The sequence below is a fragment of the Balearica regulorum genome, chromosome 14, assembly GCF_011004875.1.
Source record: "Balearica regulorum gibbericeps isolate bBalReg1 chromosome 14, bBalReg1.pri, whole genome shotgun sequence".
Lineage (NCBI taxonomy): Eukaryota > Metazoa > Chordata > Aves > Gruiformes > Gruidae > Balearica > Balearica regulorum.
In genome coordinates this window covers 14,762,017-14,831,233 of record NC_046197.1, presented here as the reverse complement: position 1 = coordinate 14,831,233, position 69,217 = coordinate 14,762,017, and the positions used below count along the sequence as shown (strand labels likewise).

General features: G+C 48.6%; 3 protein-coding genes across 4 annotated transcripts; 1 reads left to right on the top strand and 2 right to left on the bottom strand.

The window, feature by feature from the left end:
* Positions 1–10,131: 10,131 nt before the first annotated feature.
* SPARC (secreted protein acidic and cysteine rich) lies at positions 10,132–23,417 on the bottom strand. The gene is made up of 11 exons (XM_010297804.2): positions 22,063–23,417; positions 20,098–21,681; positions 13,990–14,058; positions 13,721–13,771; positions 13,467–13,551; positions 12,934–13,055; positions 12,590–12,710; positions 12,291–12,424; positions 11,977–12,125; positions 11,117–11,265; positions 10,132–10,898 (listed from the first exon to the last, which is right to left on the bottom strand). The coding sequence occupies exons 3-11, from the start codon at positions 14,044–14,046 to the stop codon at positions 10,870–10,872; spliced, it is 897 nt and encodes a 298-aa protein (XP_010296106.2). The 5' UTR covers positions 14,047–14,058; positions 20,098–21,681; positions 22,063–23,417; the 3' UTR covers positions 10,132–10,869.
* A 13,676-nt stretch (positions 23,418–37,093) lies between these two features.
* On the bottom strand, positions 37,094–41,908 carry ATOX1 (antioxidant 1 copper chaperone). Its single transcript, XM_075766684.1, has 4 exons — positions 41,741–41,908; positions 40,529–40,604; positions 39,064–39,221; positions 37,094–37,310 (listed from the first exon to the last, which is right to left on the bottom strand). The coding sequence occupies exons 1-3, from the start codon at positions 41,744–41,746 to the stop codon at positions 39,088–39,090; spliced, it is 216 nt and encodes a 71-aa protein (XP_075622799.1). The 5' UTR covers positions 41,747–41,908; the 3' UTR covers positions 37,094–37,310; positions 39,064–39,087.
* Positions 41,909–44,966: 3,058 nt separating this feature from the next.
* Positions 44,967–67,827, top strand: G3BP1 (G3BP stress granule assembly factor 1). Of its 2 annotated transcripts, none has more exons than XM_075766098.1 (12): positions 44,967–45,099; positions 57,954–58,067; positions 59,314–59,395; positions 59,766–59,939; positions 60,758–60,848; positions 61,339–61,432; positions 61,822–62,026; positions 62,822–62,923; positions 63,525–63,636; positions 64,041–64,166; positions 64,275–64,384; positions 66,751–67,827. In XM_075766098.1, the coding sequence occupies exons 2-12, from the start codon at positions 57,973–57,975 to the stop codon at positions 66,955–66,957; spliced, it is 1,398 nt and encodes a 465-aa protein (XP_075622213.1). In that variant the 5' UTR covers positions 44,967–45,099; positions 57,954–57,972; the 3' UTR covers positions 66,958–67,827. The 2 variants fall into 2 exon arrangements, with proteins under 2 accessions (XP_075622213.1, XP_075622212.1); XM_075766097.1 differs by having other exon boundaries at positions 64,254–64,384.
* Positions 67,828–69,217: the final 1,390 nt, after the last annotated feature.

Here is a 69,217-nt window from a genome sequence, read left to right as displayed (position 1 = left end):
TGAGTGTTTAGGTACATAGAATAAATACATGAGCACACACATATGTCAAAACATCTTTGTAAGGTGCTAAAGCAGAAGTTTATGCAGAATGTATTTATGTGGAAATACATCCTGAGTTAGTAAACACCAGTTTGTGCTCTTCTCCATGTATGAGCATAGATGCCTTTCATGGCATAGTATGAACATGACTAAGGGGGAGTACTCCTGCTAATTGAGATGAAAAAAGATATGGAAGCACATAAAAGAGGGAGATTACACATTCTTGTACAGCCTTCAAAGATTAATTCATGCACTGGTATACAAATATATGGGGTGGGGGTGAAGAGATGTACCCAAACACATCAACAGGGAATTATACCCACGGAGAGATGAGCAGTCCCCCTCTCTTTTTGGATGTATGTTTAATACTTTTGTGATGATAATTAAAGCCCCTTTTGGGTGTTACGTCTTGCGGTTTACTGTGGTCTTATAAATCTTTCAGCAATTTGAAATCTGCAGTGAACAAAGGTATTGCAAAGGTTTGGAATAAAAACAAAGAGGAGGAGCTGCGCTGCATTCAGCAGAGGGTACTTTGGTCTCTCTGTAAAGAGCAGCTGATAGGCAAGGAGAGTAGGAGGTCCCACAGGGCTTTCCAGCCCAGAAGACAAAAAGCTGTTGCCTGTGGACCCCAATTCCTCCCACTGAAGGGAGGCACCCATCTCAAGTACTGCACCCCTCCAGGTGGCTCTTGCAGCCATGGAAGGGGATCTTGGGCAGGCTGATCTTTCTCTGTAGGGGTAGACCTTTTCCGGTGGCTCCACACCTTCCTGGAGAGCCTGAAGATGGGAGGGATGAACGTGGGCCTGGAAAGCCACCTGTGAGGGTAGGCAGTGTTGTCGGGAGGTGGAGGTGGGCAGAGAGTGCAGCTGGGAGCAGACAGAAGGGGTGTGGAGGTGGTTTTCAGGGTGGAACTGGAAAGGGAAATGGAGCTGGTGAAGGATATGCCTGTGAATGAGAGAGAAATGGAGCAAAAATAATTAGATGAGATGTGTGAAATGGGTGGCTGTGGCAAGAGGCACTGGAACAAAGAGAAACAGACAATGTGGGACAGAGTCTGGAAGGAAGAGCTAGAGGTCTGGAAGACTGGATGGAGGCACAGAGAGGAGGGGGGGGAAAAAAAGAGGTCACAAGGATTCTGAGAATAAAGAAGAGATCTCTAGGAGGATGAACAAGTGTAAGAGGCAGGTGGGTCAGGAAGGCTCCACTCCACCATGGAGCATTCCTGCTGTGGGCGCACCCAGGCGACAGATTGGGGTGGGACCTTGAGGAGCAATCTTTTCCCAACCAGTGATTCCCAACTCAGCCTCTGACCTGCTGACAGTGAGAGCATTGCAATGGGTGTCTGTGGACATGTACAAACCACATCTCTTCCCTACCCTCCCTGTGACCCTGGCAGGGTGTTCTCACTCACTACTTCCAGGAGGTCAATAGGCTGCGTCAGCAAGAAAAAAGTTCAGGGCTTGGTCTAATATAGAGCTGTGGCTGCAGTGTGATGGAGGCTGCATGACCATCGTAAGACCTGGATGACTCCTAAGTGTCATCAACAGGAGTTAAAACTCCTCTTTGGAAAACACAGCCGGGAGGCAGTCAGGCATGGTCTTGGAGGCAGGATGGGACTCAGGTGAAAAATTAAAACAGTTCATGGTGTGCAGGAAAGATCAGTCATTGCATTGCCACCCTGCTCCCAAAGGGCTGAGAAGGGATATCTTGAGAACAATTGGCTTCACAAGAGACATGGTACCTCAGCATGCTCCCATTGATGGGCTACTGCCTGAGCAGGCAACAAGAAAGTCTTACTGATAGTCCCACGGCTAAGGAAAGAAGGGGTGACTGGGACAATACCTGGGGTGCAGAACAGCACCCGGCTCTGTGGGTGATGGCCAGGCTGCCCTGCCACCATGAGGGCAGGGAAATGGGGAAGGGACAGCGCAGGGATGGGACTGTTGCAGAGATACATGATCTGCTTCTAGCCCAGCAGTATCTACCACATCATACATGCAGTCAGACTGCTTGCTAGTGCCACCCCCTTTGGGGTTTGTTTTACTACTCCAGCACTGAACTGGTTTTCTTCTACTCTTTGGCCAGTTTGCCTGATGTCCAGTTGGTGTTTAGTGGTACAGTGGCTCTGATAGTAATCACAGTGGTGACAGCAGTCCTGACTATTCCTGCCAAGAAATCAAAGCTGAAGAACGTGGAGGTGGGACTGAGGGGTGGAGAGGCACCATAGACCATCTGCAGAGAGCATGGGGCTGGCTGTGCACTTGACAGTGAACACCATGATTTGCCCAGTGGAGATGGTGATTTCTGGCTTCCTTTCTAGAATGAGATCATTCATTGGATTCCCACCAAGAAATCAGCACTCCCTCCTGCAAATGGTTCAACCCTGCTGAGGGCATCTGTGCTGATTATTGCTGTACATGAGTCTCCAAGAAGGCCAAGGGGCCGATTCTTCAGAGAATCGGAGCCTGGCCTCTTGTGGGTAGATAAGAAAGTAAATAAAAGGATGAAAATCTTGGTCAACCAGTGCCTTGCTGTGCTGGAATGACTGTTGTCTTTACCAGGGTCAGGAGAAATGGAAGGCACTGGAAATGAGCAACATGAGCAAAACCAGAAATGAGTAAAAGCTGGTGGGATGTTTTGAATTTTTTTTTTTGCAACTGATCACCTGTGTGATCATCATTTCACCACTTCCAAAGCAGCATGTGGCTTAATTCTGGGTTCTGCAAAGAAGAAAAAAATTTGCTGCCAGGCTACTTCTGATCCCCTAAATAACCTACAAGAAATCCACCCATGTCTTCTGAGGCAACTCAGGAGAGTACTAAAAGTACTTAGATAAGAGCTTTGACCCCACAGCTAATACCATTCCTGGGGTGCCTGCATATAAACCAACTCAGGCAGGCAGCTGAGACCCTTTGATTTGTGCTCGTGTTTTTCACCTTTGCTCCTCTGCAGGTCTTTAGGGAGAGGCAGGGAGAAGTCACAGGCAGGCTCCTGGTAGGAGAAAGCCCCAAGAGATCAGTGCCTGCTCCTTCCCAGCACCTGTGGCTGAGCAGGGAAGGAGAGACGGATGGGGCCAGGAGAATGAAGGCTGATATTAGCCTGTGGGTGAGTAACGGGCTTGCCAAAGAGGTGGGAAGCAGAGTCTCCTGTTTAGCTCTGGGGGAAGGCTGACTTCACTCCAGAGAGATGGGGGTAGAGCTGGAGTGGCTACTGGCTGTGGCACGTCTCTGGTGATTTAGATCTGGAGATATGGGGGAGGTTGCTCTGGCTCCTGGAAACCCTAGCAGAGAGAGGCAGAAAATCCCTTCCAGCGTTTCCTAGGAAGCTTGTGGGTTCTGGAAAAGACAGGCTGGGAAGCGGGCAGGAGAGATGAATGTCCAACCCCATGGAGCCTGAGGCACTCGGAGAAGCTCTCCAGCCCTGTGCAGAGAGCAGTCTGGGGGCAGCTGCCTCCCCAAGCCCTGTGCAGCTGGCTCAGCAGGGCAATCGGATGGGTGGGAGGTGGGCAGGCAGGGAGAGGGAGTGCAGAAACGGGCATGGGTTTTGGTTGGCAGCAGGGTTTGCGCAGGCACTCACAGGGCTGTGGCTCAGGTTAACAAGCCCAGCTCCTGTTCTCTGTGGGGCTGGTGGGGAGCCTGGAAGAGTCACAACCGCCTGGACTCAGCTTTACTGTGGCCTCACAGTAACTGGGATGGAAGGGGCTGTGCAAGGATGAGCTGAGCCCAGGGAGAAGCAAGAGAGGGGACAGAGCAAGGAAGAAAAGGAACCTTTTCAGATAACCCAAGAAACCCTGTTTGTATGTGAGTACACACGTGTGTTAAGCACAGCTCTGCCATGCAGTATCTATTCTGTCTGCACAGAAGGGGAAGACCTTTGCTCTCCCACCTGAAAGTTAAAACAAGACATTTAGAAAGAAGAAACTGCAGGAATGCTAAGTGTGGGGGGGGGTTCTTTCAGACTTTTTGCAGATCCTTTGGCACCCTCATAGAAGGAATCTTTTGCAGCAGGGGTCTCGCCTCATTCCCACCTTGTTCCCTGGCACCTCTGCCAGGCAGAGCCGATCCCTCACTGGCTCCTCCCTGGGTCCACTCACAATCCTCCCCAGACAGGGCCGGACTGGGAAGCCAGGTCTCTCCCAGCTTTGGCAGCCCAAGGCTGGCCTTTGCCCAACAATTCAACCATTCCTCCTCTGCCCAACGGAACGTGCCCTGACACCTTTGCCTTGAACCAAATTGCATTCAAGAGTCTGGGTTTGCCCACACATGTTAAAGGTACGGCTGGAGGCAAAAAGCAGGGAAAGCCAGCCACAGCTCCAGTGTGGAGGAAAAGGGGAGCCATCAGCAGAGCCCAGAGCTCAGTGCTTGCATCCAGTGATGACTGTGGAAGGGGGCTGGCTGCTGGTGCAACTGGGCCAGCAATGCATGCCCTGGCTTCCCATCACAGCTCCTTTCCAGAAGAGTTCCTCCTCGTCTAACATTTGGCTTTTCAAGCCAGGATTGAGCATCCTTGGGGAGATGAACCATCCAGAGGAGGAGGGCTTGATCTGCCAGGGGTTCATTGCCATGGCACTGCAGCTGCATGGTGGTGATGGGGTTCTGGAGGCAGGGGTGGAGGGAGCGGGAGAAGGGATGGGCACAGCAGTGTGGGTGTGCTGGGCTGAGCCCAGCAGCACTGGGGGCTGCGGAGGCTGCTTGGCACTCGCCGGTGTGCTCCTCCCCAGGGGGCTTGCCCGTGTGGGCAGCAGCACGGGCAGGCGTTTGCAGGTGTGAGCTGTTTGCAGAGCACTTTCACCCTTGCCAGTTTTTAGGTAGAGGCAGCCAAGGAGAATAGTACAGTCTTCTCCTCCCCTTCTCTTTTTGCTCTTTGCATATGGAGGGGGAAATATTATTTTTGTGTTCCTTCCAGACTGTCCAGCATGCCAGGATCTCCAGGGGAAGTGAGCTTCCATGGCTGGGGGTTGAAGTTTGCCAGCACTGGCTTAAGAACATCTGTATGTGCAGGCCCTGTGTTACGGTTAATGTGCAAGGGATATGGGCATCTGCCTCTGAGGAGGAGCGAACCAGAGCCTTCCAGATTTCCCCTCTGATTATTACAGCATGTTTCTTCCTGCCACATGTAGTTCATCAGATGCCAGCTGCTGGGCTAAAGAGAAGGATGCAAACAAGACATGTTAAGTAAAATATTCCAGCATCCAACCTGCATGAGCAAGCTGTAAAGGAAAAGGAAATTATTCCTGTGGACCAGGATAAAGGCTTACTAAACAGACTGCATGTGGGCAGTGCTCAGAATAGGGAATGGCTCTTTGAAGGGCACCAGACCTAAAACCTGGAGCTGACTTCCAAGTGATGGGAGAATCATCTGATGGTAGATAAGGTAAGGATTTCACTAGGGGCACCACGACCAAGAGGAAACAACAGGAATCCTGCAGGATGCACCCTGCTGCTCAAGACAGAGCATGATTGCAGAAGTGATTAGTGCAGAAGAGCAGCAGGGCTGGGTCAGACCAAAGATCTGCCTTGACTCATCTCTGCACCCAACAGCAGATGCTTCAGGAAGAGGGAGCATAGCAAACGTGGTGATATTTGCCCCAGATCTTAACCCGGCTTCCAGCCAGTGTCCAGTTCAGGCACTCCCTCTTCTGGGGACATTAGTGTTGGGGATGAAGAGCTTTTAGTTTCCAGGAGACACCTGATTTCATGGGAGGGAAATGTACCGTGTGGTTAGTCAGCACTGGATGCTCATTCTAGGAGTCCTGTGTTGTTTTTATGCTCCTGAAATGTCATACGAGTGGCCGGTACAGCCACCAGTGATTGTCCCACTGGGCACGGCTGCGGTGCTGTGGCTGCCTGGGGCAGACTGCAGACGGCCGCCGTCGTGCTGCGGTCAGGCTTGGCTTTGCACGTGGGGAATTTTGGCCCTGTAGCTGATGGCTGCAAAGTCTCCAAAACCCAGGCAGTAAAGGTGATCAGCGAGGTGTTTGGACAAGAAATAACAAGAGACGTGTATAGTCTGTCAGGTCCAAATGAAGCAGTGATCAAAAGGAATATGATACTAAGAAAAATGTAGGGAATGCACATAAAAATGTGTCCTGGGGCAAGTAATTTCCCAAGAATCACAGAATCAGAGTTTCTGTGATTCTTAGGAGCACAATACCAAGCCTGACAAAAAGTGGGCTTAATTGGGAAATGGCCATGGTTTATGTGGTAGGCCATGAAATAGAAAGTAATGTAACTTATCCATAGCCAATGCAGATATTGGATAGTCCATGACACAAATAATTAACGACTGTGCAATTCACTGTGCAGTGAAGTTCTTATGTGTGTGTCCTCGCTGTGTCTGTCTTAATGCTACCCGGAGGAAGGTGATGTCTTTGCAGTTTTATCAAGTGACAACTAGCCAGTAGGCTCAAAAATTAGAGGGAAGGGTACCGAGACAGGCAGATTGATCCCCAAAACACAAAGCATGGGATCATATAAGCCAGATGTCCTTTAGACTAAAAAGTGGTCTGTGCTCCAGAAAGGCTGGGGGGGGGGGGGGGGGGGGGGGCTTGGGCACCTTTGAGTGGGATGGGATGGGATGGCCAAGCGTGGTGGGGACGTAGCCCTGAAAGGGACGAGGGCTGCATTTTACGAGGCCACCTCTCGCTGCTGCTGAGATGCCCCGCTGCGAAGGGCAAAGCCCTGGGCTGGGAGATGCGGGAGCGGGTCCCTCCTGCCGTCCTGTGTCCGGACAGCCCCGGCAGCCCCTGCCCCAGCAGGGTTGCTCCAAACCCGGCCCGCCCCGCTCCGGCACAGCCTCTCCGCGCCGCCGGGCTCCGTCCCTTGCCCTACCGCTCCCCCCGCCGGCCGCTCCGCGCCGCTGCCGCCGCACCGCGGGCTGGAGAAAGATCGGCCTGGAGACGGAGATCGGCCTGGGGATGGAGGAGGAGGCGACTCTCACAATTTGCGGGGGGGGGGTGTTGCAGAGGGGTGTCTGTGTCCCTCCTGCTCTCCCTCCAGGCCGGGCGCAGGAACGTGCATCCCCTGGCGTGTTTTCCCCAGGCGTTGTCTCTTTGCTGGAGGCAGAGCTTGTTTTTACTGAGTTTGTCCCCCTTTGAAATATATAGGCTGGTTTAAGCTAAAAGAAGGCTCTGCAGTGGACACGGGCGGTTTAGGAGCTGCTCAACAAGCCGGAGCAGGGCAGAGGGATGGAGGTGGTCCTGGCGTGGTCCCTGCCAAGCACCATGGGACCCACCCTGTGCCAGAACCAGCAGGTCGTGATGAGATCCCCCATCTCCAGCGAGTCTGGATGTGCTTGAACTGCTGTGAGAGATATCAAACTCCTGGGAACAGTAACTCCATCAACCCCACCACCACGGGCCAGCTGAATATGGGTCAAAGCCCTTGATTACATGGCTCTATCTTCCTTTGCAGAACTGATTTTAGCTAATGAGGCTTGAACCTGTGTGAAATACCAGCCTTCACACATTTGCAGGATGGGTTTAACCCCGTGGGTTTCCAGTGGCACCATCACCTAGAGCAGAAGCGTCTCTGGGTGCAACTACACCTTGCAAACAGTGAGCCTGGGAGTCCAGGCTTGATCCTGTGACTGGAGTAGTCACAGTGATCCTGGCTTGTCGGCTTTGTGCATCACCTGCATTTTGAATGTTTAAGCCACAAACCTTAGTGCAGAATTTATGCCACAGTTCGTTTCTTTTGTAAAAGTAAGGGTCAGGAAAACACAGAGGAAAGCACTAATCTCCATGTGAATCTTTGTCTTTTCCACCTTTTCCATCTTTTCTCTGTTGAATCGGGTCAATGCTCAGAGAGCTGCTCTGCGGTGCTGCCCTCAGTAACTACAGCAAAATTAACCCCCCGCCTGCAAATGCACTGTAGGACTCGTGTCAGGTTGTGCTAGTGTCAGGCTGGTTTTGGATCCAGATCTCTCTGTTATTTTTCTATTTTCTTTTTTTTTTTTTCAAGTTGGCAAACTGTGTCCTCAGTCAGCACTAACCACAGAGAGAATTTCCACTTGGAAAGTACAGGCGAGTTTCTTTACTGCTGTGCCGGCACTGGAAGGCTCGATTGCGGCCGTAACAGGGAAGGGGCTGTTCTGTTCCACCCTTGCTGACCGTCTAGGTCTCAATGCTTAAAAAGGCCAGCTTATTCCTCAAGTCCTGATGTAACCCCATGTATGGTGTTTGCCCCAAGGCAGTGAAATTCCAGCAACTTGATACTTCAGGCTGTGACCTTTGAAGGGTTAAGGGAGGCCCAGCTGCAACCTCCTGAGCTCGCTTTGATGCTCAGTTAAAGCCGGGACAGCTGCACTTGTAACAGCACTGAGTTGGGTCCTTCGGGCTCTGCCAGACTGTTGGGACAAGAGTATTGTCCCCTGGGATGGGACATGGCCGTAGGGATGGATCCCTTCGCCTTCCTGAGCCACGATAACCATCTCTCCTGGTGGAGCCTGCTGACTTTCTGGACCCTGCTGTAATTTAAAACCGATTCCTGCACAAGAGGGGAAGGTGGAGGAGAGGAGGGCTGGAAAGCCTTCCCTTGCACGGGAGCGAAGCTGCCCAAGTCTGTCCGGTGGGGAGGGCTGGAGCTGGAAGGAATGCGGCTGCGTCTTGGCGGAGGAGTGCAAGCAGGAGTTTCTGGCTGAGAGGGAGCGACTGGAAAGCAGGTTTGCGCAGGGCAGCTGATCTCCTCCGGTCCCCGCCTGTCTTCCTGTCCTCCCCCCTGCCCAAACCCTCTCTTGCCAACTCTCCTGGCCCGGAGGTGGTTCAGCAGCTGCTGACTGCTGCAGCCAGCTGGTTCTCGCAGGTGGGAGTCGTGGGCAGCGGTGCCAGAGCTGCCGAATCGTAACGGCAGCCCCCCAATGTGGGGAGGCATTTGCTGCATCTCCATCAAGGACACCCCACCACCACCACCTTTGGCTAAAGCAGTGTGGTAGGGTGGAATGAGCCCTGGGGTTCAAGGCAGGGGTGAAAAACCTTTGCCTGGTCCCTCAGGACACCAGCTGTCCCACTGGGTTCACGCAGCTTGGCAAAGCACCCACAAAGTGACCATCCCCGAGGGGACCTGCCCAGGGCTCTGCAGCCGGGAGCCACCCTGTGCGGGGGCTGACCCTGCAGCTCCGTCTGGAGCACAGCACATCCAGCGAGGGGCTGTTGGCAGGGGACCTCACAGCTTAAGAGCTCTTGCAATGTGGACATTTTTAGCTCGTGCAAACGGCAGTGTTTATTTTCTACCGCTGTGCCTTTTTGCCTTTCCCAGGGATTTTATTGCTCATGAAAGCAAGGGCCTTACAGCTGTGCCAGTGTCTGCGCTGGCTGGTGCAGTGACCCTGTCTGCCTTCATCGCTCCAGCTCCATCTGCCCCTGCATTACCCGTCTGATGTCCCCCAACGAGCCCGTTTACAGTGAGGTGACGGGCTGTGAGTGGCAGAAGCACCTCGGCTGACCTTGGCCCAGACCTTTTCCTGGGGCTGGGGTGCCTGTGTGACACCCTGACTGTGTGCATGGGGTTGGCGATGCGTGTGCCATCCTCCTCATCGGGATGGGACGAAACAGAGGAACATTGCAAGCTCATTTATTGTCAGTGTTTCAAATCAGTATTTTTTTTATTACAGAGACTTATCAGGTTGCTCACACTGTGGCAGGAATTTAATAATACAAGGCACAGGGAACATTCAGAGGTAAAAAAAGAGTTCTCAGCCTGTGAGACTTAACCATCCCTTTGCTCCTGTCAGGACCCTCTCCATAAAGCAAAATCCAAATACCTTCTCCCTTCCCTCCCGCCCATCCCTTAAACCCCAAAATCCACAGCAGGAAAAAAATATTACAGCCTTTCCCATGAGCATGTGGCAAGCATGCCTCTTTCTGAGCAGAAATATCCCTTCCAAGCTTGACACAGCTTCCCTGGGAGAGCAGGGCTGGAATTTAAGCACGACCAAGGCAGAGCTGGGAAGTGCTCAAGGGCACCGTGATTTGGGGAGAGCCAAGAGCTTTATCTCAGCTACAGCAGAATCGCAACAGCAAGCTCAGCCGCGCACACCTCCTCTCCCAATCTCCCTTTGCAGCACAGAAAACACAACAGCAGTACGATGATCAAGTAACGGTAAAGCACGTAGCACTTTCAAACCTTTATTTTTTGAGGGGATTTTACAGGATGGGATGTGTTTCATTTTATTTGTTTTAAATTTTGTGTGCTTTCCTATTCGTTTGCTTGATTAGCGCCCCCCCCCCCCTTTTTTTTTTTTGTGGCCAATGATTGTTAAATTCAAGCCCTGGGAATGAAGAAAAAAAAAAAGGAAAACGAAATCCTGCTACTCTATATCTTTCTCACCCATCTCCATCCCTATGATCTGGGTGACTGCAATGTCACCCACAGCTGCTCTGCTCGAAAAGCCCAATCCTCCTACATCCTCTGGCTCTGCCTTCCCTCGCTGGCGATCTGTAACTGGGGTGGTGAATCAGCTGAGAGGTCTTTGCGTCTATGCTGACGTGTCCAAGAACGTGCTGTTAGTAAGAAGTTAAGAGAAGTCGATCCGAGAGCGGATGCTGAGACAGAGCAGATATTTAGGACAGGAACAGGGTCGGTCAATGGTAAAGACACGTTGGAGAGAAAAAGAGCTGGTAAGATCGTGTGGAAACAGCCGAGTGAGTAATCTAGTGGTAATAGATTAGGCTATGAACGAGAACTGTTATTTCTCTTAGCACCGTTACTACATATGTTTAGATCTATATTAGCACCTTGTTCCCAGGGAAAAACAAAACAAAAGCGGTTTAAAAACCGAAGGAAGTGGGAAGGTTAAAACAGGACAAAGTTGGCAGCAGAGAAGGAAGCAGGTTTAGATCACAAGATCCTTGTCTATGTCCTCTGTGGAAGGAAAAGAGAGAGATGAGGTTAGGAGGCGGATGCTGCCTGGACCCGGATGCTCCCAGGGTCCCAATGCTCCTGCGATCCCCGCTCCCCACTCTCCTCTGCTTTTCCCTCCCCAGGACCGGCTGTAATGCATTGCTTCATCCCGAGCTGGGCCTTTGGGGGTGCTTTTCAGTGTTCCCTCCACCCCCATTCCCTTCCTACTCAGTACTTACGCTCCTTAATCCCGAAGCAGCTGGCCCACTCCTCCAGGGCGATGTACTTGTCGTTGTCCAGGTCGCAAGCCTCGAAGAAGCGGGTGGTGCAGTGCTCCATGGGGATGAGTGGGGCACGGAGCGGGGCCAGCTCGGTGTGGGACAGGTACCTGCCGAGGTGACCGCACAGTCAATGTGCTGCCCAGCACCGCCAGCTGCCCTCCCGCGGGAGGGGGGATGCTGTGCCGGGTGTGGGAACCAGCGTGGGGCAAGATGCTGGTCCCAGCCCTCCGTATGGTTTGAGCTGCTGTCCCAGTGCCCTCCCAGTATCCACCACCGAGTGTCATGAACGGGAAGGACTGGTGTCTGCTTTTGCAACTGGCTGCGCTAGTCATAAACCAGCCAGCAGCTGGGGGTCCTCACCGGCTGCCCCCACCCCGTGTGTGTGTGTGTGTGTGTGTGTGATCCCTCTCACACCCATCTCCAGCTCACAGCTAAGCCAGCAGCTGCTGTTTCAGCTGCTGAAGCTATCCTGGGCCCTTTGTACTCAGATATTTTAGGGAACTATCACACGACAGTAAATCTGAGAAGACAGAAACTCCACGCAAGGGAGGTGGGAGCAGCTGGGGCTGGGGGAGGCCCCTCTTTCTGCAGAAGAGCTGTTTGCAGAAAGTAAAACTGCCTCTACCCCAGCCTGGTTTGCCCCAGCCCCTGCCAGATATGTGCAGAAGTTGTATGTGCAGGCTTTGCCTGTGCTTCTGCCATCAGCCACCCATTTGTGTCACATCTCCAGCCTTGACACCTTCTGCCACCAAATCACCCTGGTCCTGGGGCAGGAAGGGTCCCGGTGGGGGCCTCTGTCCTGCTCTGCCGACACTCACCCATCGATGGGGTGCTGGTCCAGCTGCCCGAACTGCCAGTGCACAGGGAAGATGTACATGTTGTAGTTCTTCTCAAAGTCACGGGCCAGCAGCTCCACGCTGTGGTCACCGGCCTCCAGGCGCTTCTCGTTCTCGTGGATCTTCTTCACCTATCATAGGAGAGGCCAGGGAGACCTTGTCAGCAGAGGAATGGGGTGCGAGGCAGGACCCCGGGCTTTACAAGGGGTGCCCACAGGTCATTCTGGATGGGCTCCCCATGTGTGCTGGGCTCTATTGGCAGGGTGAGCTCCCAGGCTCCCTCCCCAATCCCTCACCTTAAGCTTCTGCTTCTCGGTCAGCAAATTGTTGTCCTCATCGCGCTCGTACAGGGTGATCAGCACGTTCTTGAGCCAGTCCCGCATGCGCAGGGGGAACTCAGTCAGCTCTGTGTCCAGGCAGGCGGGGATGACTGGAAGCCGTACACGGTGGTCAGTGCAGCGTCTGGACATGCAGCCCCAGTGCCCTCCCACCTCAGCCCTGAGCCTGCTGGGCCCCTTGCTCTCCCTCAGCCCACGGGTAAGGGGGCTGTGCTGAGGTTAGGGGTCCCCTTGTCTAAGGGAATGGCTCCGCTTACATTTGCAAGGCCCGATGTAGTCCAGGTGAAGCTTGTGTCCCTTCTTGGTTCCCTCCAAGGTGCACTTGGTGGCAAAGAAATGGCAGGAGGAGTCATAGGTCTTGTTGTCGGTGCCGCAGACCTGCACAGCATGGGGAGATGCTGCGTGAAGGACAGCGAAGCCCAGCCCTGCTCGGGGGGTCAGCAGGGAGATGTTTAACTTGTTTCCTCAGATGGACAACAGCTTTGTCACCACCAGATGGGGACCTGCCACCCCGACTCTGACTGCCTCCCCCACCATCTCTGGCAATGTCCCATGTGAGGTCCCTCCCTGCTCCAGTCCATCAAGCAGCTTCTGCCCTCACCTTCTCAAAGACACCGGTGGTGGCTGGGCAGCTGGAGGGGTCCTGGCACACACACATGGGCGAGTTGTTGTCATCCACCTCACACACCTTGCCGTGCTTGCAGTGGTGGTTCTGGCAGGGGTCTGAGAGAGGGCAGGGAGCAAAGTCAGAACCTGCCCCATTCTCACCTCCCACGAGCTGCCCAGGGCATCTCAGCATAGAGGGAAGACGGAGACTTCACCAGGGACAGCCCTGAGCATCTCTTCCTGCACTGGGAACATGTGAGTGTTTCCAAAGTCCACATTAGCCTTCAGGCTAATCCTGGGCTCCTTTCTGTAGCCACACAATGGTTGCAAAAATGGCTTACAGAGAATCCAGTGCTGGAAAGAGGCCATGCACCTCTTTTGCTTTAAAGCGTGCATGTAGGTTGGCATTGTCCTTGTGCTACAACCCTTCCCAAAGAAGTCCCTCGCTGTTTGGGGTGGCTAAAACTCCCCGATCCAGGGAAGGGATGGTGTCTCTGCCTGCTGAAGGGCAGGGGAAAAGCGACTTACTCTCTGCGACAATTTCTTCTACATCCTCTGTGGGTTCCTCGAACTCTCCCACCTCCACCTGGACAGGGTTAGCCCCCACAGGCTCCTGCAAAAGAGGTCAGTGTTTCTGGTGGGATGCAAAAAGAGCTGGGTGCCATTCCTGGGGGGCTGCTTTGCCCCTCCATTGCCCCCGCTCCCCCGTGCTTTGGAGTTGCTCTTCCCAGGGCGGTGGGTGCTGCCAGGGATGGGTGACGAGGAGGAACAGAGTGACCTACCTCTGTGGTGGGGTCTTCGATAACCTCCGTCTCATCGGGCAGAGCCTCCTGCTGCAGGGGAAAAGGACCATGAGCCAGGGTCCGTGGGGAGGACGGTCCCAAGGGGGGGTGACCCGCCGGGGCAGGCGGCAGTCCCACCCTTGGGTTTTCTCTCCCCTCATGGCCCCTCCATACTTCAGGGATTTATTCTTTATAAAAGAAAATCCCCATCAAATACATCGGATGGACAACCCCGACAGCAGAGAGGCTCCGTTGTCTCCCATACTTACCGGAGCTGCCAGGGCTTTGCCTGCCAGGCAGAGAAGGAAAAAAATCCAGGTCCTCATCTTTCAGCAAACCTGAGTAAAGGAGAGGAAAAGGAGGGATGAGGAAGGAGGCCGCCGCATGCCGCTCGGCTCCAGGCTGAGCTCACGGTTGGCAGTCTGACACTTAGAAAAGGGTGTTCTCTTCATTTCCTGCCTCATCTGTTCAATATTACAGCCCCACATGCTGGCTTTTCTAGTCAAAACCTTAAGCCAAATCATGTTTCCAAGACAAATTCTTTTGATTTTGCAAAATGGGACGGTGGGGGTTTAGATTTCTGTTGCTTTCCTGGATGCCTCTAGAAAAATTGCAGTCAAAATGGCAGGTCCCCTGTCCACAGGATTTTTTTTGTCTGCAGGATAAAAAAAAATCCAACATTTTTCATCTTAAAAGCCCCTGACATGAGCCACAGGTACCAGCAGTGAAACTCTCTACCATTTTATTTGTCAGTCAGAGGAAAAATGGAAGTGGAGGAAGGAAAAAGATAACAGAGAGACAGTGAGATGGGGCACTTGAGAATTAAATCCTATAGAAAAACCCTTCCCACATGGACACAGACTTCTCTAGGGGTATCAGGGACCCATGCCCCATCCCCAGCACCCCCAAATGTTGGGGTCTCTGATATAGTTTTTCCCATTCATGCTCAGACCTGAAGGTCCCCAAACTGAGTTTAAGGGATCCAGGATGCTTTGGGGTTGTGTCCTGCTGGGAGATGAGCTCCAGGACGATGAGCCCTTTGCACCCTCCTGATTTGGGCTGTTGCAGGGACTCTGTAGGACGAGTGAGCCAGGCAGCCCAGCTAACACGGGCCACGATGCGAGCCAGAAGGACAGTGCAGCTGGTGAAATCGCCCTGTCCTTGTCCGTTCCCCCCCCGCCCCCGGTTCCTGTTTGGCAGGATTGAGCCCCTCTGTGTGAGGGCAGAGAGGAGCTCAGCTGGCCGCTTAATATGCTGGTGGCATCCCACTCCTGACAGTGAGGGCTGCCCGCTCCCTTCCGCCCGCCGGGAGAGCGAAACACCCCCCATTTGTCTCCTGCCAGCGAGGGGACTTGTCCCCCTGCCAAGGCTTCCGCTGCCTCCCTTCCGCTCGCCCTCCTCCGCTCCACCTGCGTGGCCGGGGCATTGCAGCCCACCAGCTCCCTGGGGCTGGGATGGCTTTGCTGGGACAGAAAGTGTTGGACAAGGTGTCTTCTTCTCTCCCAGCAAGCATGGATGGATATCTAATTTGCCAGTGCATCCTTTCTCTTCCTGCCAATGCATGGCAGCTCTCTGGGTATAAATCTGTGCCAGCGCTGTGCTGCCAGGGCACCAGCCAGGCTGGGCTGTGCTTCCTAATTTAGCAAGGTTCTGCCACGCAGAGGCTGAAATCCTCCTTCCAATCTCAGCGCCTCACCCAGCCCCGGCAGGGTGCCCATGCAAAACAGCCATCAGGGCATGGAGGGCAGCTTCCCAGGGACATCGGCGGGCTGGGAGCATGGGGCGGTGGGGATGGCTGCCGTGGTGAGGCAGAGGACCTGTGGGGAGGGCGGCTGTGGGTGAGGGTGGATGAGCCCGTTTGCTCTGGTGAGGCTGCAGCTGAGCAGCTCCTTTCTCTCCCGCTCGGTACACGCTGTCCCTTCCCTTCGCCTTTATTTGCTCTGGAGGCTGCTGAGAGCTCTCCCGGCATTTGCCAGGAGAGATCTCTGGTTCTTTGCTTCTGGAGGGGTGGTTTGGGGGGGGGGGGCGGAGTGGAAAAGTACTGGTGAATCTGGCCATCTCCTCCCTTGCTGCCATCCCCTGACTTGTAGAGGCTCCTCCTGGGCTTCTCCCAAGGGGCTTGTTTGCTTTGGAAGATGCTCTGAGGTTCAGTGATGCTCGTTGGGCAGAAACACAGCAGTGCCCAGCCTGGAGGAGAGGGCAATGCATGTACACGTGGAAGATGGCATTAAGAAGAACCCAACCCCAGACCAAGGCCCTCTCAGATCATTTCCCCAAGCCCCAAAATCTGAATTTCAAAGTCTGGGCATGCAATGAGCTGGGGTCAGAGAATTACATGCTTGCTAGAAGCCAGCAGACAGTCAGAGCTGCCAGTGTTGTGTTTGGAGGAAGAAGGAGTATGAAAGAGTCTGAGCAAACAAGCTCTGCAGAGCTGTCTCGCGCTGGAGGTAGGAAAACAAGTTTATTTGTAAAACATCTTTCTGGAGGCAGAGCTGTTTTGCAAAGGCATGGGTTTTCCTGAACGTCTGGTGGCCAAAAGTCCTGAAATAACGGCTTGGGAGCCCTGCACACAGAGCTGCTCCTGCAGAAGAGCCTGGCCCACAGTGCAAGTCACTGGTGCCAGTCTCCCTGTGGACCTACTATGGTCCTGCTGTCCAAGCGGATGCTCTTTGGAGCTGACAGCTGAGCCATACCACGAGCTCAGCATCCATCCCCCAGCCAGAGGGGCTTGGGGGATCCCTGCGAGGGGCCCTGCACTGGGAATGCCTGATACAGCTCTGCAAGAGCCCTGCGGAGGGCAGAGGGCAGCGTGAGGGGCAGAGCAATGGGGCGCAGCAGGGCATCATTTTGGACAGAGCAAAACAGGACTGGGAAAGAGGTTTTAGCAAGCAGGGACTTACACCCTTCTGTATCCTAAAGAACTAACAGAAGCCAGCACTTTGCAAGACATGCTGGAAACCAGCACATCATGTGCAAGTGAGGGCTGCTGAATATAAAATAAGAGAAGTCTCAACGGTCACCACCCTGACTGCTGGTGATGGAGGAGAGCACCTGGCACCCATGGGCTGCAGGACCCATGGCCTGCACTGCCTTTTTATTGTTTGACCACATTTGCATCCTAAGTGGGGACTTCAGGTCCCAGTTGCTGTCTAAACATAGTCTTGTGGCTCCCATACACCCCCTGAATGGTTTGCCTTTCTAGCATGGTCCAGGCTGTCCCTCAGCACCGGCTGCTCGTTGTGTTTTGCAGCCATGTCCCTAACAAGAGAGCCACGGGGCGCAGAGAGGTCTGAGACTGACCCTCAGCACTTCCGTAAATTCAAAGCAGGCTGCTCTGGCAAACTCTTTACCTCCTTCCCCCCCCATCCTGTAGCACCATCATAAGTTTCTCCTGCTGAGGAAAATACCCCACAGTCATTCATGGAGGAGAGTGTGTGCCACTGGGGTCTGTTTGGTCCCTCTTGTCTCCTCCTGCCCAGCCTGGGGACCTTTGCGGGCTTGGGGACGACAAGGGCCAGGTGGGTGCAGCCTCTGGAGGAGGTTCCGTGGATGGTGGAGCGTGGCCCATGTGGCGTTGGCCCTGGCCAGGGTTGCATAAGCCCTTTGGGATGCCACGTTAGCGTGGGGAGGAGTCTCTGCCTGGCCACTTTGACAGCCCCTCGCTGAGGCCACTGGAATAACCCCAGCTGCCTCCACCGCTAACCCGGGCGAGAAGTCCTGCTGCCACCTCCCATCGCCAGCAGCCGAGAGCAGGCGTGAGTAATCGTGGGGCAAAACCCCTCCCATGACTCAGCTCCCCACCTGCACCCCAGCTCGGCCACGCAGGAGGCAGCCAGCCCCGAGCGGCAGGGTCTCCTGCACCCACCCACCCTCCATTAGCTCATTGCTCTTCTGGGGCTCTGCAGGGTCTGACATGCCCCAGCAGCTCAGACTGAATGTAAAGGCAGGACCGGCCCAGAAAAAGCTTCTGCCTACAAACCCCACCGTGGGCCATAGTGTTCAAGGTGCAGATGGGTGCCCGAGTGTGGCCACCACAGAGACCCACCGTCTGGCCCTGACCTGGCTATGCAAGCAAGACCCTCTGAGCTTTACTCAGCCAGCCAGTCCCGGGCTAAAATTTAGTTTGAAGTCAGAGCTGTTTGCGTGAGTCCCCAGAAAGCTCCCTGCTGAACAGGTCCCTGCCTGTCCGGGCCGTGCTGCTGGGGGTGCCGGCTCGCCCGGGCATGCTGCAGCTGCACTGGGTGCCAGGGGAGGGGGCAGGAGCAGGGGGCTGGGGAGAAGCCAGGATGGCTCCTGCCCCCTGCGCGGTCCCCTCACATGTGCAGGCTCAGAAAGCCAAGATAGGTTTAGATAGAAGTGAAATTCCCTTTAGCTCATGCACACACTTACACACTCCTGGGAAAACACAGGAAACAAAAAATCTATCATCTGCCACATCTGTCCATGCAGAGTGACTAAAGACACGTCTACACCACACCACTGCATTAACCCATTCCCCTAGCAGGCAGCTGAGCAGCTCTGATATTGCACTTACAAATCCTGCAGATCTTACAGGGCTTATTGATATAAGGGCAAGAGCCCACGTGCCACTCTAGTTCTGTGCTGGCTTGAAGCTGGCACAGTTTGTCCAGGTTGCAAATTGCATCCGTAATGGGAAACAATTAAATTGCCACCAAGGGAAGTGCATGGATGGGACCTGGGCTGCAAGCAGCAGTGTGTAGCTGAGCTCTTTGCAGACCTCAGTCGGAAGGGCAGGCGATACAGCATTTTGCTGTCCTGACTGAGCTTTTTCTTTTGTTTGGACTGGACATGGAGCAGTGCCAAAAGCAGTTTGGATATTTCTGTGCCAGGTGCAAGCGGTCCCTCTGGCTCCCGGGGATAGAGAAAGCTGATCTTGCACAGCTCCACAAACGAGAGAGAGAGAAGAAACTGTCCACTAAATATTCTGCAAAAATGCAAACCACCCTCAAAGCATTCCCTTGGCTCGCTCTGCCACAGCCGCTCCAGCGATAACAGCCCTGACATCCCTCCGACCAGAGGACCCAGAAAGGGTTTCCATGGGAGCCGACATTCCTCTGGGGCTGAGTCACGAAAGAGCAGAGCGTTGTGGAAGGAGGGGCTTGAAAAAAGTTTCAAAAGTTTATTTCTCCTCTTCCCCCTCCCAACACCACCCGCATCCCTGCTCCTGCCTATGTGGCAGACAATAGCTCGGCTTTAATGGGTGCCAGAACACGACAGCCTTTTATTTCCACTTAAAACTCGCCTGATCGACCCTAACAAACGGCTGCGATTGACTTTTGTGGGGTTGCAGAGTTTTTGGGCTGTTTCAAGTTGGTAGTAACTGAGCACTGGAAGCACCGGCGACCTTCCCGGTGCCCCGCGATTTCACTCCAACTTGAAACTGTTGTCTTTCGGTTTGGGTGGGAATTCGGCCCCCATCCTGTTAAGTTTCCTTTTCTTGGCTGGATGCGACAGAGCGGAGCTTTCTCCGAGGAAGGACACAAAGAGCAGAGCTAGACTGCCACGCACGTCACCGGGACGGGAAGGACAGCGGCTGCCTTTAAAGGAAACAAACCCGCGGCTCTTCTGGACCTAAAATTGTCTCTGGCTGAGCCCAAGTTCTTAAAACTTTAAAAAAAAAAAAGAAAAAGAGCTTTGTTCCTCCTCTCCTGTGACTTCCATCTCTCTAACACTTGATCAGCTGGAGCTAAGCAAACCAGGGCAGCAGGACTTGAAATGGTTTCAAAGTCTGCTTGGAACAAAAAGACGAGTGTCTTTTTTTTTTTTTTTTTTTTAGGAGCAATATGAGCGGCCGTATCAAAAAAATAAAAGCTGAGATGAAGTCGAGAGCTCTTTTGTTCTTCCTCTAGACATTCTGGTGAGTAAAACATCACCTGCCAATGGACCTCAGGCTGGGTGCAATCGGTACGGGTTTGTAACTAGATCTAATTTGCTCTGCAGGTTGGTTTGATGTGCCCAGACGTTGGTCTTGCACTTCTCACTAAGGAAATACCCCAAAAGTAAAATCCCAAAGGGGAAAAAAGGGAGGAGAGAGAAAAATTAGGGCAGGTTAAAGCTCTACAGTCAGATGTCACCAAAGTGTTAACGCTGGCAAGCTGGCAGTGAAATACAGTAACAGACTCAGTTTAGGAGCAGAGATGCTGCAAAGAGGAGAAGAAGTCAGGAGAAGTCTCTAAATGCATCACTCGGGGTGGGGAGGTGGATTCCGTGGGACCCCGAGTGATGCATTACCGAGCACCAGATGCACCCCATGGGCTGGCAGAGCAGCTCCCGGGCCAGGGACCCCATGAGTGGGGCTATCGGGACCCCCATGCTGGGAGAAACAGCACAGCAAACACGAAGGTCTCGGGCCATACCTCGCAGTCCCGGCAGCAGGGCTGAGGAAACTTCAGGCGCTCGGACGGGCTGGAGAAATCTGCAGGTTTTACAAGGAGGCAGGAAGAAGCCAAAGGGTGGGCTGGGTTTCCCGCTGCCTCTCCTCCTCCTCCTCACTGTCTTTCCAAATCAGTTTTTTCCTCTCCCTCTCTCCCTGGTGGGCAGTCCCACCCGCCCGAAAGACAGGCTGAGACACAACCTGGGTCCAAAGGATAGACCAGAGAAATCAAGCGGGGCTGGAGATCAAGGGGGTCTCTCACAGGGACAGATCAGCCCCCAGCGCAGCCTTCCCGGTGGAGTGTCATCACAGCAGCTGCCTGCACTGCTGCAGTGAGTTTGTCAGTTCTCAGGCTCTCTCGGACTACCAGCACTGGGGGAGCAGGGATTAATACATTCTCTCTGCTTGGTTGGTGCACCTCCTGGCACCTTGGCCTACTGCAATTAAAATGTTGAATGCTGTCATTTCACAAGGGGTTAGTTCAGTCCCTGAGCTGGTGTTTTCCATACTCAGGGGGATGCACGGGGGGGCAGGAAAGTCCTCGCTCCTCCATCCTCTCTCCTAACATTGCTGCCATCTGGGACTGCCTTGCGGGGAGGGAGAGGAAAGAATGATCCAGAAAATGTGGAGAGTTATGACGTCTGAAATATTCTCCAAGCAGGCAGAGAAGTGCTGTGCTGGGACATGTGACCCTCAGCAGATCGATCTCTCTGCTCTGGTTATCGTCCAGAGCAAAAACCCACAGTGAAAATTGCCAGCCAGTTGAAGCCAACGGTCTCTTCAGACATCACTAAGTATTTTGACCTTACAGATCATAACTCAGCTGGAGCAACTGCCCAGCCAGAGGCAGCCAGACAGCAAAGCTGTTTGGAGTTAACTTTTCCCATCCGTTCCTCTTGATGCTCAGGGTGAAAACCCAGCTCCTCTCTCCTTGCATCTCGCCGTGACTGAGAGGATTTAAGGTTCATCTGCTCCTCTGGAAGAATCACAGTACGCCTTTATGCACCAGCATGGCCATGGCACTGCATTACAAAATAAAACCAGCAGCCAGAAAGAGAGGCTGTCAAATTGCTGGAATTATATATAATGGACATACAGGGCTTTCCTGAGCACTGCAGGTAGTCCAGCTCTTTGCAGCTTGTGATCCACCTGTGGCACCAATCCTCACCCCAGCCAGGGTGATGCAAGGTTGCTCTCAGGGGCTGCTGGAAAGTTGGTGGCTTGTGTAGCCTGCAGGGATGAGGACAAGTCATCTGCGCACCAGCAGTCTGATGGTGGATGCTGGGTGAAGGACATCCAAGACCATAACAAAATGCAAAATGGTGTTTTGTCTTGGCTGCCTGGGGTTTGGGTTCATTCCTCATGATTACACGCTATCTTTGAGAGGGGCTGAGGCACCAGTCTGGGTGCTTAACTCTTCCCATTGAAGTTGCTGAGGATTTAGATGTCAACATAGGACCTGGCCTGTCCCAACCTGCTGGGCTGTGCTGGCTCCTTGCTCTGTAGGACAACTGTTACTTTGTGATTTGGGACTCTCTATCAGCTCCCTCCTCGTCCGGCACTTCTGCTGCATGTGGAAGAAACATTTGTAAGACTAAATATGGCCAACAAGAAACAAACAAAAAAAACAAAACAGAAAGGTAAAGGGAAGGGGGAAGATAGGGAAGGGGGCCATGAGAAACTATCATCACTTCCCAGTGAGACAGGCGATCCCTGTGATCAGGCAGCTCAGGAGGTTGGTGGCAAAGAACAGGAGAAGAAAGTCTTCTTCACCCATTTCTTTACTTAGCTACACACCACTCAAAAGCCATCCCTGAGTGTTGATATGTGGATATTGATATCACTCACAGAGACATCCATAAATACCCTGTGTGACCCTCTCGGGTCCATGTGGAGGCCAGCTTTGTGAGGGGATCTAAGACCGCGTGGGTCCTTCTAACGCAACCACCTGTGGCATCTGAAGCATCTTCTCCCACCACAAGTGTCCGCAGCCCCCATGTGCAGCCCAATGCCACTCGTAGGTCCAGTTTGGCTCCAGAGGTCTCACATCTCCTAAGCCCAAGTTTCATTTGCTTGATTCGCACCCTGAGGAGTTGAATGCTCTCTGCGCTGGATTAGTCACGGCTCGCATTGAAATCGTACAGCTGCTGGTACTTCTCCTATGGAAAAAAAAAAAAAAGACATCTGGAAAAAATTTTAGGGAGGAAAAAAAAAAAAGAGAAAAGAAACCACGTCTTTTCTAACTGACAACGTGGCAATTGCTTAGTGTTCTTCACCGTAGCCTGAAGCTAAGCCCTCTTCTAAGGGCTCAGAAAATGACAGCGCCAGGAAGATAATTATAACAAGGATTTCTTTATATACGTGGCGGCTTAAACCCTGGTTTTGAGTGAAAGCAAAAAGCAGCCTGCTGCACTGATGCAGTCACATCTGGAAATGGCCCCCGAGCTCACAACGATGAGCCCCGGGTGGGTGGGAGTGAGGGGTCCTCACGGTCCTCCGTGCACATGGTGGGGACAGCCGGGTCCTGCATCTTGTGAGGGGCACGCTGCCAGGCTCGGGGGTGTGTTGTCAGCCGTGGGATGGAGGGGGATGGCGCGGAGAGGGAAACAACAGCCTGGAGCAATTGGCTTGGCTCTTTAATCTGAGTGGCTTTAAGAAGCTCCAGAAATGACTGAGCACTTGCAAAGGAAGTCCTGAAAAGTCCTCTCCACGCTTAGAAGGCGTAGCGGGGCTGTCAAAGAGGTGTCAGGCTGCCAGGAGGAAAGCTGGGCCTCACACGTGCTGGAAGGTCATCTTCTGCCATCTGGGGCACTGGGTGAGCAGAAGATGGCTCAAGAGGCCTCATCAGCCCAGGAGCCCTCGCTGCGCTGGTGGTGCTGTGCAGCACGATCTGACCTCGCAGGTCCAGCTCGGGCTCTCGGACCACGTGCCAGCAGGGTGGTTCGGGCACAGCTGATGCACCCCAGGGCTCCTGGCGCTCCCTCCCAGCTCCAGTGACCGCACAAACTCCGATGGAAACAGCAAACAGGACAAGACCCCTGGAGGCTTGAGCTCAGCTTACAGCAAAGCCAAGAGGTTTGCAGGGCTGAGGTTTGAACTCCAGTTAACCCCAGTTCAAAATCCAAATTTCTTCATCCCGTTTTAAGCCAGGTCGGGCAGATCTGGGCTGGCGCAGCTGAGAAAACCCCGGTGCTCTCCAAGACGGGAACAATTTTGCTGCAGGAGGGGAGAAATGCAAGTGAGCAGCTTGGTGGAAGCGATACAAGTGGGGATTAATAATCCTGCTGTGTGCTACTCACAAATCTGTCAGTCTAAGGAGCCTTTCCTTCCCTCTGCTCTGGGAGGGATTCTCTAATGAGTTTTTCTGGAGAGGATGTTTCTGAATTAATTGCTGGTGGGTGCTGCTGCAAAACAATGAACCCAAAGTGCATATAAATAAACAGGATGCCCTGGAACCACTGCGGGAATGTCATTTACTAAGTTTTCAGCGCTGGTGTGTGGCTGGAAGCTGAGCTCCTCACAGGCACAGGGGGGGAAAGGCAACGGCTGCTGGGGTGGGAACCCAGCACCCAGCTCAGGAAAAGGCAAGTGAGACAAGTAAGTGCAGAGCAGACAGGAATCTGCTTATCCCAGGAATGTCACAGCTCTCCTGCCATCTGCAAGTGTGTGAGCAGGCCCTGCAGGAGGGTTTCTGGTTTTTTCCATTTCAGAAGCGGATCAAAGGCAGAAAGGCTGCGCCCTTCGACTGGCACTAAGCAGATGCACGGCCACTGGAAGCACCAGCTGCACAAGGCAAGATGACCCCAAACTGTCCTGGGAACTTGCTCGAGGGTGGCTGTCTTTGTCCTACATGGGGCAGGGACTTCTCCACAGTGGGATGGGACTGCGCCTCCGTGCTCAGCAGTACTGATCAGGACTGATGCCCGGTGCAGATGGGACAGACTGACACCCAGCCAAGGTCCCTTCCAGTGCCTGGTCTAGGAGAGCCTGAGCCTCAGTGCTCTGCAGATGGACTGGGGGTGAGCTGGCAGTGCAGGCAAATGGGGTGCCGGCTCTGTCAGAAGCAGATGGAGAAGGAGCAGTGGATGTCATTGCAGATTTTCAGCTGCAAGCCAAGAGGTCTGCAGGGCAGGGACGGGGAGAAACCCAGCTGTGCATGGCTCTGCAGTGAGTCACGACCTGTGGAGCCTGGAGGCAGGACATGCTTGCTGTGGGATGGCTTGCTCTTTCCATGGTGTGTGTGGGCTCTCACAGCTGTCCCCTGGGGTCTCCTTTGGAAGGCAATTCCCATTCCCCGTGGGAAGGATCTCTTCCCCCACCTCTTTCAAACTAACCATGCAATGGTCATTTCACTTGCTTGGAAGTGTGTGGGGCTGCAAGCTTGGGAGAAGCCTATCTGTCCTCCCCGAAACCAAACTGAGCCCAAAGAAGCAGGGGAAAAAAAAAAAATCCTTCACCTTCCTCAGCCATGGTGCAAGCAGGGAGCTCTGTGTGCTGCAGGTACAACTACACTGCCCTGGATGCCTCTCGCGGGCATCAGGTCTGAACATCGCAGCTGTGCCTGCCCCCAGCTACACCCAGAATGGGTGGTCAATATAACCCCTCCCGCCATAGCCCCCACCGTGTCCCTGCGGCAGAGTCCCCACAGTGCTGCCTGGGGCCGTCACGCCAGGCACCAGCAGACGGGACAGGTCTGCAGCCGCTTTGAAGCTCCCCTGCGTGGTCTGGGCACATCCAGCCTGGCTGAGCGTGGTCCCAATCCAATACCTCCAACACCCAAAGGACATTGTTGCCTTTCGTGAAAGGACTTCTGCCTTGCTGAAGGAGACTGTTTTGTATTAATCCTGAACACAGGGATGTTGTGTGCCTGAATGAGTTTGGTGTCTCAGCCCGACTTTGCTTTTGCTTGAGACCTTGCGTTGGAGACGTGCCTATGACTTGCAGAAGGCGCAATAAAGCTTCCAAGGGAGAAGCACAGCAAATGCCGCTAACTCGGGGCAGTCCCACCTTGCTCCTGGTGTTTACCTAAGATGCACTTTCGAGTCCTCTCGGGCCTGACAGATGCGGCTTGGCAGCTCTTGAACGCTATGAATAGAGCTGCTTAAGGAAATAAACAGGAATCCACCTTCAAGCCCCTGGGACATGCGGGGAGAGGGAAGCTCCTGGGTTGCAGTGGCAGCTCTTTTGAATGGATAAACACAGCCTAAAAGTCTCTCCTAAAAGGCAGCCTTGATGGGAGTACCCAGGTGAAGCTGTGCCAGCTCCAGGACGTCCAAACACCATCTAAACAGCAGCAGCAATAACCACAGGCAAGGAAAAGACCCGAAAGGCAACTGGCTGGGTTCAGAAGGGTCTCTGGGGCCAGCTGCCTTTGGTTTTTTGGATCATGAGTGTGAGATCCTCTAAGAAAAGCTTGATTCTCAGATTACTTGGCTACTTATTCCACAACCACTGATAATCAGACACCTCTTAATTCAGTTTAATCAGCTCCACAACCTTATATCTTGGGAGTGAATGCAGTGGTTTTTCTGGGCCCTGTCTTTGCTGGGAGCCCCTTGGTGATTTGCTGGGAGCACGTTTAGATGGCTTCCCTGCAGCGGGCAGACTGGTGAGTGGGGCTGAGCAGGGAAGGGGCAGAGCTGCCATGGATCGGGATCGTGGCTGAGGAAAGCAGGCAGCAGGGTTTGGTGGTGTCCTCAGCATCAATCGCTGTCCCCAGGAGCCCAGCAGCTGAGAACATGGATTTTAAGTGATGGCTGCTCCAGGCTTGTGCACTGCTGGAGTTGAAGAGGAGCAGGGAATGATGGTCTTGGGGAGGGCAAGGCACGCTGGTGACAGGGAGGCTGGGCTGCTTGTTAAATTAAAGTCTGGAAAGTTTAGCAGTTCCCCGCAGAGGCTGAAGAACAGGACTTTATTGTCCTCCTATTAACCCTCATTGCTGGCAAAACCTTATCAAAATATCCCCCCCCCCCTCCATGCTTCCCAGCCAGCCCTGCCCGGCAGCAATTCAGTCTGCGTACGGCTCCACGCTCCCATCCCCGGCCCCATCCCCGGCCCCGGCCGTCCTGCTGTTGCATAAGCCAGGAAATGCAGCTTTGCACCGTGCAGAGGGATCCCAAGAGACCACGTCCCCTCTAGCACCGCTCACGGAGGAGCTATTACAGCATCCCTGGATGGGAATTGGACCATGCTGGAGCTGCAGCTGCATCCCAGCACAGCGGGCAGGGTGCAGTGTGGGGGTGCCCGGGGTGCCTGGTGTGCTCAGGCCACCCCCAGCTCAGCCTGCAAGTATCCATTCTGAGAATCTGCGTTTTTCAGTCTATTGTTCTGACACTTTCTGCTTGAAACTTGCTTCAGAACAAGCCCCAGCTTGAGATGTACCAGATGAATGAGCCAGGCTGCCAGATGAAGGAGGGTCCATAAACAGGGTGTCCCTTAAAGGAGACAAAATGGGATTGATTTTGGCAACATGCCTTTGGGAGGATCCTGTAGAGAGGAAAAAAGCCAGGCACAGGTAGGCTCAGAAGCAAGCGAAGAAGATACAGGGGAGACAGTAGGCAATGCTTTTTGACAGCAAGGCTTTGGAGCGGGATGTCTTGGGAGATGGAACCAGCCCTGCCGTGTGAAGGGCTGTTGGGGCAGGGTAGCTTGGGCTGGTAGGGGCAGTGCTGACAACCGCTCGAGGATTTTAGCATCTCATGACACTGTGATTTACAAACACAGCCACTCCAGGCCAATACCAACAGTGAAAGCGCTGACCTCCCTGCCATGTCCGCTTGCTGGCTTCCTCCAGATCGTCTCCCAGTGCATTTCTGAGCCCCTATAAACTCCCCTGCCCAGCCTGGATCTTACCCTGGGGAGTTCAGGTCCCTTAAAAATCTTCCTACCTTAAGCAATTCAGATCTTTATGGCCATGCATAAGTATTCCGCTCCTTGCAAGGAGGAATCATTTGTTTTATCTGGCTGAAGTTTGATGGGATTTCACTGATCAGAGGATAAAAGAAACCCAAGAGGACACAACCCCCTCAGCTGGATGAAAATACAGCTGCCATATGAGGACATACGCAGAAAATACCTCGTCCGTCATTGCTTCAGTGTGATGAGTTCTGGGGATCTCAATTTAGCCCTGAAACTTGTTTACTTCCCTTCAAAAACCACCATCCAGTTTGGCCGGGGTTTGGCAGGAGTGGCACTGTGGGCAGGAATAGCTGGGCTGTGGGAAGGCTCGGGGCCGATGCTGCCCCTTGTCTGTGGGCTTGGGGCAAGGTGGGATGTGGTCAGCCCCAAAATAGCGAGGTCCTGCGGGGCCCTGAGCGAGCGCTGTGACTTTCCATCCTGCGTCTGGCCCAGAGCTGGGTCCCTCCCTTGGGACCTTCTCTAAAATTAGCAGCATTTCCCCGTGCCGTATGCCTTGCATCTGTTATCAGCAGCTGTTTAAGGAGATGGAGGAACCAGAACTATAGTTTAAAAAAGATCAGATTTGGAGAATTCCCTTTTAAGCTTCTCTTTTATGGGAAAAAAAACTGATGGAAAAAAATCTTCCCTGAAATGGGAGCTCTGGGGAGAGACCCCTGGCCTCTTTCCTGAGACTGCTAATGAACATTAATCATATCAGGTATCTGTAAAGAGCAACCAGAAAATTAGAGGTGAGATATGAGCATTGGTGATGTCACCTCCCTCCAGCCCCTTAATTTCCAAAGGTGCCCGCTGCATCCTCTCTCCTGCACTAACCTGCCTGCCCACACCACCCTGGGGAGCGAGCTTGCCCAGGATTTATTACCAGGATTAGTGGAGTGGATTTTTAATGACATGAATCTTCAAAAAAATTCTGTGGTTCACTTTGGAGGAAAAGGTGGGAACCGGGAAATTAAGGAAACACCAGCTTTCTCGATAAGTGGGATGGTGCAGGGAATTGTCTGGGCCTTTCTGGAGATACCCAGCTGCAAAACAGGAGGGAGACCACACCGTGCTGTGGGATTATTGATGGTGACCTGGCTGGACCAGGCAGCTCGCACCATACCTGCCGTGGGGATGTTCAGCTATTTCCTTCTCTAACGCACAGAGAGGCCGATGCAGCTGTGGACAGCAAGGGCGTCCCTGCAGCACGCGAGGGAGCTTGGCTCCCGCTCTGCCCAGGGGCTCCTTTCCTGCTCCTCTCCTCCCAATTAACTCTGAAGAGTGAAGGTGCTCGCTGCCTGAGGTGTGCCTGGACTGACTCTGGTGTCATCTCGCTTGAGTTTTGGCCCTCCATGCTCTTCTTCCTCCAAGGAATTCAAAATAGTGTGTGTGCTACTGAGAGAATCTGTGCTGCTTCTGAATGGGAGGGGGGGTGTGAGAAGGCTGGATGGGAAGGGACATCTCTCTCTCTCCCCTCCCCAAATCCCTCCTTGTTCAACCTTTTCCTGAGTAATCAGAGAGTGCATCCCTCCCCCTGACTTTACTGGAGCTCTGTGGAAGAAAGCAAGGGAGGCACTAATGGGCAGCAAGATGTCCTCTCCCGGCCCCTTTTTTTGCACCTACAGATGGCTGCAGCTGGAGCACGGTCCCAGGCTGACATGTCAGGGAGCGGGCTCCAGCCGCTCGTCCCCAGCCCGGGATCAAGCTCTGCTCTGCAAACCCGGGAGGGCCCGTTCAGCACGGGATGGGGACGCTTTCCCTCCCCACTCCCCCACGCGCTGTGGGGCTGAGCCACTGCCCAGCCGGGGGCCAGAGAGACAATGCCAGGCGTGGGGAGCAACGCCTGGCTCTCATTTTTATGCACACACACACAAACAAGTTTGCCTCTCTGGCAGCAATTGGCAGCTCCTCTGTTGGGTTTGTAAATCTAGAAATAACAGCTGGGGGTTTTCTGCGTTATCCCAATCTAGGGATGAATTTTAAAACCCTTCCGTGTTGGGTTGCGTTGGGTTGAATCTTGTTTTCCAAGGCAAAGAGCAGTGCTGGTTCGTGACCAGCTCCCTTTGCCTCAAAGTGGCTCTTCCAGCATCTATCTGAAGTACAGCTCCTGCTGTTCGTTGCAGCTCTGGGTGGCTCATGGGGAAGGTTTGCTGACTTCTTGCTAATGCAGCCTCTCTGCTGAGCTGCCTGGCGTGCAGCTGAGCACCCACCGCTCCACTGGCATGCTGAGACCCTGGTTAGAGGAGTTGTGGACAGACTGGCTCTGCCAGGGAGAAGGGAAGCAAGCGGAGGGCAGGAGGGGTTTGGAGACACTTAGCTGAGATGGTTGGTGGGGCACAGGCGCTCCACCTTTCTGGTTTTCCTCTGGGCACACCAGGAATTGTAGGTCCAGCTGTCTCCTGGAGGTGGCCATGGGTGGCCAGAGCTAGGGGCAAAGGATGGTGATCCTTACCTGGGGACACATGTCCCTATCTACAGCACATGGACCCTTGGTGAGAAGCCAACAGCTCAGCACAGAGCCTTTAAAGGGTCAGAGCTGCCTCTTGACTTCCTACGCTCTTGCAAATGGAGAAGAAACCGTGGAGAAATAAGAGCAGCTCTGTGAGTCGAGGACGCTCTGGGCTCCGTCTCGTCCTGGTTGCCCTGGAAATTGGGTCGTTCCCACCGAGCCGCCTGCTTTGCTGGCTGCTCCTGGGAGGACATGAACATTTAGCACTGGTCAGAGGCAGGGGAAGTGGGGAAGGAAAAAATAAAGGGAAATATAAGTGCAAATACTGGTGTCGGGGTTTTCTTGACCAAAGGGAAACCCTAAGCTCTTTTCCCCATCCCGTTGCGGGGATGATATGAAGAACTAACCCCACGAGCTCAGCTGAGACACAAAGGCAAGGCAAAAGCCAAAGGACCGTGGGCTCTCTTTGTAGGTCAGCAGCACAGCGGAGATCCAGCCCCAGGGACACCAGGGCTGCTCCCTACAACGCCGTCCCGAGTAGTCAGCACCCCAGGCACCCCCACACAGAGCTGCGCTGCCCCCGCGACAGCCCCGTGTCCCACGCAGACTTCTGATGCAATCGGTGGGATCAGCCTGACAATAGCTGTGTGGGTTGTTGTTTTTTTAAAGCTGTGCACAACAGATTAAGCCAGTGGCCCCTGTTGTGATTGCTGGGCATTGTGCACCGTGCTGACACTGGCTTCTGCGGGCCAAGCTCTGCCCACGACCAAGCAGGAGCTTCCGAGGGGGGCAATTTGGTTCATCTGAAATGGAACAGGAGGGTACTTGGGCACAGTGGATTCCTGTTGCATTCAAGCATCTCTTTTCATTCACAAGGGAATGAGCTGAGTTTGTTTTAACATTTTCTCATCCATCTGCTGAAAATGGGTGAGCAGGTCTCAGATGAGTTGAGAGAGACAGTCCTGCCCTGGAAATGTCATACCAGCTGGGAAGTGGGAACTGTGGAGAACTCTGAAATGCTGCAGCATCTCTCTTCTGGCTGTGCCCTGCCCCAGCAACAGCACAGAAACCCACTGGCCTGGACTGGTAAGAGGAAACTTGAACCCAGCTATGTAGCACCCAGCAGTCTTTCTGGAGGTGCTCAGGAACAGGCACGATGAGCAGAGGGACAACAGCAGGAAGGGCCAGGCTGAAAGCTCCTGCTTACACAGGCCAGTTTCCCTCGTCCCTTCCAGGTGACCTGGGACAGGGCCATGTAGCAGAACAGTCACAGAGCAGATCTGCTTTTCCCAGAGCAGCCGGGGACGTTGCATCGTGTCCTGTGTATCCCACAGCCCCTCTGAGAGGGCTCCTCATTCATGAGAGCTGCCTCCCTACCTGCTCCCTATCGCTGCCCCAAAATGCCACCGCCTGCAGCAGCTGTGGGGCTCGGAACCTCGGCTCTCCAGAGCCCAATAAATTAAACCTTAGTCCGAAAGGGTCTTGGGCTGTCTTTTGCAAACAGAGGCAGCACAAAAGCTGCCTTTCTCCCTCTTGTCTGACTTTGTTTTCTCTCCCTTGCCACCTGCTTTTAGCCAAATGGTTGAATAGCTTCAGTATATACTGCGGGAGGCTAAAGCCAAAGGCTGGAGCACCAGGGAAGGATCCAGACCAGCAGTGCCCTGTGGCCGCTGCCTTCCGGAGGGGCCGGGAACTGTTTGCTCCCCTTGCCTTGTAACCCAGCCTTGATCACCTTGCTGAACCCTTGGAGAAAGCAGCTCCGAAAGAAAATATTTGTGCTCTGGCTAGCACACATGTGCACATTTCCTGCTCTTGAAGTCCTTAATTAAGCCTGGTTTTTGTTTGTTGGTGTTGGGTGTTTTTTTTTTTCCTATTTACACTGCCACAGTCTCGGAGGGGGAGTCTATCAGGTCCCCATGTGTTTTGCTGTTTTGGAAGCTGCAATGTGGAAAACTCCCTCTGATGGTCACACAGGGAATCTGCGTGTATCGACGGGAGTGGGAGCCGGCAAAGGCCTTTGGGTTGCTCTGTACGTCAGCGCAGCAGTCATCAGGACAGCTCAGCGCATCAGCCATTACAGAGTGCCCTCAGCCCGGCTGTGTCTTCATGACGGGGAAGATTGGGTCTTTGCAGACCTTACTGAAAAGAGCTAAGACCAGCACATTCAGTTCAGAGAGACAGCCAAGTTTTTCCCAGCCAGTTTGGGAGCTTGAGTCCCTCCAAGGGCCCACGTTATCTGCCTGTTTCACCACGCTCGGCCTCCATCAGCAGAGATGTATGACCACTTAGGGTGATGCTCGTGACTGCGGACACCCAGGCCAGTGCAATGGGGACCTCCAGGTCCGGCTGCACGGCTCTAACTCAAAGAGCAGCTGGTCAGGGCAACATTGGAGAGGGGAACCTTGACCCCAAGAGCATGGGAGTATGATCCTGCCTGCAAGCCAAACATCAGGCAGGGCGCTCACCCAGCTCCTGGCTCTGCTACTGCCGTGCCTGGGCTGGGAGCAGGCAGGCGGGCAAAGGTGGAAGGCTAAGGCAGATTGTACTTAAAGCAAACATTTAAAAGCAGAATAAGACTAGAAAATCCCCATCTTTTGGTAATGAATCCCCTGCATAAGAGTCTTAACACCCAGACCTGACATGCATGTCAAATTCCTGAGATTGTTGCAAACTGAATCCTTCTTTCACACTCTGAAATTTCACAGCAATTTACCTCTCCGAGCCATCAGGGATCACCGTTTGCTGGCACCAAGGGGGATCTCCCGTCCCTTGTCTGCTTTCTGCAGCCTGTGGTGCTATTTTGGAAATTCTCTCATTTACTGGGTGGTTCAACTGAGTACAGCTGCTCCTTTGGCTAAAATCATCCCGTCTATCATCTGGTAATTAGAAAGTGCCGAAAAGCCAGTGGTGCTTAAGGCAGCTCTGGGGTAACCAAGGCAGCTTTTTCTTTTGTGGATAAAGGACTGGGCTTTGGAGGCTGTAGACTTTTCCACTGAAATCAGGTTTTGGTTTAAAAAGCAGGGGAAGGTAACACTGGGTGAAAAGTAACACCCAGAAGCACAGCAGCACTGCAAGGGCAACGCTGTGAACACAACGAGGTGGGCGAGAAAAGCAAGTGCTGGAAAACACCAACTGAAAACACCATAGCAGGGGAAAAGCAAAGATAATTTTGAGGCAGGGGGAAACAAAAGGACTTTTAAAGCCCATTTCTCCAGGCTAGCCCAGTTTTTGCTGCTGCTGCAGTTAGAGGCAGTTCATGGACTCTCACAGTTCAGCTGGAGCTGGGCTGAGAACCTCATAAAGAAACCAGAAGTGAACTGCTGCTGGAGGACATCTTTGTGGATGGCAATGCACCAAATTGCACCATACCAGCCACTCGTCCTGCAGCTGGCAGGGCTGACATGTCCCTTTTCCAGCAGGTCACTCGCATGCCCTGCAGTGTCAGGGTGTCTGTGGTACAGGAAAGGTCCTTTTCCAAGTGCCACCCTTTCCTGTTTGCATTGCAAACTGAGCATTTCCTTTTCTGAAAACGGCCTCACAGCCTCAGTGTCTGGCATATTGTTTCCCATGGAAATTATTGTGACCATGTTACCTGTGCAGGCTTGCTGGGGTCTCTCCATGACATGCAACCTGGGGGCCAATTCCAGGCCAATCTGATGAATGAAAATTTTGAAGAGCTTGAAGTTGGGCAGTGGTGGAGCAAAGAAACTCTGCTTAGGTAATATCTTGTCCTTTTAGACTGTATGAAGCAGTTGGTTTTTCTCCTAAAACTTTTCCATAGGCCTCTCAGAGAGCCACCCTGCAGGTCTGCTGCTCTGTTCAGGCTCGACCATCCTTCCTTAACTTCCCTAATCCAGCTGAAATCAGCCCAAACCCAGCCCACACACTGAAGCAAGGACTGGCACAGGGTGTCATTACTCGGCGCTGGCTGCATGTTTGTGGGAGAAGTGGCCTTTTGGGAGGTACCCTGTGCTCCTGCAGAGCCACTGCTCCAGGAGCGCTGGTGCAGAGCCTCCTGCGCTTGCTGTCCTGGAGGCAGGACCAGCAGGTCATCTTCCCCCAACACCTTATCTTATCCAGAGGAAAGGAAAGCAGGCAAAAAGAGAGCGTGCTGCAGATTGCCTGGTCTGGTTGAAACACCCTGTTCCCCTGATTAAGCCTGCAAGGTTGATGGGGGAGCGCACGTGATGCTGTCTTGATGGGCTTTTGGTGGAGAAAACAAGCAGCAGCTTGGGCATCATCCTCCAGCCCTGCTCTAACAGGAGTCGTCCCGATTCTTTGGTATTTTCACTAAATGTGCCTGGAGTGCTGGGGTTAGCAACCATCACAGCACTTCCCTCCTCTCAGCTGGAGACGAAACCTTAGCAGCTCCCTTCCTTCCCCACAGGGCCAGGGAAAAGGAAGAGGGATGCGATGGGAGGGTCTGAGCACTGGGGCCACTGAATGAAGGCTGAAGCAGGGCTCACAGAAGCCCTTGGTGCGGTCCCAACTGCTCACTCCCATCAGCATCCTCTGGTCTGGCACCAGAGGTGGCCTGTACAGAATTGTCACCCTCCTGTCCCCTCTGCTCTGGGACACTGAGTGAGGAGCAAGACATTAAATACCAGGAGCCATCAGATGTGAAAGCCCACAAACCCTGTATATACAGTCTCCATCGGAAAGCAAGTGGCAGGGACACCTCAGGGAAGCGGCTGTGGCCAGCTCCTGCCATGCTGCGCACACAGGGAAATTATAGGGGCTGTAAACGACACAGGGTTGTCATTAAGAACTACTGGCAGCATAGAGCAGCCTAGCGTAACAACTGCCTGCTGCGAGGGACAGTTAGAGGCATTTCTCAAAGCTCCGGGCAGGGAGCACGAGGGGAAGAGCCCCCAGCCTGGACATCTCTGCTCCAGCTCCGGACAGGCTTTGTGAAGGGTCGCTCCTCTCCCTTCCCGGCAGCGTGTATTCCCACCACACTCTGCAGCCAGCTCAGGGTGACCACAGCTCACCACTGCAGCTTATTTGCACCCAAAGCTGCAACATCTTTGGAGGGACTTGGGGGTCTTGCTCGACAGCAAGTGCAACATGAGTCAACAGTGTGCCCAGGCTGCCAGGAAGGCCAACCGTACCCTGGGGTGCATCAAGCACGGCATTGCTAGCCGGCCTAGGGAAGGGATTGTCCCACTCTACACTGCACTGGTGCAGCCTCACCTCGAGTACTGCGGGCAGTTTTGGGCACCATAGTACAAAAAGGACATAAAACTATTGGAGTGTCCAAAGGAGGGCAACAAAGATGGTGAAGGGTCTAGAGGGCAAGACGTATGAGGAGAGGCTGAAGTCCCTTGGTTTGTTCAGCCTAGAGAAGAGGAGACTGAGGGGAGCCCTCATCGTGGCCTACAGCTTCCTCACGAGGGGGAGCAAAGGGGCAGGCGCTGATCTCCTTCCTCTGGTGACCAGTGATAGAACCCGAGGGAACGGCATGAAACTGCAACAGGGGAGGTTTAGGTCGGATATCAGGAAAAGGTTCTTCACCGAGAGGGTGGTCGGGCACTGGAACAGGCTCCCCAGGGAAGTGGTCACAGCACCGAGCTTGACTGAGTTCAAGAAGCGTCTGGACAACGCTCTCAGTCATATGCTCTGATTCGGCTGGTCCTGTGTGGAGATCCTTATGTGTGATCCTTATGGGTGTGGAGGTCCTGGTGTGATCCTTATGGGTCCCTTCCAACTCAGGATATTCTATGATTCTATTATCTTTTTTGCACCGGCCAAGAGCTTAAAGCAGCATCCAGCCCCTTCCTGCACTGAATGGCAAAGGAAACTGCAGCCCTGCAGATGGGTACTGAGACTTCAGGGATCGTCACGAACCTCTTGGCTGGTTCTGGGTAGAAACCTTTCCTTGCCTGGCTCTGAGATAAGCAGACTCTAACCAAAACAGGCGGTTTAGCAGAGCAGGGAGAGGGGAGCAGAGCAGCCGGGGGAGTGCGGATAGCATAAGTTGCAGCCCTGACATCAAGGACAAGCAACCTGGTTTACAGCAAGACAGACTGGGACTTATCCTCTGTGGGCACAACACTGCCAGTCCTGCCTGCCAGTTTGGCAGACAGCAAGCACCACGAGGACTGCTAGCTCCGAGGCCAGCTGTGCCACCACCTCCATGCCAAACACACAGCACATGTGTGTACTCCTCCAGCCCACTGCCACCAGAGCAGAGCCACTGGGCAACCAGCTGCTGGCGGAGGCACTGGGCATTCCTGGGAGGAAGCTGAAAGCAATAAATAACTAACACTGGCAAACACCAGCTCAGACTAGCAAGGGAGGGGCTAGGAAAAGGGATTCACTCACTCACCCAGGACCCCGAAGGCATCATGTCGTGCATCTGAGTGCACTGGCAGAAAGCAGAAATAGGTTGTGTTTCTGGGCCATGGCTCTGGAAACTTCCTGCCACTGGGAGATTTTAATGCAAGGAAGTAATGCAGTGACGTTAGACTTCTATCCTTTAGCTTCCCTTAAATTAAAAAGTAATAAAATGCGTCTGCAACACCTTCCTCGAAGTGTCTCCAGCAAGTGCAACTACAGCAATTAATTGTGCTTTAGCTCAATGGTAAAGGACTTGGAAGTACTAAACCTCTCTAGGAAAGAAGACATTGCAACTATGTCAAAAGTAATCTCAATGTACAAGTATGAAAATTCTCTTTGAATATAGAGTAACCTTATCCTTCAGACTTTTGTCAGTTTTCCTCTCTGTAGAACAAGTCACATGTGAATAGTAGGCATGGGAAACACCCCCCAGTGGAAACGAGACAGCAGACTGGGACAGACACATGCAATCCTTTCACTGGCCTGAAAACCTGAATTAAATGGATGGAAGCTGGACAAATCAACAGTATAGTCCCTAACGCTGGTCACTGGGCTGAGAAATACAAGATCTCAGAGAGAATCTCACACCCCTCTCCTTCCACCACCCCTTCATTTCTCATCAGCACAGGCATTCTCCCGCTGTGTCTGTGGGTGCATGCAGCACCTGGAGATCCTGCCCAGCATCAGGGCCCCATGATGCTATTACCCATTTGGTTGAAATTTTGTCAGTGGGCAGGAAAGGGAGCAAGAGGAACACCTGCTAGGGGAAGGGGCGGATCCAGGTGTCTTGAGCTGGGCCCAGGATCCAGAATGACTCCTCAGATTTATATGGTCATGCAGGGCCCTGAAAAGCACTGTACTAAACCTAGGCTGAGTCTGTTTTCCCTGCTCCTACTTGCAGCGTTGTTGGCCTATGAGGTCCATCATGTTGCTGGGGTCCAGTGACTTCTGCCTCATGGCCCCATCTAGCTCAAAGGGACACTCAGTTATTCTTGACTTACGGGGGCTGCAAGAGTCCCTTCTTCCTAGCACCTTCATCCCAAATGGAAAGTTGGTCTGCTCTGTGACGGAAAGACATCTGCCAAGACACAGATTCCCTGAATGTAAGTGACATTCAAGCTCAGTTCTCCTGAGACCTGTCCCTCAGGCAGAGATTGCAGTCAACTTCTAAAGATAGGTGCAATTTCCTGGGAGACCTGTCTTGCATGTAATGGGTAGTTTACCATCCCTAAGAGCCATCTCTTGTACAGAAAACCACTCAAAGCAGTACAAAGACACACAAGACACATAGACATGCACTGAAAGATAGAAGCAGCGCCTCGATTTACTGTGGGACCAGAAACAGCACATAACCTCCTCCTCTAGATTTCTCCACTTTTAAAGCCCAAGATGCAGCTGTCTCCTCCTGCCAGCCCTCTGCTTTCCGACATCTGGCAGGGTAGTAAAGGTCAAATGAGAGAGCAAGATATGCAAACAGTTAAGCCATCTTTTTGCTGGTCATGTTTGAGTTCCTGCAAAATAGATAAATAAAGAAATAAATAAAGAGGGGGGGAAAAAACCCCAAGGCACAGAGGAGATCAAGTTATACAAAGCTGCCCTCTGCCGGTCACAAGCCAAAGGAAAGCCTAGGTCTATGCCAGTGATTTGCAACTTCCCTCCCTCCTTTTATAGATGAACCCCTAAAAATATTCCCTATGGAGGGAAATGTGCTGTAAAACTTAAATTTAGTGGGTTTTCCCATGACAGCTGAAGTGATCTAGCAGCAAACTACTAGCAAGGGCAGTCCAGCCAATCCTCTCCTTTGTTTTGGATCTTAAGATCCTTGGGTAGGTCAAATAGCTTTAGTTAAAATCCAATAGGAAAACAAAAGCATGGACAGAAATGTTCTGCCAGGTTGGCCAGCTGAAGTGACTCCCTAGCTGCCTTGATGTAATACAAGGGAAGTGGTGAGAACACAGGGCCAGGGAAAAAAGGGACACATCCACATTATTTGAGACTGGCTTGGCTGTAACGGTTAACTTTTGACGGCATTTGAGACATAGTCCACCAGTCCCTGCAAGTTGAAAACAGCTCTGCAGTCAATACTACAAGCTGAAAGCTATTTGAGACACTAATCAATTTGGAGTATGTTTCTGTTTTAAATCGCAATGTTACTTGATTAAAGCTATGATTTTAAACAATTTCTAAGAAGCATTGAGAGCTTGCTCAAATGATACAAATTGCAGATTTTAAATCTGTTCTGTTAAATCAGTCTATTAAAATAATGCAGATCTATTGCACACACACACATCAGTATGAGCTCAGCTCTTTCTTGTATCAGTTTAATTCCTGCTGGTGTAAATCCCTGATTTAATTTACTGACTGGGAATTAAATCAGCATGAACTGGTTTTAGTGCATCTGTGCTGGGTATTTGTGATGATCAAACTAGACCATTTTAAAACAATGTCATTGGATTAGAAAGCTCCACTGACAGAAACAAGCTCTTAAAAGATGCAATATAATAATCTTGGACACTAAGATGCAGTGAGCAGGCAGCCCTCTCCTTTTACTTCATTCTTTTCCACTAAAAACGAACCCTGTCTGCGAAAACATTTCAGAGTCAGGAAAGAGTTTTGTACATGTCCTCATAGTGATGGGACTCTAGGAAAATTGACAGGCTGCAACCATCAGGTTATCTTTGGGATAGATGTCCAGCTAGCCAGGGGCTGTGTGCACTGGGAGCTATTCTGAAACCCAACATTTTATGTCCATGAGGGTAGCAGAGTGCTGCTCTTTTTCCATCCTTGAGGTTAGTGGAGGATTAACAGCATATCAACAGAATCAGATGTTGGAGGTCCTTGTGCTAAAAACCAACCCCCTGCATCACGTACCCAGAGCGGGTCTTTGTGTCCCATCACCCTCCCTGGTATTGTTGGTGGCCACCACTCTCTCTGGTCAGCTGTGAATTCTCTGGGATTTGTTTTCATGCACAATATGCTCTGGCAAACTCTAGGTTCACCTGGGAATGGCACAGAGGCTGTGTTCTACCTCTCCACCACAACCACGGTTGGGATCACATGGGCTTTGTAGAGTAGCTAAGGGGTCCCATACAGAAATGCTGCTGGCTGTACGCAGTCCTGCTGCTTCTCCAAACGAGGGGTTTGCTGAAGCTAGACCTGCAAGTCTTTCCTACTTTGTGCTTCCCAGGAAGCAGCCTGTTTTACTGGGAGAGCTGGAAAAAGCTCAGATCTCTCTCTTCAGCATTTCATACACCTGGTATATACCTAGCCTCTTCACACCAGGCAAGGCTACTGTGCAGACTTCTCCCCAAGGTAGGAAGCATTCTTTCCAGTCTTCTTTAGGGTTTCCAATAGGATGTCAATGTTGTGCTCCGAGTCAATGCACACCTTCTTGTTGGGCAGGTCAATATCAAACTGGACACCTACAAGGAAGGGAAAAACAAGTTCCACAGGTAAAAGCAGCCATGCTCCCAACGCCATCAGTCCAACATACGTGTGCCTCCTGCCAGCAAACCCTGATATTACCACCAGCCAGCAAAACAAACTGGCATCCTGCCAGCTCTGGTGTGAAGGAAGTCACATCTCCTACAGATCTGCATTGGGCACCACGGTTTCTCAACTGCTTTAATCTGCTCACCCCAACTTAGATCAGCACAATCACTCACACAGTAACCAGAATGAGCTGAGTTGAAACCAACCACCATAATCTCCAAGCAGCTCAGTTTGTGCTGTGGTTTAGCATGGATGGGCAGTAATGAGGGAGTTAGTGTAGGGGCTAGGGCAGGGACAGGACAGCTTTCCTCAGTGGTGGCACCAGCTAACAGCTGTAAGTAGGGGGAGGGAAAAAACACTTTCTCATATGGATTTCCCAGTGGTAAGCCACTCTCAGCCCAGCGAAAGTAACTGGATGTGAAGTCTCTATCTGGCCACATATTTTCACAAAACTTGTAGGTATGTATGTATCAGGTTTGAGAGCTCTGCCACATCATCACATCAGGCTGATATTGGCCAGCATGTTTAACAGTGATGGAGGTGCTGACAATCACACACAGAGGAAGTGGGATCGCTACAGCCTGGTAATGGGCTTTGGAAGAAGTCCCAAGGTCTTCACCTTGGTGAAGGAAAGCTCTTCTCACTCGGTGAGGAAAGGGGAGCAGGATAACAGGCCCTCACAACTGGTGAGTGCAGGCCAGATCCTTCTCTCTTGGTAATACCAGCATAAAGGAGACACAGGTTATAATTTTCCAGGTGGTATTAAAAACAGGCTGCACAGGCAACCACTAAATGCTCTGCTCAGCAGCTCTTCACTGTGACTCCTGATGACACATTTAGGGAAGCACCACAGATACCCCAGGCCTCCTTGGGAACAATGCCTGGCAGGACATCCACCTCCCTTCCTTCTGGGGACCTGAGCAGGGATCTAACAGTGCCATTCCCAGAGAGTTCAGGATGAGGCCCTGGTGATTCAGAGCCACCTGCAGCCACAGCAGCTTCTCTCTCCCTTGACATTTCTCCAGGGGTCACAGGAGCCCTACTAACAACCAGTGACTCATTACTGACTAAGCAGTAAGCTCAGAGCAGAGCGGGGAGCAGAGGTTTCCAACCAGCCACTTTTAGCCTTTACCCAGTGTTACCCTTACAAGACAGAGGACCCCAGGGCAGTGACGTCCTGCCCCGGAGCTGGCGTTGCTCCGGTGAGCTGGCTGCCACACTCCCAGCACTGACTCACCTCCCAGCCTGTGCAGGACACGGCTGACCGCATTGGAGCAGCCTTCGCAGGTCATGTCCACAAAGAACTCGTGTTTCTGAAAAAAGGCAGACGAGGGGTCAGGGAGGGCACAGCTGGCAATACACCACGAGCACTCGTCCTCCACCTTTGCCTTTTTCTTTGGGGAGGTGGGTATAAATCCTCCCTAGCCAAACGGTAGACTAAGTGATCCTCAGCAAATCGCAGTACTCCTCCCTATGGTGTCCTTGTGCTGTCCCTCACAGAATAATCCCAAGGGGCCTTTGGAGACTGTCTGGCCCCTACTCAGAGCAGGGCCACCTTCAAGGTCAGCGCAGGTTGTGGCCTCTGCTGGACTCACTCCACTTGTCCTGGGGAGGAGAAGCAAGTCTCCCGCCTCCAGCTACCCACTGTCCTGACTTAGTCTGCAAGGTTTTTGGTGCTTGCCTGTCCTACTCTTCTTGTGTCTACAAGGCCTCTGGTCCCCAACATAATAAATGCATAAAAATATCAACAAAACTGAAATTTAAAGAACATTAGTGCTGTCTTTTCATCCCTTCACTCCACCAGGGCCCCAGTGTTATCTTCACTACGTGTGAGAGATACTGGGTCAACGTAAGCGTGCTTGCCTGTAACACTAATCATGGCGCTCAACCTTTGGCACCAGACGGATCCTAATTTCCTTTTCTTGCACATGCTTTTTACTTTCCTTAAAAAAGAAAAGAAAAGCTGTTTTTTATTAGTTACCCACAACACATTTTTTTCTATTCAAAACCACCCTTTGCCACCCACCACTGAGAGGCTAAAACCCTCACAGGCACAATTCACCCTGGAAAAGAGTTCAGGGATGGCGGTTCCCATTAGGATTTTCCAGTGTAATTAGCATTTTCGTGATTTTTATTTTACAAAAGCCCTACGTGCTCGGGGGGGGGCTGGTGTGCGGGGAAGGAGGGGATCGGGATGGAGCCGGGCAGGTCCCCAGGCAGGGCTCCCCGTGTGCCCCAGCCCCGGTGGCTGCCGGAGCCCCGCCGGCTCCTCCCGGTACCGGGCAGCGCCCTCCCTGCCCCTCCGTCTCCGCTAGCGCCGGGCACAGCCCCACCACGTCCCCCGGCCCCACACAAGCCCCCCTCGGTCCCACACAGGCCCCTCCCGGCCCCACACGGCCCCCGGCCAGACGCCGATTTCCCCCCCCCCCGCCCCCGGCCCGGCACCCACCGGCATGGCGGAGCGCGGCGGCGACTCCCGGCTCTCGGCGCGGCGCGGAGGAAGGGGCGGGCCGCACTCGGCGCCTGAGGGCCGAGGCCGGGCCCTGAGCGTCAGCCCCGCACAACGCCCCTGAGCAGCGGAGAGTTCGGCGGCTCCACGCAGCCCCCGGACCGGGCAGCTCCCCGGCCCCAGCCCCCCCCGGCTTGCTCTTCCCGTACACAAGAGCAGCGGCAGGGCAGACGCCGCCCGGCCTCCCCGGGCAGGGAGGACCCCGGCCCCTCTCGGTAACCTCACACGGGCAGAGCCGTTCCGGCCGCCCTCATCTCCAACCCCATAGCTCCACCGACAACGGGGTTTCAGAGGTTTTACACAGTCACCCGTGGGCCAGGGACCGGGATCAGGTGCAGAGAGGCCCAGGGAGGGCAGCGAGGTCGGAGACAGCCGCCCAGAGAAGGTTTCAGCACAGCGGGCGTTTGGGAGCTGGTGGCCTTTGTGCCGACATGAACTGGGTTAGGCCATGGGATGCAGGCGTTCAGGCACTCCTTGGCCTGTGCTTCACACTGACCAAATTGCTCTTAGTAGCCTTTTGGGGACAGTGATTTAATTCTTAGGAGTATTTGTTGCTCAAACACAGCCTCACTTCTCAGGGTTATGTTTCTTTTCCCATTTTTCTGATACTAAAATGCCGCCATTCCTTGCGAGGAGATGCATCGGGGCTGTGGCTGGACCGATGCCGTCTGGGTTAGGGTGAAGCCTGAGGTGGGAGTAAGGCTGAGGCCATCAGAAGGGGTTAAGGAGAAAGAAGCGGAGAAAGTTTGTGCTCGGTGTGGACCCCTAACAGCTGCCTGCACCCTGCCTGGTCCTCTGCCTGCCTGCGTTACAGGCTGGGGACCAGCACAGGGACAAAGCTGCTGCGGGAGGGAGATGGGAAGAGTCATAAAGATGGGGCAGGAGGCATGGGGGTTGGCTGGGCTGCTTCAGAAAGCTTGTTCCTCTCTGTCTTTTGAGGTTTTGAGATTTACTGGTTTAGGAGAGCGCTGGTAGACTGGATTATTGAATGAGGGAGATTTTGGGGGGGTCTCTACTTCAGAGTGGGTTGAGAGAAAGGATGCTGGTCCCTGAAGGTGTTTGTGTGTCTGCTTTGAGGTGGTTTGTTGGGGTTTTTTCCCCTGGCTGTTTGGCCCTTTGAAGGAGAATGGGCTTCTTAAAAACTCTAGGCAAGGTGGAGGAGGCGGGGGGGGGGGGGGCAGGAGCAGCTCGGGTGCTTTGGCAGGCTGTGTGTAACCAGGAAAGGCGACAGTGCAGTACGTCAGGGCTGAGGAGAACTGGCGGAGCTGTGTGGGGTGCGATACTTCCTGACCGCGTGCTGGGCTTCAGCATCTTCCTGTAAAGAAGCCTAACCTGTAGCATGAAAAATAACCGGGGTGTTTCTAGTTATTTGCTACCACACCAACTGGAGCTGGGATGTCGGCTGGCCTTGGCTAACCCTTCCCTTGCGCTGAGCTGGTACTGAACTGAGCCCCTACCAGGAATACTGAGATGAAGATGATGCAAATGCCTTTCCTGGTGAGCTTCTGTTGCACGAGGGGAGCGAGACCATTCATTTTAACGTGCACAGGACCCTGTTGTTGCACTGACCTTTTTATAAAAGAGGAATTACCCGTCCCCTGTTGCTCTGGGGAGAGATGTCTAGGATCCTCCTGGCAGTCTATTTTGGACGGCTGTTGTGCTGGGTCACTGGTCTCATGTCAAACTTTGCAAAAGTCCACGCTACTGATTTATGAACTGGCAGATTGCAATGTGGCTTAGTCTATAAATAGCTGGGCTGCGTGTGTGGAAGGATATTAATGCTGAGCATGGCCCCATGCCAGTCCGCTGGCTGTATCTGTAGCTGCAAGGCATAGCAGGGAGGGCTTTAGGCATCGTATAGGGATGCGGTGGTGGGGAGGAAGTCACTTTTATAGGGTGAAATGTATCTCTGACTGCTTCATGTCATAGGTACGTTTGGGATGGGATGTGACACAGTCAAATGGAAAGCTATGGCCTTCTGGGAGCTGGCCGGCTCAGGCCGACTGCTTCCTTTCCCTCCTGCTCTCCTCGGGCTCCCTGGACCAGCACCTGCTGGTGAGGAAGGATCTGTGAACTTGGAGGCCTTTCTCCTCCTTTGCAGGGTTACTCGGGCATTGCAAGATGCGTTAGAAAACGTCCTGGCTTGTCTTCTCTTTCCTCTGGGGCAGATGCTCCATCTGTCTGCTTTGCCCAGAAGGTGTAAAGGAGAAGCGGCTGAACGAGTGTCCCAGCTCTGCCTGGGGTCTCCCGGGGATGGGCAGGGGAAGCCAGCCCGTGTTTCTCTCGCCTGGAGATGGCGACCACCGCCTTCCGCCTTGCGTGAGCAGCAAGGCCTGTTTCTGGTGGAGTCGGCCTTGGCCGCACGGGAGCATTTAATTTAGCGTGAGCAGCTCCTTTTATCCACCCCCACTGGTGGTTTCTCTCAGGTGAGTGGGTCATTTCTGCCGGGACCATTTCTGCTCCAGCAGGTGAGCGCCTGTGGTGTAGACTAGACTGTGGCAGGCTGGAGGAGGCGCCCGCGGCCTGTTCACTGTCATGGGTCTGTGGCCCTCCCCCGTGGGGGGCCGGAGATTGGCTGCCCCCGTGCTGGGGGAGGCAGCGGCGGGGCCTCGGCCCGCAGCACCACGTCCCGCCAGCCCTGGCCGCCGCCATGTTGGGCGCCGTCCCCTTCCCTCCAGCAGGGGGTGATGCTGGGCGTAAAACACCGCCCCCTCGTGGCGGGCTGCCTGTCCCCCTTCAGAACGCCGGAGGGATGGCCTGTTCGTCAGGGCCCCCTGCGCTCTCCCATTGGCCGCCGCGCTCTGTGCCGCACTGAGGGGCCCGCCCCGATCTATAACGGGGTTTACCAGCACCTTCTCAAGGGCGCTGCTGTGCGGCTCAACCATACTATGGCGTCAGGTCTGTCCCGCCCTTCGCGGGTAGCGCGGGCACATCGTTCTATTGGCTAAAGGAGAAATCCATCAGGCCTCGTCCCACCCCGACAAGGGGAGCGCTGCCGTCCATTGGTTTTTCTTTGGTGTCGATCGCGCTCGCAGCCCCGCGTAGTCAGGCCGCATGGTTGGTAGGCTGGACTGCCTCTCAGCCATTTGCCCGCCTGTTTTCCCGCTGTGGGCCAATTAGTATCCGAGTGAGGGACTGCAGTTCTCTGATTGGTTGAGCCACCTCCCGCTGGGGTAGGCTGCGCGCCGGCTATATATTTAACCGGCGGCAGAGCACGCCGTTGCGTGAGGTGCTTCTCGTCCGCCGGGCAGGCCTGTGGTGAAGCGACGCCTCCCGCTCCCGTCCCGCTCCGCCCGCAGGTGAGGAGGAGGAGGAGGGTCTGCAGCCGCAAGGGAGGGGGGAAGGGGGGCACGACGGGAGTTACCGGTAGGGCTGTGTCCCCCTGGGGACGGCTGCGGGCCGTACGCACCGGGCCTAGCCTGAGGCGCCCTCTCTTCCCCCCCCCCCCCAACTGGTAGGCCGCGGTCTGGCGGGGGGGGGGGGGGGGGGGAGGGAAGGCACCGGTGCTTCCCCCGCGTTCCCGACGCCGAGGCGGCTCCCGTTGCCCTGGTCCCGCGCGCGAGGCCTGCCCGGTCCCGGCGGCGCTTTGTGGCGAGCGCCCTCCCGTCCGAGCCCATGGCCGGGCTTTCGCAGCCCCCTGTGGGGTTCTGGAGCGGGGCCTTAGGCGGGAGGAACCTTCTGGTCCCGCGGCGCCCTCGGCGACTTCCGAGGCGGGAGCGGGGTACAATGGTGCGCTGCTCGGCGAGCAGTCACTTAGAAGGCAGCGTTATTTGCGGGGGGGTGGGGGGGTGGCGGTGGCTGTTCGCGGGCCTTCATTGTGCGAGTCGAGATGTGGAGCTGCGAGCTTTGTTTTCGGCTTTTCAGGCTCTGGTGTTGTTTCATCCTCGGATTTTTTGGGGTTTTTTTGTGGGGGTTTTTTGTGTGTGTTTTGGTGGGATTTTTGGTTGGGTTTTGTTTTTTTTTTAGGTGGGGCGGGGGTTCAGCATGAGGCGGCCCAAAGCCTGGCACGTAGCTGAGATAGCCCCTTTCAATAGTTGTAGATGGAGGGAGTAATACAATACTGGGTGGGTACTTACATCGTGAGGTCGTCTGTACCGGTATATCACATCGTAGGTGTCTCCCTTGCCCTAACTTTATAGATGAAGGGAGTCATAATTTAAACAGAAGGAGAGCATGTATCTTACCCTGACTTACCGCATGACCTTGGCTGGATCCGAGATTAAACCAAGATTTAAATGCGAAGTAGTGCTTGTATGAAGACCTTCCAGCCTCTTGTAAGGCCCAGATATACTTGCTGGAGGGAAACCAGAGAAAAAGCTTCCATATGTCTTTTTGTCTTAATCTGGATGATCTAAGGTGTTATTTTTCATGGGCTTACCTGGTTACCTTTTTATGTTAAGGGTTGCATGCGTATAGTACTCTTTACCAAAAAAAAAAAAAAAGATATTTTTTCTTTTCACAATTGGTTGCAAACAGCATTTGCAGCAAGCCGCCATGTTTCCAGTGTATGCTATTTTTGTCTAGCCTGTGCTGTCACAGCCAGGAGTGACAGCATTAGGAATTGTGGACACTGCTGTCAGGCTCTGAAGGCTAATGCTTCCAGGTGCCATAAATCAAATGTGGGGGGTGTGTGTGTTGGTTTGGTTTTAGCTAACAAGACTTTTCAGGTTGATGTAGTAAAGAGAAGGGAGTGCAGAAGTTGACAGAGAAAAAAAAACTGCATTAAAAAACCTTTTCTGAAATCTGCCCTTTCACCAAGCCTTCACTTTTCTTATTCCTTTCTGTAAAGAATAAGCCTAATGATTTTGCTAAAAAGATAGTTCTGTGATACTTCTGTGATACTGGTGGTAGCGTGTTCACATCCTGTGAACTGAACTTACCTTTTTCTGGGGTGTTTCACTCGGTATACTTAATGTTGTGAGTCTAGCTTTTTAAAAAAAAAGTTTAATGAAAGGAAATATAGCTAAGTTAAGGGCTAGCTGTAAGTATTTATGTGCTTAAGGTCTTATAGCCTGATAGTCACAGAGCATCTTTATGATGAAGATCTCTCAACTTTTTTTGATAGTGTCACATGTTTCAGAGACTAGTTTGCCTGAAAGGCAGTGTTAAAACATGCTAGAAAGTGTAATTGTATGAAATCCGTTAGAAAAAGAACCATGTAAACATTGGAACCTTTGCAAATGTGTATCTTATTTTTAAGTGTAGATCTTCTTTTAAAACCAGATGCTGAGTAGTGGTCTCCAGTTCTTGACTTATGTGAATTAGGCAACTATCTTTTTTGCTTGCTTGTATTCTTCTTAGTGTGAACTCCCTAAGTTGAAGGCTAGAAAACATAGGTAAAGTTAAGGTAGAAGACCTGGTGGACAAGATTTCTTTTGCGTATGTGGGTCAAATGTAAACATCAGGATCTTCTATAGGGATTCTTTTTGCTTGCAGTCTAAGAAACAACAAAAACATACAAGACTTGTTTGTACTCTGATTGTAAGACCACTCATCTGCTGTTCATTTTGCTGCTAGTACAACAGTGTCAATAGAGTTGGACATAACTCACGATACTCTAAGTTTGAACATCTTAATTTAAACGTGAAATCTTTATGCACATCATGAAACAGCAAACTCTTTGTTAGTTCATAAAGCCAGTGTTTTCTTCACCTTGCAGATTGTAAGGTGAACAGAGGAACACTTTTTAATGAAAGTAAAATAAGTAAAGATGGTGTTACTACAAGTACGTATTGATATTTCTGTTAATAACAGTCGTAGTACTCATAAGATTAGCATAAATGGCCTGTTTGAGTTAGCAAACATTTGAATTAATTATTCCAGTTTTTAATATTAAAACCTGTGCCTTTTTGTATAAGTGAGTGACATGATGAATGAAGAATCAGAGGAAATCAGTGTAGAGCAGGACTCAAGTGGGGTGGTGCTAGTTGTGCTGCCTGTAGTCTGCTGTGCTTGAAACAAACCAAAGGTAAAAGTGATAGTTTTGTCTAAAAGACTAGATACTCTTATGGGTGCCTATATAAAATTGCCAGAGTTGAAGTAAATTGCTAGTAGACTTGATAATCTTCAGCTATCTCATTGAGTAATTAAAAAAAAATAAACATTTAAAAAGCCTAATATTCAGCTACTCTAAAAGAATCTCTAAAACTTTGCAGGCAGTGAATACCACACTAGTCTGAGGTCCTAGTTTAGCTATATTAAGTCTGGACCTCTTCCAGAAAGACATAGCTGGTGGAATACTGCTTTTAGAGCTAGAAGATTTTGAGCTGTCAGTTATGTACAAATTATCTGTTACAAACCTGGTTCCTTGCTGAGGCAAATGTGAAATACTGTATTCTCAGATGCTGGTGACCATCTTTCATTTTCTTCTGCATGCCCTGTAGTGTTTTCTTGTGTCACAACCACTGTTAGGCTGAAGTTTTGTTTTTAAGTGTCTAACAATGTAACAATGCCAGGATGGATTAGCCTGAAGTGCTAGGATCCAGTCTATATATGAAGGTTAAGATTCTTCTGTGGCTAAAATGGGTAGAAGTGAAAGAGTTGACTGTCTTTACAGGTATCTGTTGCTTGGCATGCAGAAAATATTTTGTTAAATCTTAATCCTGGTGATTTTAATCCAAGTGGGAGTGACCTCAAATTCCATAGTAATGTCTATGTAGCTAGGTATTCTAATCTGCCTCTTCTGACTGCTTATGAGTAACTTTTGCTTTTTACTTTAAGAAGCTGCAGTGGAGCCAAACGGAAAAATTGCAGACCTAAGAGAAGACTGGACCTGCTGCCAACTTCATCGAGTTGTTGGAGCACCTCTTCAATGTCAAAACAAAACCTGTTCTAATGGCAAAATCATAGGGTCTAAGTAGCTACTTGATTGTTAAGCAGTCTGGAGAGCAGTATAGGCATAAAGCTGACTGTTATTTTTCATTTAAAAAAGAGTAAACAAACCATTCAGAATAGCACTATCCTGCTACCCTTTAGGATGAAATTTGCATGGTTAAAATGTAATTTTCAGAAAAACATTATTTCTAATTGTAGGGTAAATGAGGTTGGAATAAGTCCAGTTAGAAATGAGCAAGTCCTTCACCCAGATGTAGGCGAGAGCCTGTTTAGGAGAATCTGATTTAGGATTATTAAAAAAAAAAAGTGTAGGAATATTTCTGTGAATTCTCAAGACTTTGAATTTTGAGAGAACTCAGATTTTCAAGACCAGTTAATTTTGAACTTCAGACAATTTGCAAGGGTCAGTTTTTTCTCTAAAGCTAAATGCAACATGGCTATCTCTTTGTGATGATATAAAATGTTGTTAGGCTCAGGGCAAATCATCTTAGCTTAATGTTACAGCAGGTCCATCTGTAGCAGCCTTAACTTTTTTCGGTGGCAAGATTATTTCCAGCTCTTCTCTGTCAAACTGAAACAGGATATGAGCAGCTCCCAGAACTGTTCTAGTATAAAAAGGAGAGAGGATAAGGCATTGTTCCATTAATTTTGGAGCTGTTTACCTATCATACCTGGTTACAGCTGCTCAGCAATTGAGAACTGTATTTCTGGAAATGCACAAGGGAATTCAAAGGCATTAGTGCATGTACAGACTATTGTGACTCTCTTGAGGGCAGCTGTTATCAGAGCATGATCAAATTGTCTATATGTGCTTTAAAAATATTGACTGACCTACATGGTAAGACCTGTTGCAGGTGAAGTTGTCTCATGGAAAGTCCCCAAATAGTGACTGAGCTTCAGGTTTTACTTGTGAGACTGTGTGTGCAAGTCTGCTTATAGCAGAGTCCTGCCACAGGAGGAATTTAATGAAGTAGCTATCAGTCCAGGGTGCTCTGCTTGCCTTTTGGGCATCTAGAAGTACCAGAGATTAAGCTGTCTAATTTGATGCTTCATATTTTTTTTATTTTAGGCAATAAAGCTTAAGTAATAGGAACTTAAATTTGTTTGTGTAGTTCTAGAGCTTCCAACTTGCCTACTCCGTGTCTCCTTTGTGTAATAAGTAGGAAACTTCTGGTGACTTGTTGAGAGATGCAAAGCCATATTTGAGACATATGAGAACAGAAGACAAAAATTTCACTTCCCCTATCGTAAATCTATAGCGTACATTATCAAAACAAAAGTAAGTAATAAACTGCATGTGAAACTCGGTGTGCTCCTCTGTTTGCAACATAAGAAATAACTTAGATCTGTCTTCTAAGGCATCAGTTCTTCTGCAACATGATACAGTAGAACTTTCCAAAAAGTAATGCAAAACACCTTAGCTGCAGTTTAAAGGAGAACTCCAGATATTTGGCTTCTGAAAGATGACCCTTGCTGGGTCATGGGCATAGGGCAGCTGTTACAAACATTAACTTACAGTGAGTCTTGTTTCTTGCTGCTAATTCTAAGCAAGGACTCAAATGCTTATGCTGCTTCTGCAGAAATGCTATCTTCCTCCTCTTTGTATCACTAGGGTTTTTTTTGTGTTGCTGAATAGAAGTGATGATTGTGTGATACAAAGTAGAAAATTGGAAGCCAGTTCAGACAGCTTTAAAATGGAAGAAAGAAAAAAAACCCCAAAACCAAACACCAGCCAAACAAAAAACAAAACCAACCCCAAACCCATACCAAAATAGGCCTGCTGCTCGGGGAAGACAAAGTACTTTGAGGGGCGAATCCACAAAAAACAACTTGGTGAGAAAGTCTTGTGATATCACTTACCTTTAATACCAAGCCTTTAAGATTTTTCTAGTTCAGATTATTTTTTTTTCCTCCCCTTTTAAACAGTACCTAATTTGCTCTGTGTCTTTGGATAGTAGGTGGATGTTCATGCTCCTTAGAATAGTATCTAGTATCTTTCTCCTTCCCCAAACAAACATTCTTTATTGTACAGGTATAGATGCTGATCTTGACTAGCTTAACTTACGTGTGAGGTAGTCATCTTTGTATTCTTTTTCTCTGCTTTTGAGCTTAATGCTCTAGAAATTACATTTCTCTGAAATGGTCACTGTTCTCTTAGATTCTGAATAACAGCGGTAGAAATCTTTATCTCCCTTGCTTGGCAGAGCTGAACAGTACAAGAAGCACCGAATTTTGTCTACAATCTGGCAGACTCATCATATCCATCAATGTGTAGATGACACAGGTTTGTTAGCAAAAGCACAGGCCAACTTCTAGAATGACAGCTCTTCTGCAGCAATTCATGGCTTGTTTATTTGTATTCTTACGGTGTTTAAAGGGCTGTATGTTGCTGCTGAATAAGGCTTCCCATCTGCCACTGGCAAGCAGAGGGGCTTTTCAGTACTAGTGAAAAGTGGCCAGTGTTGAATGTAATTCTGAATTATTTTTTAATCTTGTAATAAAAATGTTGTGCTTGGATTTGGATTGCTTGCTTGGATACTTTGATTGGAAAATAGTTCTAATTTGATTTTTCTTATCCATATATTGGTGTAATATCTAGTTTTTCTATAGTGTCCCTCATCAGTATGCCTCAAAGAGCTTCAGAAAGGGGTTTGGGTATTGCTATGCCTTTCTGCAGCATCAGGATAATTAAGCGCAGAGAAAACTGTTTGCCCAGGGATGCAGTGTTCCAGTCTTTTAGGATCCAGCTCCTTGTAACACCTCAAGTACTCTATGAACTTAGGCACTGCCTGCCTTTGTAGGTTGCATGGTTGTCATACAGTAGATACTAGTCACTGCAGTGAATGGACAAATGGCAGTGTTGAGTATCCAGATCCTTATTAATAAAGGCTCCTCTGTCTGGGTGATATGTCTAGCACTTCACACTGCTCTGATCTTGGTTGGGGTGTGCCTGCTTCTGGAAGTTCTAGTGAATACATGTATCTTATGGGCTATCTTAATGTTGAATGCTGGTAACCTCACAACTTGTTCCAATTTCATCTTCAAATATTTCATTATTCATTGGGTAAGTTACCCCATCACTCAGCTTTCAGGCTCTGTCTTCCAAGTGGCTTGCCTCCTGTGGAAATAGTGTGCTACCTTTAAGATAACTTACTTCAAACAGAAAACTTTCCCTCTGAATCTGTCAAAATAGAGAAAAGTTGAACTGGTTGCAGGCAGGCAACTGTCTGTAATGGCTTCTGATAAAATACAACCTGTATTGCTGTGACACTGTTCCCTGTGACATTGTCTACTGCATCCAGTGGGAGGCAAGTAATGATACCTGTTTTTTAAAGGAGATTTGTATTTTGAGACTTTGGTTGCCCACTTATTTGAGGTGCTTCATAATTTGGGGTCAACAACTGAGTCTGGTGGTTTTTTTTTTTCCCCCTCAGTTAAGGCTATATTAAAATAAGAAGGGTATCTCACATCTCAGTGTATCTGGTATCTTGTAGTGTTTTAAATATGCATTTTTTTCAAAAGGTTTACGTTCCTCTTCCTACCTTAGAGCAAGCTGGTGTGATGATATAAATCCTCTGTTGGAATTTGCCTATTGATGTGAGCTTAGATTGTGTTTCGTTGTTCACTCTAATACTTTTCTATCATAGTTCACATAGGTACCAGCTTCTCTTTTTTGCTTAGTCAGCAGCACTAGCACATGCTAGTTGTGTAAAATGTATGGAGAGTTGGAATTAACTGGAAGTGTTTTGCTTTTGTTGTTTAACTTAATATACCTCCCACAGGCATGATCTAAGGAGTTTTCTTCATGATTTTATTTGTAATGGCTATTTTATCCTTATCCAAAGTAGCAGTAGTATAGATAAATGGTTTGTGGCTTTGAATATGCTCACCTGTTGCTAAGCAACCTGGAGAAATCCCAAATAACACTTAATTACACAATCCTATTAACTATTGACCAGACCTTTAATGCCTGGCAAAATTGCTGTTTGCCAGCTTTGCGATGTATTTTGGTATGGACACCTTTTTTTCCGTGTGAATTTCTTAGGGTATTTAAGTTTTTGAAAAGCCTTTTTGTGTTAAAGAATTAATTGATATTAAAATGGGGGAGTAGAGTTGCATGAAAAGTTTCATATTCTGGTTTAGAGGGGAAAAATATCTCCATCTGGGGAACATATCAATTGTACTGGCAGTTGCTTTTGTGTAGTTAAAGTAGAAATGAAAGATCTGTATTTCATAGAAGTTGATTAGGTTGTTGGAAACAGTGTAACAGCTCTATGAGAATATCTTAGTTAAACCTGTAATGAGCAGGATGGAGGGGGCAACATGGCTGTTCTGGCACTCTGTAAACTACCAATTGGTAGAGATAGGCAGGAATGTAGTATCAAATGAGTCACCTTATAGCACACAAATAGCCAAAAGTGTGAACTGCTATAAGGTTGTTCCGTGTATCTGCTGTGTAATATTCCAATCAAGCAGAATTATAATGCGTTGTAGTAACTTTGGATTTTTTGACTCTGTTTCTTGTATTGAAATGCAAGTCAAAAATATGGAAATGAAGATGGCAGAGAACAAAGGCACAAGGATAATGTTAAAACCAAACTGTGGCCTGTTTAGAATATACTTCAATGTAAATTTTAACTTGTCTTTCTGTCAATGCTTATGCTTTTCATGACAGAAGATGTTTAAAATTGCCACACATCTCAGGAAGTGAAGTTTGGGATTTTTTGACTTGCAAGTTTTATTTCATTGGAGTCTGGTCCTCTGATTTGTTACAGGCTAAGTGGATTCTGCAGACATTAGTTGTCCTGAGAGTCTCAACACTGTATGATGTACATTAGTGAGATTTTTGTTGTGTGTAGGAAGTCTAGTAGAAACAAGATAGAAACTAAACTCCTTGTCTGATTTAAAAATAAAAAAAAATTGAGTTGACAGCAATGGTTAGTTCACTTTCACTGTGTAGCAATTTGGTGAGAAAATACTAACCAGTGTTAGCTGTTAGGGGTTCTTTGAGTCTATTTTTCTGACTACTAATACGTTTTGTGGACCTAAATCTAAATTTGCTAATACAGAATTTACATAACCATACTTTAGAAATTCAGTGCCTGGCATTGATTTTCTGCCAAGTAGGAGCATTGTAACAGATGGTGGAATTTTCCACCAGCCAGGTGATAACCACTGTAAAGGAGGTATTTGCCTTCCTGTAAGTCTCTTGGTTTAAGGAAAAGGCTCAATTATGTTACCAAATTGTTCTAGTATATTTGTTATAATTTGAATTATTCAATTGGTTTTATATATATGGGGTAATATGAATGCATGTTTATGAATGAATCTTAAATAATTTTCAGCTTTTCCTGTCAGTTTTCACCCTTTCATCATTATCTCAGTTGACACACAAACGTGTGGATCAGCTTCTATCAGGAGTAACATAGTGACAGCTCAAGCATTTGGTACTACTATGCTTTGTACAGTAGAAACACAGTATAAAATATTTGCAGTTATTCTTAGGTCAAGGAGTAGTGGAGTAATGAATTGCTCATGAGTGGTAGGAAGCAAATAGTCTCTCTAGAGATGCTTGGCTTCATTCAGGTTGTGCTGGCTGGAGAAAAGAACAGATGGCAACTGGTAGTGTAGCAGCAGGTGCAGCAGGAGTAAAAGCAGATTGTTGTCATCCTCTGATTAGGTCATGTAAAGGTTTTTCCCATTTCTTTTCAGATCTGCTTAATGAGAGCTGGGCACTCTGCTATTCCTCCTTTCATGTTAAGAGTTAGTTCTGAGATTATTTTTTCACCCTTAGCAGTAGGGAAGTCCTTTGTCCTTTGATTTTTAGCATGTAGATATGACAGACATAATCAGCACAAGCCACTTTCAGTATGTCTTCAGTACTGCACTGGGACAGCTCAGAACAGCGTTGGAGATGTGCTAGTGGATTAATACAGGTGAGTACTTTCACTGAAGAAGAGAAATCTGAAAGAGCTTTTGGTGCATGAGCTGTTGAGATTTGAGTGCTACAGGTAAAAAGTTTACCTTGAGGAGGTCAAGTTCTGTACATTCATATTCTTGAAACAATTGAAAATAATTCTCAAAAGAGCTTGATTCAGCACTTAATAGGCAGGCCTTTTAGTCAATTCTGTTGACATCTATAGGAATAAGCTTGGATTCCAGGGGAAATTAGTCTTTACAAAGAAATTAAATGCACCCCCTTCACCTTCCCCACCCTCTCCCCAAATAAAATAGAAGGGAGTGAACAAGGAACATGTGTATGGTCTTTTGTATAGAGCTCTTGTCATGCTCCAGGGTGATCTTGGGGGATATGGTAGGAATGGCTTTCTAACTGTAAAATCACAGCACAGAGGCAAGCTTTTTAACTGTTGTGGAGCAATTAAGTCTTGCATTGTCAGTTAAGTGCAGGTCTTGTCTGTCAGCCGTTTCTACTCCCACTGCTTTAGGGTTGTCCTGCCCCTTGTAATGATAGAGCTTCACAAGTGCTTGACAGGAAACAAATGAGGAAATCGGCAGAGGTACCCACAACTTAGGTTTACTTTTACCTGTGATGTTTTTTATTATCATCTGATAATGTTTTGTGGCAATCTAATTTCATATGCATTAGGAGGCAAACAAGTGCATATCTTTGAGGTTTTTATCTCTTCAGACTGTGCTTGGTCTTGTACATCTGTATCTGTAATATGTTATGCTTACAATTTGAAGGCTTCTTCAAAACCACAGATACTGGGAACTTCCTAAAATGAAAGTGGTCTGTAGAATCTGAGTGCTTCCTGCCATGGAGCATTGCTTTCTTTCTGTATGGTTAGCTCTTGAAAATTTCCTCTAACAACAGAAAGCTTCTGAATGTATTAAAAAGCCTTTTGAGTTCTAGGTCATGTTTGGTCTTATCCTTTCTGCATGTTATCATGTAAGTAACATTTCTTTGTATGGTGGTGATAAACACACTTTCTACTGAAAGCAGGCACTCATGTATGCATCCTCTAGAGCCTGTCAGATCTTTCTCCTCTGTGTTTAAACTTGCAAAAAGTGCATTTAAAAATACAATGAGTAGACTTTGTATTTATGTTATTTTTAAACTTACAAAGTTAAAAGTGTGTGGGGGGACGACGTTGTGCTAAAATCAGCAAAACACATCAATGTTTGCAAAACTTATAGCAATTTTTTTTGTCATTATTAGCATTCTAGTTATCTTCTGTTTTGAACCTTAAACTGCATACCTCCCAGGGTAGGAATCAGTGTACTGTATCTCCAACTAAGCTGGATGCAGTGCATGCTGAGCATTGCTGGGAGTGGGTGTGATCACATCCTCAAATATATTATCTGTATGTTCTGCCAGTGTGGTTAAACATTGCCTTGTGTCTTTTGATTATAGTATGTTGGGTGTTAGACCACAGTCTGAGATACAAAGAATTTGCCAGGTTGATTTATCCAAAATACCAGCTTCCATGTTATCTTTTTTGTGTGTTCTCTTTGTGTTTTGAAGCTTCTGTTTTTCATTCCTGGTACATCCAGTAGTATGGTTGTAACTTCCTTTGCAGTCCTATATATGGTGTGCATTTGAAATTGTCACTGAAATAACACTAACCTGGTAGGTCACCTTTGTCTTTTGAAGCTCTAGTCTGTTGTCATTTCTTAGCATTTATAGGACTACTACTCTGAAATTCAACAAATGTAATGAAAGTGTCAAACAAGATCCTTGGGTGAACTGGAAGAAGTTTTAGTACAACTGTATAGGAGAGGCAGTCTCTTTTTTTTTTTTTTTTTCCTTCTCCCCCTGGCCTTGTTCAGATGATAGTTGTGGGCAGCTCTGTTTACATAACAGCATCCTGTATCCTGGGGATGGTGACAAGAGAAAGCTTGTCCTAATGTAACTGCCTAGGCATGAACTTTGCAGACTCCTGTCTGGATTAGTCTCTGCTAAAGGACTACTTAGTTGAACTTCCTTTTTTTAATTGATGCTGCCACTTCTTGGAGCTATTTATAGTTTGGCAGTCTTAAATAAAAGCGGATAAGTAAATGATTACTCCTGAATTGCTTTTTAGAGGGCTCAAGTTAGTTGTGTATTGGTTTTGATGCATGACACCTGGAGTATGTGCATATTAAATTTGCATATCATGTGTTTGGACAAGGTTGTGTAGGGGAAGAGATTGTGTAGTAATGGGGAGAAAGTTTTTTTTTCAGTTGCTGCATGTGGTCTTTTAATACCTTTTTGGATAACATCTGCTTGACTTGCTGCAGATAGGACTTTCGCTAGCTCTTTACTGTCAGCACTACAGGGCCTGAATTGTTGCAGGGAAACTTAGCTATCGTGTATAGTCTGTGATACATCAACAGCAAAACTGTCCACTAAGTGCCCGTTCTGCTACCTGTTGGTATAATTGAGTATGAAGCAGAAAGTCTACTTTTATTTCTGTATTAGGTAGTAAGAGTATGCTCTGGTATCAGTGTTTTTCCCTACCAGTCTGAATGTATTTTGTATGAGTTTAAACAGTGTATATGAGTATTTGAAAGCAAAGAAACAGAAGAATGTGCTTTGGTTTTGACTGACCTGGACTGAAGATATATACGTATTGTGTAATCTACCTGCAGAGATTTTCTTTTTGTAACTTGCATATCCATGGAAATTAGGTGGAAGGTACCTAGATCAGTTTGTCCCTGGGCCTAGGTATAGACGGTGCTGTTCATTTGACTGGCCTTCTGGATTTAAGGGAGAGGTGACTTGCTGAGTTTGGTGGAAGCAAGTGAAGAGTAGCATGCATTTGTTTGTAGTGTAGCAATTTTAATACAATCCAATGTTCATCTACAGCGCTTGTCACTCACAAGCAAGGAGTGCTGTGCTGCTGATAAAAATAGATTGGGCTTGTTCTGACCTTTTAAAAATGCCGTTAATACAGTAGCACAGGCTTTGCCTTAGAACATCTGACTTTTAATTCTGATTGTGAAGTCAAGTGAGGTAAGTAGAACTTGGATTGACTGTAAATGACTTAGCCACTTAGCAAATCCTCTTGAAGAACCATACTTGCTTGCCACCTGCTTTTTACTGAGGGTATGTAGGATGATTAAATACTGGCATGTTATGAGGTAATCTCCCTTGCCCATGCAGCCTCTTCCACCACTCGTTTGGTACCCAGTGGTCCTCTCCTCAACACCAGAGAGTGATGACTCCGAAAATGTATCGGTTAAACTGCTGACTGTGATAAAACAGCTAATGGGTTTTGGTGCGTGCTTTCCACTGTGATTATGTGGCTTATGCTATCAGTATGTGAACAGCAATGTGAAATGCTTGTGTTTCATGGAGCTTTTGATTTTTCCGTAGTTTTCAGTTGACCAAAGAAATGGTGATGGAGAAGCCAAGTCCCCTGCTGGTCGGGCGGGAATTCGTGAGGCAGTACTATACTCTGCTGAACCAAGCACCTGACTATTTGCACAGGTAAAGCTCTGCTTGACTCTATGATCTGTTTTTGTGTGAATGCCTTAATTTGTATGTTAAAATTGGTGAATAAACTTATTACCATGTCTTGGCTTGCTGAATTTGGACACTCAATCTGATTTACTCAAGGCAGACTCTGTAGTTTGCTCTAAGTTTTTGATCAGCTAGGTTAAAACATGGATAATAAAGATTACAGGAATTTATTTAAATATCTGTGTTCTGGTTGTTACTGGGAGGCTGCTATGCACGCATTCTAAGCAAAAAAGAAAAAATGTAAATCAAAAGTGTGTTGCTTGCTACTTCTAGTTGTAATCATTGGATAAATGTTATTGCCTTAAGTATTTTTGTAGTTTGTCTTAATACAGTGGCCCCTGACTAGAGGAAAAAAACACTGAAAATAGTGTATGTTTGTATATTGGTATGTCTCAGTCACACTAGCAGCTCTTTCTTAAAGGAAAATCAGAAATTATGAATGTGCAGCAAACTACAATCTGTTACCTAAATAAATTAGTCCTGTTTGATATGACAGGTATCCTAAGTTGCTAGAACTAACCTCTTTTTTTGAGGATGCACTTTGTTTTGCTGTGCTTTGAGTAGCTAGAAAACAATTTCTGAAACTTTCCTTCTTCCAATCTCAGGAACACTTATTCAGAGTGTTGCTCCACTTAGGTGGACAGCTGACCTCATCCATTTGGTTCAGAGGAAAGTTTAGAGTGTGCCATGGAATTCAGTTCTAGTCTTTTATCTGCTGACAGAATGCAGTCCCATCATGTCTAACATTTTAGCTTGTAATCCCTCAGTTATAGAATGGAAGATTTACTTGCAGTACTTTCTTTACTGTAGATGAACAAAAAAGTACATTGCTTCTTGCTTAAGCTTTAAACTAGAACTTGTGGGACAGCCTCCTGGTGTTCAGGGTACTATGTTGCTTTAGGGACCTTGTACAGAAAGGGGAGAATGGGATTGGATCGTCTATCTCCTATGAGACTCTGGTTTTGGCTATTAGTGCTTGGGTATCTGACATATCTGAACGCTACAGCTCACACAGGAGAACTTTGTATTGATCAAAGGGAAAAATGCAGCCCCCTGCCCCCAAATTGCTAACAGGATTGTGTAATTGTATGGCTGTATTCCAATAATACAGACATAAAACTTGCTTGAGTGTATTATTCATGATCTACTCTAATGTAGAGGCCTGATGTTCTTACATTACAAAGCTTAGTGTTACAATATTTCTTTCCAACAGGTTTTATGGAAAGAACTCTTCCTATGTCCATGGTGGCTTGGATTCCAATGGAAAACCAGCTGACGCAGTCTATGGACAATCTGTAAGTACTTAAAAAAACCCAACACCTTACTGTTCTTTCCTTCTTTTTTGTCACCTTTGTGGTCGAGAAGAGACACATACCCAGCTGTGATTCATCCCCGCTTTGTCCAAGTGCTTTCTGTGTTTAAAAAAAAAAAAAGTAGAGGAAACTGCCTAACTGTAAACAGCAATAGTTGGGCAAGATATATGCTTCCTTTAAAGTTCATAATGTAAAATTGCTAGCAAAGCAAACTTAGAGCACTCTGCCAAGCTTTCTCTCTAGAGTTAGGGAATATATTCTAAAACAGTGTTTTATGTTTCTGCTTTCTTTGAAAGCTGCTGACTTAGCAGAAGTGGCTTCTGCAGTGTAACCTATGTACTGTCTTTCATAGGATATCCACAAGAAGGTGCTGTCATTAAACTTCAAGGATTGCCACACAAAGATTCGTCATGTGGATGCCCATGCTACTCTCAATGATGGTGTTGTAGTCCAGGTGATGGGAGAGCTCTCCAATAACATGCAGCCCGTGCGCAGATTCATGCAAACATTTGTACTTGCACCTGAGGTATGCTGTATTGAGTACTTGTGTTATTATAGTACTTCTAATACGTCAGGATTAATGAGGTCTGTCTGGTTCAGTGTTGGAATCCTAAAGGTTAGACTAGGAAGGTAGTTTGCCACAAAATTCAGCAGTAATGTTCTGCAGATTCCTTAGGAAATTACATGTATAGTCATACGTTAACCTTGGATATCAGAATTACAGTTGTAAATACCTAGTAGCCAAAAGTTAGGATATGTGCAATGCATATTTTTTAATGCATTTTAAAGTTACTTTATCTTTGACTTGCACTCCTAGCAACTGGTCCTCTTACTGAAAAGAACTAGTAGAAAGAGGAAAATGCTTCCTGTTGTTTAGAGACATGGGTTCCAGACTTTCTTGTCATATAAAGTGCTGACTTAGCATTTAAGGTGGCTTTTTGAATGGACACATTTTCTGAGCAGAACAGTTTACATAATTGAAAATGATAGTGAAAAAAGGAGGATTGCATGATCACTTTATTTTTCCATTTCACTGGGAGCTAAGAATTGATACTTTAGATCCCAGAAAGTTCTCTCTCCTACTTTTTTCAGTGTTGTGAGCTATTGGAATTAAAAGCACTAATATGAATTTTTCCCATTGTTCAATGCATACTTGACTTGCTAGTATGGTGCATCTTTTTTTTTTAACCTGAATAACACATTTTGTTAAAGGAGGCAAGTTTGGACTAATCCTGTGTGGGAAGGGTGACTTGCTCAAGCTGCTTGTTTTCTCATTATTTCATTTTTTTACATTACTCCAGTTGATGTAATTGAATCAGTTCTTCCCTTTTGATTTGCTTCTAGGGTTCTGTTGCAAACAAGTTTTATGTCCACAATGATATCTTCCGCTATCAAGATGAGGTTTTTGGTGACTCTGATACTGAGCCTCCAGAGGGTAAGTAGGAATAATTTTTGGATGGTTCTACTGGTATTTGTTTCTGGGTCTATATCAACACTCCATTCCCAAACCAGAGGAAATCTTGCTGGAGAATGCAGATCAGCATTAAGCTTCATCATGTGCTAGGTTTTTTCCCTTGCCTGTAGTTTTCTTGAACTCCAGCAAGGAGCTGCGACATGCAGATAATTATTTTTCTGTCAAATTCTGTTTATAGTAAAAGAATCGTAAGACTTATTTTAGCAGTCAGTCAGATTTGTAGGTTATAAATCTGCTTCTCTGAAGTATTTGTTGCTTGACCTTGGTCCAAACTGAGTAACGGAATTGATAGCAGAAGTATAAGGAAATGTCTGTTCCACGTCACATTTTGATAGTGCTTTCCGTGTGCTCTTCGGCAGAGATTTCACCTGCATGTTATGGAACATGGCTAACATTGGAACTGAGTACTAAAGATATGTGGTGTATTTTTTCCTTTTCTAACTTCATTTAGAATCAGAGGAGGAAGGGGAGGAACCTGAGGAAAGACAGCAGACACCTGAGGCTGTTCCTGATGATACTGGTGCTTACTATGAGCAGGCTGTCAGGTAATAATATCTTATTAGATGAAGTCAGATGTTGTGTAATACAGACTGCTTGTAGAACAGGTCAAATGAATTTATTCCTACTCATGATTTTTCCCCTTTGGCAGTCAAAAGACTTCTGTTTATTTGGCAGCTGAAACCGAAGTGCTGCTAGTCTGAACACAGAGACTCTAGATTTTCAGTAGATGTAATACTTTTGCTGCTCTACAGTGTAGCAATGCGAAACTTGCATCCCTGTGCAATGTGGCCTTATTTAGACAGACTACCCTTGTTCTTCTCAAATGCAATACATGTGACTTCTGTATTGGACAAGTAACATTCCTTACTACCCAGTAATAGAATCAAATGTGATACTATCTCTCTGTTTTGGCTGTTTTTTGTGGTGCTAATAGCAATGACATTGAAGAACACCTGGAAGAGACAGCTGCAGAGCCAGAGCCTGAGCCAGAGCCAGAACCTGAACAGGAACCTGAACCAGAGGTGCAGGAAGAGAAATCTGAGCCGGTATTAGAGGAGTCGGCTCCAGAAGAGACTGTGGAAAAGAGTCCTTCTCCAGCTCCTGCTGATCCAGCTCCTGCAGTGCAAGAAGACTCCAGGGTAATGACAGTGGATTACTGTTTTCTATGATGATGTGGTTTCGTCAGTATGTTTGACACTCCTGTCCCTTTACAAAGCATGATCCTCTCTCTGGCAAGAGGAAAAATATCTGGAATTAAAGTGTTTAAATGTTTTGTAACTCTTTCCCTGCCCAAACTACTCTTCTCATGATCAGTTGCTTCCTTCCCATTATTTCATATATAATAACAGATAGTTGAAATTCTAGCTAGTAAGTAGTTGGTTAAAATACCAGGAGCCAAGGTAAGGCCTTTTATATTTGGTATGTATGGGAACTGTGGCAGCAGTGAGAGGTTCAGAAACTTTTTTTTGTAAACAGAGCTGCTGAAATTCTGAAAAGACTGCAACCAACATGCTGAATCAGGAAAAGGGGTGAAATGCAACTTTATTTCTACCTGAGGATTTTTGTCACTCTTCAGTGTTAATGGAGGCAAAAGTGGACAAATGAGTACTTAAGAAACTAATACTTTGATTAACTTTGATGTGATACTTGGTCTTAGGCCACTGCTGTGTCCTATTTCAACTTTACATAGAATTTAGAAATAGGGTGGAAGTGAGAGTCCATTGTCATTATACTAAGTCTTTTGAATGGAAATGATTTCAAGGAAGTTGTTGGTAAACTGCTAGTGGCTGGATCCAGGATTTCAAGGACAGGTTAAAACTTGTTACTGTTATCCTGTGTCTGTTAGCTGTACCATCGGGAATACTTTTATCTTTCTGAAATATATCTGGAGTTCAGTTCCAGTCATCGTCTCTTTTTTTTTTTCTCTTTTCCAGACATTTTCCTGGGCATCAGTAACCAGTAAGAACCTTCCTCCCAGTGGAGCTGTTCCAGTATCAGGAATACCACCTCATGTTGTGAAAGTACCGGTCTCGCAGGTAGGAATCCAGTACTTAAATAAGTGCTCAACTTGCTGACAGTAAACTGAGGTGGGGAAAAATACAGTGAAATCTGCTTGCTTATGATCTGAATTCTCAGACTCCAAAGATTTTCAAATTCAGTGTTTCACAATAGACTTTGTAAATGTTACTCATTGGCTTTTGGGTTGAGAAGGAATTGTTCCTCACAGAGGAAAACCAGGGAATGTTCATGCAGATGGATGTATCTGCCATCTAAAATGATGCACCTCTTAACAAGAGAGGCAGCTTTTCTAATTTTTTTCCCTGCTCATGAATGAGGTTTTGTCATGAATGAGTTTATGTAATACAATCTATCTGTGTAACTGCCACTGCACTTTGGGCAGGAGCTTTACTGTATATAACTGTGAATGGGGCAACTTTGAAATTCTAGCTTAGTCAAGTGGCATGTTTGCTTCTAGCATAAACTAACATGAGTTTTAATCACAGGTGGAAAGAACTACGGTTTTTCCCCTGTATTTTTAAAGTTACTTTATCAACAACTTGATAGTGAGCTCTTAAAAGCTGAACCATACTGTTATGTCTGATTCTTTCCTCTTAACTCCTTCTTGAATTTGTACAGCCCCGCCCTGAGGCAAAGCCTGAATCTCAGACCCCACCTCAGAGACCTCAGAGGGATCAGCGAGTAAGGGAGCAACGAACAAGCATCCCTCCTCAGAGGGGTCCTAGACCGAGTAAGAGAAGCTACAAAGAATAAACTGTTGTCTGCTATTTGGTTTTGGGGAAGCAATATGATGATTAAAGCTTTTAAAGTCTTATTAATTTTGTCAGTAAGTGAATGACTTCTGTGGATATGGTTATTGTAGATGATCTTGGTCTCAGTGTCTGGTGAGCTTCAGAGCTGAATTTCACTAGCATTCTACTGAAGTATCTAGGTTTCTACTTAAGTGTTTGGCTTCAGGTGATACAAAGCAAACAGAAGCTTGCTTGTGTAGAATGCTTACCTCTATTTTTTTTATACATGAATGAATAAATTGAGTGTGAATTCTGATTCTTTTATAATGTGCCCATTCTGACCATGACTTTTTTGTTTGTGGGGACTGACTTTTCTTAAACAATTTTTACTTTTCTGTTCAAGTTCGTGAGGGTGAACAAGGCGATGTGGAAACGAGACGGATTGTGAGATACCCAGACAGTCATCAGCTGTTCGTTGGGAACCTTCCCCACGATGTGGATAAAACTGAACTTAAAGACTTTTTCCAAAGTAAGTTAGTTGCTTTGCTGTCCTCTCAGGGTTTGGGGGTTGTGGCCATAAGCGTGGTAAACAGAGCATTCTAATGTATGACCCAAGAACTTGGCTTTTCTCTTGCAGGCTATGGCAATGTTGTTGAACTCCGCATCAACAGTGGTGGAAAGCTCCCCAATTTTGGGTTTGTGGTGTTTGATGATCCTGAACCAGTTCAGAAGATCCTTAGCAGCAGGGTAAATAAACTTCTAGACAGTGGGTTTTGGTCAGTTAATAACAGGCAATGTTTTTCAGATTACTCTAACAAGAAAAGATTCTACTTGGTCCTTTCTTAACCATCTTAAAGTAGGTGGGATATCTTTTCTCCTATTGCCAAGACTTGTGCAGCATTTGTACAGATTGAATCTTTTGTCAATGAAGTGGCTTGTAACAATTGAGGTGAATATGAATTCATTATGGAGCCTTTTTCAAATGGGAAGTTGCTGAGCTCTACACAGGAAGCAGGTAAAAAGCTTTCAGGAAGGCAAGGTAGAGTCTGACTCTGGACAAGTAGAATCCAGTTGAAGAGACTGAAAGGGAGAAGCTATACTAGTGCGCAGGTTGAAAAGAATTTTTACTAAGAAAGACTCAGCTTGTTAGCAGTGATTGCTAATGCAGGATATGTACCCCATGGCTGTACAGTGAGGTGGTAGGCAATGAATCTGGATGCACCATAACAGCTGTACATTGTACTTGCTTACAACCCAGTTTTTCACCAGACAGTATTGTCGGTGTATTTATGTTCTTAAATTCAAAGGTAGCTTGTGTGCAGATTTTTAAGCCTTGAGATTTGGTCTGAGTTTGGGATATTTCATGTGGTTAGGCACCTTTAGCTGTGGGATGCCAGCAACATTTGTGGCAATGCTTGGTGAGTTAGTGCATATGAAGCCCAGCAATCCTAGGAGTTCTTGCAGGGAGCTGGTGATTAAATACCTGAATGCTGATAAAGAGTTGCTTCTGTAAGTGTTTTCCTAGTATGGTGGGCTGAGCAGTTCTAGTGTGCTCTAGGGTAAAGGCTAAAATGGGTGATTTGAAACAAGTGCTAAGAGTAGATTGAGTATATGTGGTTCACTTTGGCCTGAATTGGTGTGGGAACAGGTAGTACAGTGACAGTGGGTCCTTAAGCCATTTCTTAGCCTCAGGCAGTATGTGAACACCTTTGGCAGTGACTTAAACTTGCATGTTTGAGTTTTTGCTGAAACAAACTAGAAATGTTCGCTCATGAGCTCTCTTGCAGTGGGAGAGGTAGCTGAGAGCTCAGTGCCAGACTTCAGGGAATGCCGAAGGCACACTCAGCTGAGGGATTTGTGGCCTTTGTTTACTTGTTCAACTGTGCTACTCAGTGTAACTGGAGCCAGAGAAGTGAGTGGATGCTGGTTTCCAAGTTAGACTTTTAATGTGTAGTAAGCTTGCAAAGTTGGTGCACTTGAAGTATCTTTTCTGCTAGCCCATGTAAATGCATAAGTTATAATGCATGGGCATGACTTTCTGAAAAAAATATTTTTTTATATAGACTTAAGTCCTATAAAAGCAGTTTAACACCCCTTCTACCCTGCTTTGAATAGCACTAAATTCTGTTTGTAGTAGCCACTGTGAATTGTTTTGCAAATGGGCCCAGTGCTTTGAGCAAACACATGCCCTGAAACAGTAGGACTTTTTTCAGGATAAGCTTTGCTATAAATGAGTTTAAAAGACTTTGGCAGACTGTTAGCCTGTGAAGTTAAACCTGATGTCTGCTGCCTGATGTGAAATGTGGGAGTTTACGCTGGAGTTGGTAACAAGGCTGTAACATGATGCCTTGATCTCTTTGTCCAGTACAGCTGATGAGTAGAGGAGGGCAATGTGCTTCCTCCTTAGATCTGTTCCACTTTGATAGTTTGGTAGAAGTGAATGGCTCTTCTTTCCATTAGATGAGAAAGCATTGTGCCTGTGCCAATGATGGATCATATTTTTCATTTTCTTGTTTGTTATGCAACTGCAGGAGTAATTTGAAACAACAGAGTCCTTACTCCTGTGGTTCTTGGATTGTTGCACACTTCAGCTTTTTGTCTGCAGTGAGGTTTGTGTGATGTTGCAGTCCTGCTCTCCTCTGGTTTTGCTTCAGTGGGGTTTACCAAACAGGTGACCGCTTGCTGCTGCAATTCTAAAGAATTGGGCTTGACCCAAGTGAAAGACTTCACTGGCCTGTATAGCAAGGTGGCAGAGAGGATCTGACATTCTTCATGTCATAAGAAAAATTAACCAGGACACTGCATGGTGGCACACTGTTAACTGCCACATGTTAGTGAAAATAGGTTACTGTTAATGGTTCAATTCCTTTTCTAAGCACTGTCAGAATACTCAGTGTTAAGCCTGAAATTGCTTTTCAAGTGTTGCTCTTTCACACCCTAAAGCACAAGACTGGCTGTGTAGTTTGACTATTGTCGATTTCTAGTAACCAATCATAAAACATTTTAACTTGCTTTGGAGAAGAGGATGTGAGACAAGGTTGCAGAAATCTGCTTGACATTGAAGAGTTACTGGTGAGTCGTTAATGAAAGCACCTCTTCTCCTTTTGTTGCAGCCCATCATGTTCAGGGGAGAGGTGCGCCTGAACGTGGAGGAGAAGAAAACGCGAGCTGCCAGGGAGGGTGACCGCAGAGATAACAGACCACGTGGACCTGGAGGCACTCGTGGGGGGCTGGGAGGTGGGATTCGAGGGCCTCCACGTGGAGGAATGTCCCAGAAGCCAGGATTTGGAGCTGGAAGGGGGATCGGGCAACGCCAGTGAAGGCATCGTGGATGTTGACATGGTGGCGCAAACCCTTTTTCCTGCAGATTTGTGAATTTCAGCCTTGGGTATCTTGGAATGTGGCCCTAGCCTGTTATAGACTGCTACGTTTGATACTATTTTGGCCCCTTTTTTGTTTGTGTTATGGTTTTGTGATTTTTTTTTTCTAGTCCTTGTCCCAGATTCCAGCTTTGTGGAACAACGTTTTAGGAAAAGTGGATTTTAAAAAGAAAAGAACTGAATTTTCTTGTTCACCTCAAACTTACGGACTGGATTTTTTTGGTACCAGTGGTTTTTCCTAAAGGAATGTCTTTATTTTTTCTTTTTATTTTTTTCTCCCCCCCTTTCTACTGAATTTGGGTGCATTTCAGTCAGTGGAATAATATTTCACGTGCATGCGTTCAAGAGCCTGTAGGAAAACATAGTACTTGGCAAGTATTTCAAGGGCAGAAAAATGAAACTATTGATTTATTCTTTGAGGGTCGTATGAACATCCTCTGGTCTGGAGATATTGCCACTTGAAAAATTGACATTTACCTTTCTCTCTGTGGCGCTGTAAAAGTGGAATAATGGGTATCCATAGAAACTTTTTTCTTTTGATACGTGATCACGGAAAGGAATTTGAACTACTGTTTTACCACTTTAAAATTTTGGATTGTGGGATAGGTTTTAAATGTCTAGAACTTGACTCTTAAAACACTTTTCCTGAACTTGTGAAATTTTTTATTGAAATAGGAAGTTTTTTTCATGTTTAGTTTGTATTTGTATAAAAAAAAGCAAAATTGTTGTGCCTTCTATTTATCTCTCATTCCAGTCTTGGCAAATTGTTTAAAAAAATAAAATAAAAAAGGTCTAGATTTGCTTTATCAAGTCAAGAGTATGTTGGAGTTTTTCCAAGGGAAAGAGGTTCTTCCTTCAGTCACTAGGTTTACTAGGTAGAGCTGGTTACAGCTGAAGCTTCTGTTGATCAGTTTGGCTGCATTTAAATAATTGAAAAGAAGTACTTTTTGGATGCAGAATTTAATAACTTTAGAGGGCTGGGTGAGCCCCACTACAAATGTTGCAGAAGTAGAACTGAAAAAAATGGAATTACTTCTGTCCCATCCTTTACAGTTCAAACTACTGTATGTTATAGAGTTATTTTTGCAGTTTAGGCATTTATTTAATCCCCTGCTTCTACCAGACCTGAAGTAGATGGGTGGCATTTTTGTCAGAAGTACAGAAGGTAGTCAGTACAGGTCTGTCCTGGTATTAAGATGTTGAATGCTGTCCACTACCTCTGAAAGAAGATGAAACTGAAAATAAAACGCAAATCTGGGTAACCTAAATCAAAGATCTTGTAAGATTTGCACAAAGCAGTATTATTTCTATAATGTGTGGTGTTAAACATCTGTATGACAATGGCAGTTTTGAGGCTACACCAGACCTTCAGAGCATGGTAATACAAAAGAGCTGCTTATTAAGTTTGCTTATCTGTGTCAGGGTTCAGTTTCCATGTTTTCTTGATTTATTAATATGATTGCTGTGTGTATGCAGAGTATATCTCTTGACCTTTGCTTGCTTTAAAGCTAGAGCAAAGCTGCCCTTGCCCAAAGGGTGGATAGGTATTACCTGTTCCAGAACAGTAACTTTTTGCCTTTTGCTTGCCAAACTCAGTGGTTGAGTCTGGTTGTACTAAATAGTAGAGTTTTGGTTTCTGTTTTATTTTATCTTCACAGTTGTTATGCTGTTTTGTCCTTTCCCTCTGTACGAATGTTTCTCAGATTGACTTGCATTCTATTCCTGAAGACTTAAATATCTTGGTGAGTTGGAGGAGAGTGAAGTGTGACAGCAATGGCTGTAGTATACTCTCATAGCCAGCATACTGGAAATGCATAATGCTTCCTCTTGTGGTGGTAACTGGTATTTTTTGGGGAAAAAAGCTTTCTACATTTTTCATATGGGGAATGACTGTGAGGTGAAGATATTCAATGGAAATCTTTAATTGAGCTATGTCCTTGTTGTTTGTGATACTTTTTCTTTTGTTGGGGTTTTTACTGTTCTTGATGTTAAATCCAAGACTGCGGTAACAGGTTGCACTTCAGACTTATCAAAGTGCTATTAATAGAAGCTTTTATAGCTCTTAACCAAATCTACAAAAGCACCCATAAGCCTGAAACACCATTTCTGTAGTGGGAGTTGGACAATTCTGGCTCACTGTCTGGTTTGAGAAAGAACTGAGGAATGTCAGTGAAGAATTTGAAAGCCTATAAGGTGAAGT

Bases quoted from the DNA above. Each gene is read 5' to 3' on its own strand.
- SPARC (XM_010297804.2), bottom strand. From the start codon at position 14,046: ATGAGGACCTGGATTTTTTTCCTTCTCTGCCTGGCAGGCAAAGCCCTG. The intron at 12,711-12,933 runs GTGAGGGCAGAA...CATGCTGTGCAG, and splicing joins CCACCGGTGTCTTTGAGAAG to GTCTGCGGCACCGACAACAA. The intron at 10,899-11,116 runs GTAAGTACTGAG...TTCCTTCCACAG, and splicing joins CTGCTTCGGGATTAAGGAGC to AGGACATAGACAAGGATCTT.
- ATOX1 (XM_075766684.1), bottom strand. The intron at 39,222-40,528 runs GTGAGTCAGTGC...CCTTCCTTGTAG, and splicing joins TGTCCTGCACAGGCTGGGAG to GTGTCCAGTTTGATATTGAC.
- G3BP1 (XM_075766097.1), top strand. From the start codon at position 57,973: ATGGTGATGGAGAAGCCAAGTCCCCTGCTGGTCGGGCGGGAATTCGTG. The intron at 61,433-61,821 runs GTAATAATATCT...TGGTGCTAATAG, and splicing joins TACTATGAGCAGGCTGTCAG to CAATGACATTGAAGAACACC. The intron at 63,637-64,040 runs GTAAGAGAAGCT...TTTCTGTTCAAG, and splicing joins TCAGAGGGGTCCTAGACCGA to TTCGTGAGGGTGAACAAGGC.